This window comes from Coregonus lavaretus (genome assembly GCF_964263955.1).
Source record: "Coregonus lavaretus genome assembly, contig: HAP1_SCAFFOLD_1901, whole genome shotgun sequence".
Taxonomy (NCBI): Eukaryota; Metazoa; Chordata; class Actinopteri; order Salmoniformes; family Salmonidae; genus Coregonus; species Coregonus lavaretus.
Genome location: NW_028166334.1, coordinates 1,384 through 73,472, shown reverse-complemented (window position 1 = coordinate 73,472; position 72,089 = coordinate 1,384). Strand labels below are relative to the sequence as shown.

The following is a 72,089-nucleotide window of genomic DNA, read 5'->3' as shown; positions in this document are numbered from 1 at the left end:
GACAATATGACTGGAGGAGATGAAACAAGGAGGGTGTGGCTGATTCCATCATTAACAAGTCCATTGGAAGTCGAGACTACGGAGGAGATGAAGTGTAGTGGACTACATTCCAGTGTCTGCAATGAAATATAGACATATTTGATGTGTAATACATAATTGTGTCATATTCTTAGGTATTGATTTTAGTAGAATGATGTTTGATGTTATTGAATGCAGATGAGGATCTTAGATGCTTTTGTTTATTTCGATGGGGTTTAGGGAAAGGACGTTTAGGCAGGGAGAGATTCCCTTTCAGGTCCTATGGGTTGACCAGCCTGAGAGTGGATGTTTCTGGATAGGATTTTGTTTGCAGGGGAAACATGTGTATTTAATGGCATCATAGTTTCAAATGTATTTACATGGTTTATGAGTTTATCTGGAGTACCGCGGTGGTTGCCTGGGGCAGAGGGACCGTGAGAGAATTTTACTGTCTTGATTGATGGATGGATGGATTTGGAACAAAGGTTGCTGGACAGGTTTTTCGCTCTCACACTCCATAAAGATTTATTCATAATTCATAGTAATGTATTCATACTTCATAAACAGTTGTTCATATTTCATAGTAATGTATTTACACTCCATAGAGATTTCTTCATATGTCATAGTAATGTATTCACACTTCATAAACAGGTATTTCATAGAAAGGTATTTACACTCTAGAGGAGAATGTGTTTGGTTTAATGTTAAAGATACTCAATAAGATAAATGGTTAATAGTCATAATCCTATTCTGTTTGGTTTCGAGACGTTTAGGTTGTCTCGAAAGGGGGTAATATGTAGTGTATTAAAATTATGTCTTTGTTAAATGTTTTTCATGACGAAATGGAATGTTGGTTGTTCAGGCCAGAGGGGGGATGTTTTATGATGTTATTTGAAATGTGCCGCTTGGAGGGTGACGCCCGAGGGGAGACTGGTGATTGGCCAGAAGAGGGGGTAACCCTTATTTTGGTATTGTCTATATAAGAAGGGTTTTAGACCATAAACCCCAGAGCAGCAATTAGAATTGGAGGACACTGCTCTCCAGACCTCGCGAGTCTGTCACCCATGCTGAAGCTTGTGATCTGAATAAACCTTATGATCAACGTGCAGTATGAGCAGACTCCTTTTGTTCATCAGCAATAATTGCCACCATTCATCCGATACGACACCAGCCTTGGTTGTGTTTGCGTTGGTAACTAGCCTTCAATGTGTTTTCACTGGTGATCAGCCTTCATTGTGTTTTCGCTGGTGACCAGCCTTTGTTGTGTTTTCGTTGGTGACCAGTCTTTGTTGTGTTTTCACTGGTGACCAGCCTTTGTTGTGTTTTCGCTGGTGAAAAGCCTTCATGTGTTTTCGCTGGTGACCAGCCTTCGTTGTATTTGTGCTGGTGACCAGCCTTCGTTTAGTTTTCGATGGTGACCAGCCTTCATTGTGTTTTCGCTGATGACCAGCCTTCGTTGTGTTTGCGTTGGTGACCAGCCTTTGTTGTGTTTTTGCTGGTGACCAGCATTCATTGTGTTTTGACTGGTGACCAGCCTTCATTGTGTTTTCACTGGTGACCAGACTTCATTGTGTTTTCGCTGGTGACCAGCCTTAGCCTTCGTTGTGTTTTTGCTTGTGACCAGCCTTCATTGTGTTTTCACTGGTGACCAGCCTTCATTGTGTTTTGTGTTGGTAACCAGCCTTGGTTGTGTTTTCGCTTGTGAGCAGCCTTCGTTGTGTTTTCACTGGTGACCAGGCTTCATTGTGTTTTCACAGGTGACCAGGCTTCATTGTCTTTTCGCTGGTGACCAGCTTTTGTTGTGTTTTCCCCTAACCCTAACCCTAACCCAAGTCACATAATAAGTTGTATAGACTCACTATGTGTGCAATAATAGTGTTTAACATACTTTTGAATGACTACCTCATCTCTATACACTAGACATACAATTATCTGTAAGGTCCCTCAGTCGAGCAGGGAAATTCAAACACAAAGACCTGGGAGGTTTTCCAATGCTTCACAAAGCAGGGCACCTATTGGTAGATGGGTAAAAAAAAAAGCAGACATTGAATATCCCTTTGAGCATGGTGAAGTTATTAATCAGACTTTGGATGGTGAATCAATACACCCAGTCACTACAAAGATACAGGTGTCCTTCTTAACTCAGATGCCAGAGAGGAAGGAAACCTCTCATGGAATTCACCAGGAGGCCAATGTTGACATTAAAACAGTCACTGAGTTTAAACTGAGGATGGATCAACAACGTTGTAGTTACTCCACAATACTAACCTAATTGACAGAGTGAAAATGTAAAAATATTCCACAACATGCATCCTGTTTGCAACAAGGCACTAAAATAATACTGCAAAAAAGGGGGCAAAGCCATTAACTTTTGGTCCTGAATACAAAGGTTTATGTTTGGGGCAAATCCAATACAACACATTACTGAGGACCACTCTCCATATTTTCAATTATAGAGGCTGCATGATGTTATGGGTGTGCTTGTAATTGTTAAGGACTGGGGAGTTTTTCAGGATAAAAAAGAAACTAAATGTAGCTAAGCACTGGCAAAATCCTAGAGGAAAACCTGGTTTAGTCTGCTTTCCACCAGACACTGGGAGATGAATTCACCTTTCAGCAGGACAATAACCTAAGGCACAAGGCCAAATCTACACTGGAGTTGCTTACCAAGAAGACCGTGAATTGTTCTGAGTGGCCGAGTTACAGTTTTGAATTAAATCGGCTTGAAGATCTATGTTAAACCTGAAAATGATTATCTAGCAATGATCAACAACCAATTTGACAGAGCTTGAAGAATTATTATTATTTTTTTTTTATCCACAGTACTCATTATCAATAGAAAAATATTTACATAAAACATATTAATTCACATACTTTCATATCCAATATTCAGTCCCTTTAACAGTACATATAGCTATTGCTATTCAATTAATTAGTATCTGTACCAAAATAAAGGCTATTCACTTACAAATAGTGCTATCTAGCATGTAAAACCATCAAATTGTATGTATGTTGTCCAACACATCTCAACAGATTACCCACTATAGTAGTGTAAACATAAATGTTACACAATTCTACACAATCGCTTAGCATGAGGCTAGGCTAGCTAGCAAACATTATAACCATTAATTACGGCAACAATATAAAATACTAAAACATCTAACTACAAGGATTCAATAATGCAACATATACGGTGCATTCGGAAAGTATTCAGACCCCTTGACTTTTTCTACATTTTGTTATGTTACAGCCTTATTCTAAAATGAATTAAATTGTTTTTTTCCTCATCAATCTACCCATAATACCCCATAATGACAAAGTAAAAACTGGTTTTTATAAATATTTGCTAATTTATATATAAATAAAATAATGAAATATTACATTTACATAAGTACTCAGACCCTTTACTCACTATTTTGTTGAAGCACCTTTGGCAGCGATTACAGCCTCGAGTTTTCATGGGTATGATGCTACAAGCTTGGCACACCTGTATTTGGGGAGTTTCTCCCATTCTTCTCTGCAGATCCTCTCAAGCTCTGTCAGGTTGGATGTGGAGTGTCGCTGCACAGCTATTTTCAGGTCTCTCCAGAGATGTTCAATCGGGTTTGAGTCCAGGCTCTGGATGGGCCACTCAAGGACATTCAAAGACTTGTCCCGAAGCCACTCCTGCGTTGTCTTGGCTGTGTGCTTAGGGTAGTTGTCCTGTTGGAAAGTGAACTTTCGCCCCAGTCTGTGGTCCTGAGTGCTCTGGAGAAGGTTTTCATCAATAACCTCTCTGTACTTTGCTCCATTCATCTTTCCCTCGATCCTGACTAGTCTCCCAGTCCCTGCTGCTGAAAAACATCCCCACAGCATGATGCTGCCACCACCATGCTTCACCGTAGGGATGGTGCCAGGTTTCCTCCAGACGTGACACTTGGCATTCAGGCCAAAAAATTCAATCTTGGTTTCATCAGACCATATAATCTTGTTTCTCATGGTCTGAGAGTTCTTTAGGTGCCTTTTGGCAAACTTGCATATATACAGTGGGGAGAACAAGTATTTGATACACTGCCGATTTTGCAGGTTTTCCTACTTACAAAGCATGTAGAGGTCTGCAATTTTTATCATAGGTACACTTCAACTGTGAGAGACGGAATCTAAAACAAAAATCCAAAAAATCACATTGTATGATTTTAAAGTAATTAATTTGCATTTTATTGCATGACATAAGTATTTGATCACCTACCATCCAGTAAGAATTCCGGCTCTCACAGACCTGTTAGTTTTTCTTTAAGAAGCCCTCCTGTTCTCTACTCATTACCTGTATTAACTGCACCTGTTTGAACTCGTTACCTGTATAAAAGACACCTGTCCACACACTCAATCAAACAGACTCCAACCTCTCCACAATGGCCAAGACCAGAGAGTTGTGTAAGGACATCAGGGATAAAATTGTAGACCTGCACAAGGCTGGGATGGGCTACAGGACAATAGGCAAGCAGCTTGGTGAGAAGGCAACAACTGTTGGCGCAATTATTAGAAAATGGAAGAAGTTCAAGATGACGGTCAATCACCCTCGGTCTGGGGCTCCATGCAAGATTTCACCTCGTGGGGCATCAATGATCATGAGGAAGGTGAGGGATCAGCCCAGAACTACACGGCAGGACCTGGTCAATGACCTGAAGAGAGCTGGGACCACAGTCTCAAAGAAAACCATTAGTAATACACTACGCCATCATGGATTAAAATCCTGCAGCGCACGCAAGGTCCCCCTGCTCAAGCCAGCGCATGTCCAGGCCCGTCTGAACTTTGCCAATGACCATCTGGATGATCCAGAGGAGGAATGGGAGAAGGTCATGTGGTCTGATGAGACAAAAATAGAGCTTTTTGGTCTAAACTCCACTCGCCGTGTTTGGAGGAAGAAGAAGGATGAGTACAACCCCAAGAACACCATCCCAACCGTGAAGCATGGAGGTGGAAACATCATTCTTTGGGGATGCTTTTCTGCAAAGGGGACAGGACGACTGCACCGTATTGAGGGGAGGATGGATGGGGCCATGTATCGCGAGATCTTGGCCAACAACCTCCTTCCCTCAGTAAGAGCATTGAAGATGGATCGTGGCTGGGTCTTCCAGCATGACAACGACCCGAAACACACAGCCAGGGCAACTAAGGAGTGGCTCCGTAAGAAGCATCTCAAGGTCCTGGAGTGGCCTAGCCAGTCTCCAGACCTGAACCCAATAGAACATCTTTGGAGGGAGCTGAAAGTCCGTATTGCCCAGCGACAGCCTGAAGGATCTGGAGAAGGTCTGTATGGAGGAGTGGGCCAAAATCCCTGCTGCAGTGTGTGCAAACCTGGTCAAGACCTACAGGAAACGTATGATCTCTGTAATTGCAAACAAATGTTTCTGTACCAAATATTAAGTTCTGCTTTTCTGATGTATCAAATACTTATTTCATGCAATAAAATGCAAATTAATTACTTAAAAATCATACAATGTGATTTTCTGGATTTTTGTTTTAGATTCCGTCTCTCACAGTTGAAGTGTACCTATGATAAAAATTACAGACCTCTACATGCTTTGTAAGTAGGAAAACCTGCAAAATCGGCAGTGTATCAAATACTTGTTCTCCCCACTGTATATATGCAAGTGTATTTTTGCCAAAAAATTCTAACAACCTGTTTTCACTTTGTCATTATGGGGTATTGTGACAAAATGTGGAAAAAGTCAAGGGGTCTGAATACTTTCCGAAGGCATTCTATTTCTTATTAAATATATTTAATTCAAACACATTTTACACAAATACATTGCTAATACATTTTTGAAGAATATATTTTTTGACCAATTCTGAACATTTTGACATACAGTATATTCCAAAAATGTATTTTAAATGAATAGAAATTTAATGAATTAATAAATAGAAACTAAATGTATTTTAAATGTATTTTTTTCTGTATGGGGAGGTGATAACACCATGCTAGAAGCAGACAACTGTTTAAACATTGCAATGAAACCCAGCCTTCCTTTCCACTGAATAGTCTTATCGGCAGTAGTCTGTCACAGATAGTGAAAGTGGATCAGAGTGGCACAGGGGTGGATTGGCCATCTGGCAATTCTGGCAAATGCCAGATGGGCTGGATATTTTTTTGTTGGGTGGGCTGGTCAAAATTGACACACACACAAAAACAAGTATAGAGGTCTTGCCATCCAGGACCTCTATACCGGGCGGTGTCAGAGGAAGGCCTTAAAAATGGTCAAAGACTACAGCCACCCTAGTCATAGACTGTTCTCTCTGCTACCGCATGGCAAGTGGTACTGGAGCGCCAAGTCTAGGTCCAAAAGGCTTCTTAACAGCTTCTACCCCCAAGCCGTAAGACTCCTGAACAGCTAATCATGGCTACCCCAACTATTTGCATTGTCCCCCCCACCCCCTCTTTTACGCTACTCTCTGTTTATTATCTATGCATAGTCACTTTAACTATACCCACATGTACATATTACCTCAATTACCTCAACTAACCTGTGACCCCACACATTGACTCTGTACCAGTACCCCCTGTATATAGCCTCCCTACTGTTATTTTATTTTACAGCTGCTCTTTAATTATTTTTTATTTAACACGTATTTTTCTTAAAACTGCATTGTTGCTTAAGGGCTTGTAAGTAAGCATTTCACTGTAAGGTCTACACCTGTTGTATTCGGCGCAAATTTGATTTGATTTGACATACCAAATAAAAGAATGAGAAAGGTGACATGGCCATACTAATCTATAATGAGCCTTTTGCTGATCAGTGGGCAACGGACCGGTTTTCTGATATGCTGAGCTGAGGTCACGCAAAGACACATTCAAAGTCAAATGCGGCATCAGCAAAGAGATCTGCTCCGACTTTCTCATCAGTTAGACAGCCAAGATCATGGATTGTAAAAAAAACAAAAACAGAAAGGGGGCCTTTAAACGTAGAAAGAGCACATTCTACATTGTCACCTCACTCAATACGTCCTATTTTTTGGGCAGCTACAGTGGGGCAAAAAAGTATTTAGTCAGCCACCAATTGTGCAAGTTCTCCCACTTAAAAGGATGAGAGAGGCCTGTAATTTTCATCATAGGTACATGTCAACTATGACAGACAAAATGAGGAAAAAAAATCCAGAAAATCACATTGTAGGATTTTTAATGAATTTATTGGCATATGATGGTGGAAAATAAGTATTTGGTCAATAACAAAAGTTTCTCAATACTTTGTTATATACCCTTTGTTGGCAATGACACAGGTCAAACGTTTTCTGTAAGTCTTCACAAGGTTTTCACACACTGTTGCTGGTATTTTGGCCCATTCCTCCATGCAGATCTCCTCTAGAGCAGTGATGTTTTGGGGCTGTCGCTGGGCAACACAGACTTTCAACTCCCTCCAAAGATTTTCTATGGGGTTGAGATCTGGAGACTGGCTAGGCCACTCCAGGACCTTGAAATGCTTCTTACGAAGCCACTCCTTCGTTGCCCGGGCGGTGTGTTTGGGATCATTGTCATGCTGAAAGACCCAGCCACGTTTCATCTTCAATGCCCTTGCTGATGGAAGGAGGGTTTCACTCAAAATCTCACGATACATGGCCCCATTCATTCTTTCCTTTACACGGATCAGTCGTCCTGGTCCCTTTGCAGAAAAACAGCCCCAAAGCATGATGTTTCCAACCCCATACTTCACAGTACGTATGGTGTTCTTTGGATGCAACTCAGCATTCTTTGTCCTCCAAACATGACGAGTTGAGTTTTTACCAAAAAGTTATATTTTGGTTTCATCTGACCATATAACATTCTCCCAATCCTCTTCTGGATCATCCAAATGCACTTCAGACGGGCCTGGACATGTACTGGCTTAAGCAGGGGGACACGTCTCGCACTGCAGGATTTGAGTCCCTGGCGGCGTAGTGTGTTACTGATGGTTGGCTTTGTTACTTTGGTCCCAGCTCTCTGCAGGTCATTCACTATGTCCCCCTGTGTGGTTCTGGGATTTTTGCTCACCGTTCTTGTGATCATTTTGACCCCACGGGGTGAGATCTTGCGTTGAGCCCCAGATCGAGGGAGATTATCAGTGGTCTTGTATGTCTTCCATTTCCTAATAATTGCTCCCACAGTTGATTTCTTCAAACCAAGCTGCTTACCTATTGCAGATTCAGTCTTCCCAGCCTGGTGCAGGTCTACAATTTTGTTTTTGGTGTCCTTTGACAGCTATTTGGTCTTGGCCATTGTGAAGTTTGGAGTGTGACTGTTTGAGGTTGTGGACAGGTGTCTTTTATACTGATAACAAGTTCAAACAGGTGCCATTAATACAGGTAATGAGTGGAGGACAGAGGAGCCTCTTAAAGAAGAAGTTACAGGTCTGTGAGAGCCAGAAATCTTGCTTGTTCGTAGGTGACCAAATACTTATTTTCCACCATAATTTGCAAATAAATTCATTAAAAATCCTACAATGGGATTTTCTGGATTTTTTTTTCTCAATTTGTCTGTCATAGTTGACGTGTACCTATGATGAAAGTTACAGGCCTCTCTCATCTTTTTAAGTGGGAGAACTTGCACAATTGGTGGCTGACTAAATACTTTTTTCCCCCACTGTATAACCATGATTTGGTCAAACAGTAAAGTGCATTATCCTCATGATTCCTGTTTTGAAAGTGTCTTCCCTGCTCCTGTGGCTGTGCCCTCGCTGGGGCCTGCTCCTGTGGCTGTGCCCTTGCTGGGGCCTGCTGCTGTGATTGACCACCCTCCTCTACCCCCAGAGCTCGAGAGAAAAATGCAGTCTGATCGCATAACATTTCAAAATGTAATTGCGGGAAAACACAACTTTGGAAGCTTTGTCCCCTTGTCCCTGTCGGAGAGAGGGGGATCTCAGCTTTCTGTAGGTATAATTTGTATTTCTCAACTCTCAATATTCAGCTCAATAGCAACTATTTCATATTTGATATGGCTTTGAGATATGGAGTGGCGCGCCTGAAATGCGGACATGCCATTGCCAAGAAAAAAAATATTAAAAAACTTTGCAGTTGTAGTTGTCTTTGCCCTATAGCCCTAAAGGTCTCATGGGTAGTAGCCTACAACTGCAAAGTTGTTTTAGGAAATTAAATGTACTGTTGGATGAATACATGGCTACGAGCAGTGGGTATTATATTTAGAGTTAGTAATGTGTTTTGAGTTTCCACTTCCTCAGGTGTTGAACCCCAAATTAATTAGCCTATGATATTAGTTAGTGCACATAAAGACGTATGTAATTAATCTGTATTGAACAACAAAAAAATCTGGAAATTCTGGAGTCCTATTTTGACTAGGATGACCAGACGTCCCCGATTAGCCCTCGGAAATAAAAAAGCAACTCTGAAGTTAAATTTAAGCCGATATTTCAATAATCAAACGCTGTATCCAATGAGCTTTGCATGTAAAAATCTATCCCTGTACCAAACTCGTTCGCTTGTGCGGTGATCAGTGATACATTGTAACCACCGCATGAACAACCATACCCATGGCCAGAAAGTTCATCCAACAGCATTGGATACCAAACTTGGGTGACTGTAAAATTACTAGATAGGCAATTTTTTTCTTTCGATTTTCATTTCCAAAATCTGGTCACCTTAATTTGGACAGTAAAATATAGCAACTGTAGTCTAATTGTCAACCCAAAATTCATGACAATCACTGGATTAGGTTGCACATCAAAATATCCTGCTTGGACGTGTTAGATGAAACAACTTATTAATTACTTTATTAGATGATTAGCCTACTCATGATTTAGGTCCGACTCATGATTTGGGTCCGACCAAATCATGGGCTGGTGCCACCACATGTAAAATTAGTGGCACCGGTGACACAAGGGGAAAATGAGTTTCCGGCGCACGCAGTGATGTGGGCTGGTGTGGATAAAATTCTAGGGCCGAATTGTCCCAGTCTTCCCCTGGAGTGGCTACAGGTTATATGAGCAGGTAACACACCTGCCTGCACCTCTTATGAACAAATATTCCTCTCACGTAAAAAAACAAACAAAAACATGAAGTCCCCTATTTAAGGGACTTTCGTTTATAATGTCATTGTTTTATCAAGGCATATCAAGGTAATTCGCTTATAAATCAACTTCTGTTAGGCCAAATCGCTTCCGGACTGTTCTGGCTGACAGCCCCATTTTCCTAAAGTATGGGTAGCTGCAGCCCACAGGAGGCTGGTGGCACCTTAATTGGGGAGAACGGGCTCAGTGGAATATAATAATATAATATGCCATTTAGCAGACGCTTTTCTCCAAAGCGACTTACAGTCATGTGTGCATACATTTTAGTGTACGGGTGGACCCGGGGATCGAACCCACTACCTTGGCGTTACAAGCGCCGTGCTCGACCAGCTGAGCTACAGAGGACCACTACAGAGGAATGGTATCAAATATATTAAACACATGATTTCCAGGTGTTTGATGCCATTCCATTTGCGCCGTTCCGGACATTATAATGAGCCGTCCTCCCCTCAGCAGCGTAATATGCTGCCCTGAGTGTAGGCCAGTGGGAGTATGGAAAGCGAATCAGCTAATTGAGCAGATTTGTTTCCACTCAAGACCGTTTTGCGTGGCTGATTGATTGGGCTGCACGACTAGTCGATAAGCCGGCGACCAGTGCACCTGTTTCCACTAGATAGCACAGCCACAAAGTCAAAGTGCCTGCCGACTTGAGTTGCTTTCTACTGGGTATGACACTCGTGTTGCCGGTGGTAGTGAACGTGGCCATTTTTTCCCCTCCTATGATTTTATTTGATGTAGGATATCAGCCTACACAAGAAATAACTAATATTGATAACCATATAGACACCTTGATACATACATACATGCATGTTACATACATTGATACATACATACATACAGTCTACTACTCAACGGAGAGGGCAACAACACCGGAACACAGTGGCCTTCACTACCGCTTGATAAGTACTACTGTCCGGAAACGGTGTGCAATGTTGCCAACTCCTCAGTAAGGAAAGTAGCTATTGGCTGTCCTAAAAGTCGCTACAAGTCGCTAAATGACATCATCACCTAATTTGCATAATTGGCCATGTGCATGTCATTGTGATGGACGCTGTAGGAGAGAGGAATAATGTCGTGGGAGAGATAAAAAGTGAGTAAAAAACACCCTAAATACAGTTGAAGTCGGAAGTTTACATACACCTTCGCCAAATACATTTAAACTCAGTTTTTCACAATTCCTGACATTTAATCCTAGTAGAAAATTCCCTGTCTTAGGTCAGTTAGGATCACCACTTTATTTTAAGAATGTGAAAAGTCAGAATAATAGTAGAGATAATTATTTCTTTCATCACATTTCCAGTGGGTCAGAAGTTTACATACACTCAATTAGTATTTGGTAGCATTGCCTTTAAATTGTTTAACTTGGGTGAAACGTTTCGGGTTGCCTTCCACAAGCTTCCCAAAATAAGTCGGGGGAATTTTGGCCGATTCCTCTTGACAGAGCTGGTGTAACTGAGTCAGGTTTGTAGGCCTCCTTGCTCGCACACGCTTTTTCAGTTCTGCCAACACATTTTCTATAGGATTGAGGTCAGGGCTTTGTGATGGCCACTCCAATACCTTGACTTTGTTGTACTTAAGCCATTTTGCCACAACTTTGGAAGTATGCTTGGGGTCATTTGGAAGACCCATTTGCGACCAAGCTTTAACTTCCTGACTGATGTCTTGAGATGTTGCTTCAATATATCCACATAATTTTCCTTCCTCATGATGCCATCTATTTTGTGAAGTGCACCAGTCCCTCCTGCAGCAAAGCACCCCCACAGCATGATGCTGCCACCCCCGTGCTTCACGGTTGGGATGGTGTTCTTCGGCTTGCAAGCGTCCTCCTTTTTCCTCCAAACATAAAGATGGTCATTATGGCCAAACAGTTATATTTTTGTTTCATCAGACCAGAGTACATTTCTCAAAAAAGTACGATCTTTGTCCCCATGTGCAGTTGCAAACCGTAGTCTGGCTTTTTATGGCGGTTTTGGAGCAGTGGCTTCTTCCTTGCTGAGCGGTCTTTCAGGTCTTTCGATATAGGACTCGTTTTACTGTGGATATAGATACTTTTGTACCTGTTTCCTCCAGCATCTTCACAAGGTCATTTTCTGTTGTTATGGGATTGATTTGCACTTTTCGCATCCAAGTACGTTAATCTCTAGTAGACAGAACGCATCTCTTTCCTGAGTGGCATGACAGCTGCGTGGTCCCATGGTGTTTATACTTGCATACTATTGTTTGTACAGATGAACGTGGTACCTTCAGGCGTTTGGAAATTGAAAGGATGAACCAGACTTGTGAAGGTCTATCATTTCTTTTCTGAGGTCTTGGCTGATTTCTTTTGATTTTCCCATGATGTCAAGCAAAGAGGCAATGAGTTTGAAGGTAGTCCTTGAAATACATCCACAGGTACACCTCCAATTGACTCAAATGATGTCAATTAGCCTATCAGAAGCTTCTAAAGCCATGACATAATTTTCTGGAATTTTCCAAGCTGTTTAAAGACACAGTGAACTTAGTGTATGTAAACTTCTAACCCACTGTAATTGTGATACAGTGAATTATAAGTGAAATAATCTGTCTGTAAACAATTGTTGGAAAAATGACTTGTGTCATGCACAAAGTACATGTCCTAACCGACTTGCCAAAACTATAGTTTGTTAACAAAACATTTGTGGAGTGGTTGAAAAACGAGTTTTAATGACTCCAACCTAAGTGTATGTAAACTTCCGACTTCAACTGTATGTTTAGAACTACAAATGAACTTTCTTCTGTCGATTCTTGTTTTTTTTTGTCACAATTCCAACCCTCCTCCTTTATCTGGGCTTGGGACCGGCAAAAGTGACCCAAAAGAGACACTCTGGCGGAGTTACTCATTTTAAACCATAGCATTCTTAAAATTTTTGTTGCATACAATCTACATGAACAATCTAAATGGACCAGAAAGAGACAATAGAAAAAACTGTCAATGGCAATGTGAGAAAATGATGGTAACTAGTCTGGCCCTAATTCAAGTTAATTGTTGTTTTTTTCAGACCCCCCTCCACACACACACAGGCTGTGCTGGCTCACAGAAAGAGTGGGTCATCGTCATTTTGGTCAAGGCTCTCTATGGCAGGTTCAGCAACTGAGGGAGCTGACTTAAATGATTTAAGCAGCTGATGTGCCAAAAAGCTGCAAAACATTATCAGGCAGCTGGTGCTCATAAGGCAACACTTCTCGAGGAAAGCCACAACAGCACGGGCTATAGATATGGCATCTCCTCCCTCCAACTCAACAAGCCCCAGAAATGTTGATACAATTGTCTGCTTGGTGTCACTAAAGTACCTTATCACAACCCCCAGGTACTTAGAAACACTTACATCCGTGGGCTCATCGAGGAGGAGGCTGAAACGCTGGTCACCCACATCTGCGACCAACTTTTTCAGAAAGTATGGTGCTAGAACACCATTAATAATTTCTGTGCACTTTGAAGTGGGTAGCAGCAGTGGAGTCTGAGAAAGCAGCTCTACATGCTTCTCCAATGTGATCACATGCCAGCATGGAACAGTGTTCAGCGATAGCTAATGCCATGGTGGCCTCAGAGTCAATTTTTTTAACCATAAATGGCAGCATGTTTTGGGTGGAACTGTTATAAGGCTTTGCCTTTTGAGTATGTTTTTGAGTTGTCATGTGTTTTTTTACATCACTAAGTTTGGCGTAGAAATCAGCCTTACAATAAAGGCAGTATGCTCGTGTATCATCTCCAATAAACGGCTTCAACCAGCCTTTGAATGCAGGGTTTGATTCCCATTCCTTTCTGTATGTTTGAGTGTACAGTTTAGACTGAGACGTGATGAGCTAGCCAGCTAGATGTTTAGCTTATGTCACAGAGAGGCACACACACAGTGGACGAGGTGAGTAAGTGACTGAGGCTGTGTGAGTCAAATGCAGTGATTTATTTTAGTGCAGTGATTTATTTATTTTACATTTACAATTACATCCCGCCCTGAATGTAAGCCAGTGCGGCATCAGCCAGCCAGCGGCGGCGGCGGCGGCGGCTTCCTGCTTGCGCGATTCATTTGCAGTCTGGACGCGGAGGGGTGAACATCTCCTGCTCTGACTGCTGCGCGAGGACTGGGCCGCCTGTGAGTGCTTTGGGACGGGGTGGGTCCCACGGCAGCACCCGCTGCTCATTGAGAAGAGTAAGAACGATACGTGCTTTCACGTCAGAGTCTCCAAAAGTATCCAGTAACACCAGAAAAAGTTGCTAGATTTGTCGCTAGTTTATTTTTTGAAAATGTGTCGCTAGAGGGGTCTAAATACTCGCTAAATATAGCGACAAAGTCTCTCAATTGGCAACACTGATGTGGGAAGTAGCTACCTAGTAGTAAACAATTACATATTTACAGTTTTTTTCAATTGCTTACACACTAAAATTAAAACTTTCCCACAATTAGCAAAACCTTACACTCAAGGAGCAAAACACCGGCCTAAATTTGCACAACTGTAAGCACATTGTCAGCTTCACACTTTTTGCAAAACATTACACACAGTGATTTGCAAAACACTAAACACACTTGTATGCATTTGACACAGAAATGTATCATGATGTCATTTCCTTGCAATTTCAAAGCAAAGGCTTTCAAATGAACACACCCATGAACCAATTGGTTAAACACAGCCACCAGGTGTGCACACACACTGGTGCTTAATTGTAGACACACCAATAATCAGCTTTAAGCACTATAAAAAGGCAACAGGTAAGTTCACCTGTCTTCAAAAAAAATGGACGGTGTCAGAGGAAGAGGGAGAGGGAGAGGAAGAGGAAGACCTGGAGGAGGGGTAGGACATGCACAAAGAAGAAGACAACCAAATCTGTATAACGAAATTCGTGCTACAATTGTGGACCACGGACTAACACTGAGGGAGGCTGGACTGGCAGTCCAGCCTCCCTCAGTGTTAGTCCGTGGTTTATTACATGGTCCACAATTGTAGCACGAATTTTGTTATACAGGTACACGGTGGCATCAATAGTTCGAACAATTCGTCAAGAGCACAGGTGAGAAACTTATCTTCTGTCAACAGAAAATCCATAGCTTACTGCATGTACTATATCAACAGTTTTGGCATCTATTCCTGTATCATTTTACAGTAAGCTACATGTATTTTTTTTGGCCAACATAGGATTGAACGTCGAGAACACCAAGGAGGGAGGGGCCCCATATTCACACAGGAGCAAGAGAGAGAGAGATCTTAAACCTTGTTTTGGCCAACAATGCAATCAGACTTAGAGAAATTCAAGCCCATATTGTCAATGATCACCGAATTTTCAATAATATCCAACAGGTGTCTCTGTCAACAATAGCCCGTATCCTTAAAAAACATCAAGTTCTAATGAAACAACTGTATAAAGTGCCATTTGAAAGAAATTCAGACAGGGTGAAAGGCCTGCGGCGTGAATAAGTGGTGGTACGTTTTGTTCACTGACTGTAGTATTGTGTACTGCACACATAACCTTTTTACTGTACATGTAGTTTTACTGTATAGCAGACCTACAGTAAATTGATCTACACAATGTGATATTTTGCTGTATTTCAGAGAGTTTTGCAAATGGATGTGGAGGAAGTCCCGCATGAGTTTATATACATTGATGAGGCTGCATTTAACCTGACAACAGTGAGAAGAAGGGGAAGAAACATCATTGGCCACAGGGCTATTGTCAATGTACCAGGGCAACGTGGGGGTAACATTACCCTTTGTGCTGCCATTACACAGAATGGGGTCCTCCACCGCCATGCCAACTTGGGTCCTTACAACACTGACCTCATTCTTACATTTTTAGACAGATTACACAATATTATCACAGCAGCAAACCAAAGGGACCAGATGCAATACATTGTCGTCTGGGACAATGTAGCTTTCCATCATTCTGCTCTGGTCCAAAACTGGTTTCATCAACACCCACAATTTACAGTTCAATACCTTCCACCATACTCCCCCTTCCTAAACCCCATCGAGGAGTTCTTCTCAGCATGGCGGTGGAAGGTTTATGATCTCCGGCCCTATGTCCAGATGGCCCTCATTCAAGCTATGGTGGAAGCATGTGATCAAATTGAAGCAGCATCCATACAAGGGTGGATTTGTCACTCCAAAAGATTCTTCCCACGTTGCCTTGCAAATGAAAATATAGCTTGTGATGTTGACGAAGCCCTGTGGCCAGATCCAGCTAGGCGGAGAGATGTTTAGGTTATTTTTCTTTTTTATTCGGTACTGAACTGGATATGTAATTTATGTTACAGTATTACTGTAAGCTTGCAGTACAATGGTACGTTCAGTAATACTGTATGAAAACTGGAAAACGTTTTGTTATGAATGTTTTGTTGAAATGTTCAGTATTGACTGACTTGAGTACATGAAAATAAATACAGTTTTTCCCAATTGCTAAAACGCAATTTTGCAAACTAGGCTGGTTTTATCAAAATACTTAACACAACTCACAAAACCACACACCCAAACTGCAAAATACCTCATATATCATGCAAAATGAAGCACTGCAACCAAAACTACATATAGCATTATCAAAATCAAACGTTTGCACGAAATGGCACACACTTCATTCATATTACCAGATTTTTGTCTAACCAACTACACACTGGTGGGCATAATGAAAAGCACTCTCATCTTTAGTGTGCTTTGCCATAATACTAAAATAGTTCAAATTGTAGAAAATTCTTCAGATACAAAACATTTTATTTTTTATTTTTCACCAAACAAGTCAGTGCAACATATGCACAGCAGATATATTTACATTGGACTGAACAAAAATATGCTCACAAAAAACAGTAAACTGAAAAAGAAAATTGCAGAAAAATTTTGCTGAAAAAATATATAGAAAAAAAAAGAGGCGAGAAAAATAATTAGGCAGCATCTTGCCGCACAGCTGGGTCTGGCCACAACGCCTTGTCCACATCACAGGCAATATCTTCCCTTGCCAGACATCGAGGGAAGAAGCGCCTTGAGAGCCATATCCATCCCTGAATCGCAACCACATCAATCTCATCACATGCCTCTTCCATAGCCTGCACAAGAGGCATGCTCACAAAGGGCTGCCGGTCGTATACCATCCACCGCCATGCCGAAAAGAACTCTTCTATGGGGTTCAGAAATGGTGAGTATGGTGGGAGGTATTGCACGAGAAATGGTGGGTGGTCAGCAAACCAGTTTTGGACTGGGGCTGCACGATGAAAGCTCACGTTGTCCCATACTACAACGTACCGGGTTCTTTGATGGTCTGCATCATTCATACGCTCTGGTGGTATGAGAATGTTGTGGAGTCATTCAAGAAATGTGAGAATATGGGCTGTGTTGTATGGTCCAAGGTTGGCATGACGGTGGAGGACACCATGCGTATTGGAGATGGCAGTGCACATTGTGATGTTCCCACCACGTTGGCCAGGAACTCCCTAGTAGGAGCAGTCCTCTATAGGAATGAATGGAATTCTATAGTATTTCAATTAAATGTTTCAAGGACAAAATTACATATATTTAAGTATTTTTTTGTTGTAGTAGGCACTGTAACATTAGTACTCTCAAAAAATATATACTTTAAGGAAAATGTTTTTATGTATTTTAAAATTTTAAATGTTTCTATTTAGCTCACATAATATAATTTACAATTACGTAATAGAATAAACGTGTCAAAAACAAATGTAGACATTAATACATGCATTTCCATAGTGCCAAGATGGCTGCACTGTGGCTTCAATACAGCTCCCCCTGTTAGTCATCTAGGGTTTATACACAGTTACAGTAAGCACAAGCATACAATGCATGAAGCAACATTACAGCCATCATCAATACTTCAATAAAAAATAAGCAATCGTCAGTTTTATAACTGAAAATGTACAATTATTTGTGTAAAACTAACAGTGAAATATGACTCAGACTCATACTCTGGCTTAAAACATATTGTCCAAACTCTTGCGGTATGATAGCTCAATGTAGGGTAAGAAACAGAAGAAAAAAACTCAGCTCAATCAAAACCATCTACCCTACACCCCACTCACAGATAAAACAATGAGACAGATATTTCACCGGATGTATAAATGTAAAACATCCGGTTGACGTTTCGTTTCCACTCACTACCAAATATGGAAACCCAATGGACGGCAGTGGGACAAGATGGAACGAGATGGATTTTGGCTGACATTCTGCTCATTTACTCATCGATGAAACATTTGATCTCAATACAGTTTTCTGTACCCAAAACTACAATCTGTTACGAACGCGCCAATAGGATCTCACTAGCTCGTGCTTGGCTCTGCCCATCTCCTTGCTTGTTCTGCCCACTATGGCTAGTTTGTTCCCATTTGAAACGACAGGCCACAGGGTCTATCTAGGTTTAGTGATACAAATCTTTGCCCCACTCCTTTCCACACGCCCACTACTTTCCTTTCGACACACCCACTCGCTCATACTCCGGTCGCCATATTGCGATGCAGCTACCCCTTCTCCGTCCAGCTACCCCTTCTCCGTCCAGCTACCCCTCAGATAGAACAACATAGCTCAGGCAGTAGGAAGCGCTCTCATCCATTTATATACAGATGATACAGTCTTATACTCAGCTGACCCCTCTCCGGATTTTGTGTTAAACGCTCTACAACAAAGCTTTCTTAGTGTCCACCAAGCTTTCTCTGCCCTTAACCTTGTTCTGAACACCTCCAAAACAAAGGTCATGTAGTTTGGTAAGAAGAATGCCCCTCTCCCCACTAGTGTGATTACTACCTCTGATGGTTTAGAGCTTGAGGTAGTCACCTCATACAATTACTTGGGAGTATTGCTAGACGGTACACTGTCCTTCTCTCAGCACATATCAAAGCTGCAGGCTAAGGTTAAATCTAGACTTGGTTTCCTCTATCGTAATCACTCCTCTTTCACCCCAGCTGCCAAACTAACCCTGATTCAGATGACCATCCTACCTACGCTAGATTACAGAGATGTAATTTATAGATCGGCAGGTAAGGGTGCTCTCGAGCGGCTAGATGTTCTTTACCATTTGGCCATCAGATTGGCCACCAATGCTCCTTATAGGACACATAACTGCACTCTATAATCCTCTGTAAACTGGTCATCTCTGTATACCCGTCGCAAGACCCACTGGCTGAAGGTTATCTATAAAACCCACTTAGGCCTCACTCCCCCCTATCTGAGATACCTACTGCAGCCCTCATCCTCCACATACCACACCCGTTCTGCCAGTCACGTTCTGTTAAAGGTCCCCAAAGCACACATCCCTGGGTCGCTCCTATTTTCAGTTCACGGCAGCTAGCATTTTTTTTGATTACATTTTAGTCATTTAGCAGACGCTCTTATCCAGAGCGACTTACAGTTAGTGAGTGGATAAATGTTTCATACTGGCCCCCCGTGGGAATCAAACCCACAACCCTGGCGTTGCAAACGCCATGCTCTATCAACTGAGCTACACGGGGCAATAAAACCTTGCCTGGAAATGCAAGATGACTATAAGTACGATTAGCAGTCATACATTCTGTAGCACTCGACTGCTCCACATTGAACGGCCCACTTCTTTCAGACAAATTATGCAGTAGTGCGGCTGTAGTAATAACAAAATAATAAAAAAATAACAGCAAATATGATCACAAGAGGGGAAAAAACTAACACGCTTCACTTCAGAGTTCTGGTGCTGATAGGAACATGTTCTTTCCAAACTCTAAAAGCTAGGACTACGAATACTACATTGATCAAATACTCCAAGTGCAAGATATGTCCACAGTCCACTATCTTACCCAGATAGAAACAACTATGTTCTCAGAAATAAAAACTACTTCAGGCCAAACTGAGCTGCTTTGAACTTGTGGTCAAGTTCCTGGAGAATGTCAAGTTCGTGGCAGGGGAGTACTTCAAGTGTTTAAGTAACTATTGTTCACATTCACACTCAACCCAATCACTCTCACACACACACAAAAAAAATACAATATATTCACATAGTGGTCCTAAGGTTACTAACAGTATAGCCTGTACGACCTACAAGGACCAGCCTAGAAACACATTTGGGCCATGGCTGCCCTAAAGACACAGGTAGTAACATCTGGACCAGGGATAAAGCACACCAACCACTGGTCCACCAGAAAAATAAGAGCCAAGCTATCAATAGGAAAATAAAAGGAAACCAAAAAGGAAACCGGAGGCATCAACTTTCACTGCATGACAAGCAGAAACATATTAAGATTAAGGAGTCACTAGACTTTTAAAAACACAGTTCATAGATTTAGTACAAAGGTACTAAAATGTATTGTAAGTTTAACATCTGAGTAATGCATGACTTAAAAGTCACCCCTTCAAAATAAAAGCTTGTCTAAGATTACCCCAAAATATTCAGGTAAAGTCATGAGGAAAGCCAGCCAAAGCCTCGCGGGGGAAATAGACACACACTCTTCAACCTCTATCTTGGAAATGAATATATTCAAGCAGCAATACAAAACAATAACCATGAAGTAAATACGCATATTCTCTGAAAAAAACAAAATAATGTATGAAAACATCCCTGTTATCATTTCTCTAAATACAAAACTTCTACCAATAACTTGCTTCAGTGTAACAAGAGAAGTCATTTTTCCTCATTTTTTTGGTATTTTTATCAGTCCTTTCAAAACAGGTTAAAATGTCAGTCCTAAGGTGTGAATGGTATGGGTGACTCTCTTCTTTTCCTCGTTAAAATCCTTTTCTTTTTTTTCTCTCATATACTTGAAGAAGTTGTAAGCATGCAAGCCTCATAGAGTGGGCAGAGGCGCTGACGGGGCGGGCTAGTGGTGGTGCTAAAGTCTTAGGCCAGGGCCGGGAAGGCCTCTGGGTCGTCAACGTTGGGAACGGACAATCCACCCGGCTTTTCGGGTCGAACTCCCCCGGCCCGAGCCGGACAGTCGGATCGGCCTCCTCCTCCACCGCGGCCTCCCCTTCCTCCACGGGCTCCCCTGTGCCCACGCCCAGGGCGGCCCAGGTCTCCAAAGTTGATCTCCAGCTGGGCCGTGATGTCTTTGGCGGGCTTGCGGAAGTGGTGGTCCGGGCCAATTTCATCAGGGTTTCCCTTGAACCGGGGGGGTCATGTCTGCTTCAATCTCTGGAGTATCAATCACAGCTGGTCTGTCTTTAGGCTTTTCGTCGCTGACATCTTCACTCTTGGACTTGTGCAGCACGTAGCCCTTGTTCCACTTGCTGTCGGCGCCCTCATTGGGCTTGCGGATGTTGAACTCCACCTTGGCACGCTCCTTGTCCTGCATGGCCTTCCATTCGTCCAGGGTCATCTCCTTGGGGCCCTTCTCCTTACGTTCCTCTACTTCGTTCTCTAGCGACTGGAACGAGCTGCAAAAAACACTCAAACTGAACAGTTTTATCTCCATCTCTTCATTCAAAGACTAAATCATGGACACTCTTTCTGACAGTTGTGGCTGCTTCGCGTGATGTATTGTTGTCTCTACCTTCTTGCCCTTTGTGCTGTTGTCTGTGTCCAATAATGTTTGTGCCATGTTTTGTGCTGCTACCATGTTGTGTTGCTACCGTGCTGTGTTGCTGCCATGCTATGTTGTTGTCTTAGGTCTCTCTTTATGTAGTGTTGTGGTGTCTCTCTTGTCGTGATGTGTGTTTTGTCCTATATTTTGTTTGTTTGTTTATTTTTCATCCCAGCTCCCATCCCTGCAGGAGGCCTTTTGCCTTTTGGTAGGCCGTCATTGTAAATAAGAATTTGTTCTTAACTGACTTGCCTAGTTAAATAAAGGTTCAACTAAAAATAAACAAGCTATTCAAATCGTAGTTATAAAAAATATTTGGCTACCCCCTTCTTGCGTTCCTGTTTCAATTCAGTTGCCCTCGGATGACTCTGGGGTATCGGGTTACATATGCACAGCCATTGGAGGCTCGGGAGTCCCACCTTAACGCTAATTCGCTGATCGGAGTGTCCGACAATTTGTGGCGGAACGGTATATCACAGGCACTTAACCGCACAGCGCTGCAAAGGTGACACTATAGTAGTCACATCACTCTACGACAAACAAACATCTATTTATATCTAATTGATTTTTTAAAAATTTGAAGATGTGAAACAAAACCACTTTGTGTTCATCACGAGAGGGTCAAAAATTATATTAGATGACAGCTGAGATTGTGACGAATCAGTAGACTCGCTAGCCAACTCTGTGGTACGTTCACAGGGGGAGGGTCGTCACTAGTTACTACAGCCACATAGTCTTAACCCCCTGCCTATTTCTACAATTTATCTTCTTACATTTGGATTTTAAACCTAACATTAACCCTATACCTAACCTTAACCACACTGCTAACCTTATACCTATCCCTAACAATTCAATTATGACAAAAAGCACGTTTTTGTTTTCATACATTTTTACTATATAGCCAAATTTGACTTTGTGACTGTGCTATTGGGGGGGAGAGTTTTGTGGAGGAGACCGGAATCAGGAATGACGTCGGGCGATTAGGGACTATGTGGCGGACCACATTTTTTCCGATGGAAGACGCAGGCCAAGATGTCCAGAGGATAGAATAGACGCCGGAGGGAGCAATGAAGAGGTAATTGTGGACTGTGAGGCCAAGGATAGAAAGGAGGGGGAAAATGGAGTCCTTTGAGAAGGCAAGAAATTGATATTGGTCAGGAGAAATGCAGTATTATCATAAGGAGATGTATACTTGGATGAATGAGGAGGAATAGAGGTAAAAAGAGAGGCAGAGGTGGTCTAAGAGAGAGAGGGAGGAAGACTGTAAGTTTGAGTCAGTTAAAAATGGCGGGAAAAAGGGAGAAGGTTTGTTAAAGAAGAGTGGTAGGAAATGTAAGCAAAGTGAGCTGAAGACAGGAGGAGAAATGGAAGAGGGTGGTAGGTGTGGTGAAGTGCTCGGAGCCAGAGGCTTGCGCAGAGGGTCAGGATAAAGATGAGTCTGTGACAGTAGGAATGAAGTTTGTGGAAAAAGTGGACCCTTGCCTTTTGGCTGATCCATTTGTGGTTTCAAGATGGGTGAAAAAAGCGTTGGGTATAGTGGAATCGGTGAGGGTAACCAGAAGAGGTCTGGTGATAATTGTTTGTGTTTCTGCTAGCCAGAGGGAGCAGGCGCTCCGTGTTAAACAAATGGGGGAAAGAGATGTGAATTGTTTTGCTCTCAAGAAAAGGGCGCCATTGAGAGGAGTGATTACTGGGGTAGCAGTAAATGTAAAAGTGGATCAACTGAAGGAGATGATTCCCGGTGTGTGTGATGCTCGTCGTTTGGTGCGACGCAAACAGGGTGGCTAGAGTGGGGAAACAGAAGAGTCATTGTCTGTTCTTTTGAGTTTTGAAGTTGAGTCTTTGCCGGATAAAGTGAAGTTAGGGTATATAAGTTATCCTGTGCGAGCTTATGTGCTGAGTACATTACGATGTTACAGGTGTCAAACTTATGGGCATGTGGCAGCAGTATGTAGGAGGGAGATTCCAAGGTGTGAGACAAAAGAGTGTGAAGCAGTGGGGAAGGTATTGGTATGTGCTAATTGTAGGGGTGGCCATGCGGAGGCAGTGAAGAAAGTAGAGGAAGAGGGGTCAAGGGGGGGAGTGGTGAGAGTAGGAGATATGTACTAGTACAGTGGGATAGGCAAACAAGTGATATATGTTAAAGTAAGATTGGATTTTTAGCGTTTATAGCAATGGTTATTAATTGTTCTGCAGGGATGGAACGTAAATCGAAGGAAATTGAGGTTGTGGTGGCAGCTGCAGAGAGATATTTGGGTGTGCGAGACTTGACAGCAGAAGAGTTTCAGGGAGTGTTAAGTGGTGATGTCCCATCATTTCAGGTTGAGGGCATGAGGTAGGAGTGAGTATATTTAAATAGTGGAGAAGGGTGGGGTTAATTATTAGTAGTAGTTTTGAAGTTGTGAGTGTAGTGTTAGATGGTAGGATATTTCTTTGCTTTGTTTTATTTGATTTTTCAAGAAATGATAAGGGAGATGTACTCCAGTCTAGTAGGTGGCGGTAATGGAACAAATTGGATGCCAACCGCCGTTAAACCTCATTGAAGAAGAAGAAGAAGAAGAAGAAGAAGAAGAAGAAGAAGACTGCGCTATCTAGTGGAAACCCAGGGGGAGACAACAACGAATTTGAGCATTGCACCAGGAAATGAGTCACATTTTCCCTGACCATTGTATATAAAACATTCTTACAGTAATAATGCTCCTGAAATCTTATATATTGTCAAGTTGATTGTGAGTATATGTAGATAATCTAAAACGTGTTAAACCCTATTCTGCCATTTTTCATGAATAGGTTGTTCATAGCATATGAAAATGAAATCTACAGTGTACTATTGTTCATACTATTTACTATTGAGTACCACAGTATGAGTCATAAAACCCGGAATTGGTTCCAATAGTTTTTTCACCATTCATTTTTCCATCTGGGATTTTAGAACTACTTCATATAAGTCTGTGTTTCGTGTAGGCTGACCGTGGCATGACGAAAACCAAGCAAATCTCTCTCGGACAAGGTGACTTTTATCAATAATTAGCATTGCAAATTTGAGAGTAAATTGAGGCGATTTCATTGATCAAACTCACCTTGTCCGAGAGAGAATTACACGGCTATCAAAAAGTCATGCCAAGGTAAGCCTACACCAAACACACAATTAATTATACTTTTTATTTGTTTATTCACGATGTGAAAAATGAATGGCTGGAAAACCATTTCTGTGTTTTTATGGGTATTATGACGTGACAACTGTGGCGGACTATAGCAGTGCATAAAATCATAGTTAAATAATGAATACAGAAAACAAGCACAAAATCAGAGCTTTCTAACAGTATAAGTACTGTTCATTGCCCTCTCATGAAGATATGTTTTATACGGCCATCCACTTAACATTAACGTTCAACAGGTTAAAATGACGCAGAATGATGACGAAATATTGGCGGGGTAGTAAAATTGGCACAGCAGAAATGACAAGTGTTACCAGTTCTTACATATTACATTTTTTTATGAGAAAACTACTGTTCTGACATCTTAAACATTGTGTATGATACAAAGCCTAGAGATAGAGAGAAAGAGCTACACAGTAAAAAGTTCAGTCTAAGATTGTATTCTGTATAATGAATGTTATGAACAAACCTATCGGACGCTATACGGACCTAGTTGTGTGTGTGTGGGTAAATCCATTTGAATTCAATCACTTTTTGACAGCATCCCATTTGATTAAGCAAAACTTTTCATACATGTTTTCCCATGGAAGAAGTGGTTAGAAAGGGACTTTTTGGACCTAAATTCTAAAACATTCAAGAGATAAAGGCGCTCAAAGTTGACCCATTTTGCATACCCCACCATACCATGATACATCCATGTCTTCATCACTGGAGAAGATAAACAGTTGAGTTTGATATAATTTAAAAGCATACAAACAGGGTCAATCTATTTTAGAATAAAAAAAATAAAAACGTTCTATCCTTTAACATCAATGTTTTATGTATTTATGGATCTCTGATTTCTTTCTATATGTGCAAGGTACATCCAGAACCACAACACCCACAGTCATCTCTGTTTCTGTTTGTAGTCCTGATGTACAGTATCAGTCAAAAGTTTGGACCCACCTACTCATTCAAGGGTTTTTCTGTATTTATACTATATTGTAGAATAATTGTGAAGACATCAAAACTATGAAATAACACACATGGAATCATCTAGTAAACAAAAAACTGTTAAACAAATATATTTTATATTTGAGATTCTTCAAATAGCCACCCTTTGCCATGATGACAGCTTTGCACACTCTTGGCATTCTCTCAACCAGCTTCACCTGGAATGCTTTTCCAACAATCTTGAAGGAGTTCCCACATATGCTGAGCACTTGTTGGCTGCTTTTCCTTCACTCTGCCGTCCGACTCATCCCAAACCATCTCAATTGGGTTGAGGTCGGGGGATTGTGGAGGCCAGGTCATCTGATGCAGCACTCCATCACTCTCCTTCTTGGTAAAATAGCCCTTACACAGCCTGGAGGTGTGTTGGGTCATTGTCCTGTTGAAAAACAAATGATAGTCCCACTAAACCTAAACCAGATGGGATGGCGTATCGCTGCAGAATGCTGTGGTAGCCATGCTGGTTAAGTGTGCCTTGAATTCTAAATAAATCACAGACAGTGTCACCAGCAAAGCACCCCCACACCATAACACCTCCTCCTCCATGCTTTACGGTGGGAAATACACATGCAGAGATCATCCGTTCACCCACACCGCGTCTCACAAAGACACGGCGGTTGGAACCAAAAATCTCAAATTTGGACTCCAGACCAAAGGACAAATTTCCACCAGTCTAATGTCCATTACTCGTGTTTCTTGACCCAAGCAGGTCTCTTGTTCTTATTGGTGTCCTTTAGTAGTGGTTTCTTTGCAGCAATTTGACCATGAAGGCCTGATTCACACAGTCCCCTCTGAACAGTTGATGTTGAGATGCGTCTGTGACTTGAACTCTGTGAAGCATTTATTTGGCCTGCAATTTCTGAGGCTGGTAATTCTAATGAACTTATCCAGCAGAGGTAAGTCTGGGTCTTCCATTCCTGTGGCGGTCCTCATGAGAGACAGTTTCATCATAGCGCTTGATGGTCTTTGCGACTGCACTTGAAGAAACTTTCAAAGTTCTTGAAATGTTCCGTATTGACTGTCCTTCATGTCTTAAAGTAATAATGGACTGTTGTTTCTCTTTGCTTATTTGAGCTGTTCTTGCCATAATATGGACTTGGTCTTTTCCCAAATAGGACTATCTTCTGTGTACCTCCCCTACCTTGTCACAACACAACTGATTGGCTCAAACGCATTAAGAAGGAAAGAAATTCCACAAATTAACTTTTAAGTAGGCACACCTGTTAATTGAAATGCATTCCAGGTGACTACCTCATGAAGCTGGTTGAGAGAATGCCAAGAGTGTGCAAAGCTGTCATCAACGCAAAGTGTGGCTATTTGAATATAAAATATATTTTGATTTGTTTAACACTTTTCTGGTTACTAAATGATTCAATATGTGTTATTTCATAGTTTTGATGTCTTCACTATTATTCTACAATGTAAAAAATAAAAAAAATAAAGAAAAACCCTCAGTAGGTGTGTCCAAACTTTTGAGTGGTAGTGTATCTGCAGTGACTTTCAGAGTCAACCTGTTTGTAGTCCATAGAATGCCATGTTTGTAGTCTGTTCCTCTCTAAGAAAAAGGTGTGAATGAGTTATCCTGTTTGTCATTGATAGAATACCATATTCATAGTCCATGAAAAATATGTGTAGTTCATGATGTGCTGCCATGTTTGTAGTCCACAATATGCTGCCATGATTGTAGTCCATCCTGTTCTGCCATGTTTGTAGTCCATTCCACTCTCAAAGGAAGATGTGGAAGACTCGTGATTTCAGGCTCCTACTGTTGGGAATGTTCTGGACGGAGTACTTGATGGTTTTGTAGAACTTGGGACATGTTCCCAGGTGAGAGAGCGGCGAACGTCGCACTGTCCGGCAGTTGTTATGCATAGTCCAGAACCCGATGGAATAACGGGGTAGCATCTCGATGCTGACGGTGTGTTGCCCGGGCGACCACTGGGTCAGTCTGACAACTGTAACCATGGAGCCAAAGCCGCAGGAGTGACAAGTCACGCCACGAAACACGGACTCCTCGGGACATAGCGACACGCCCCTCTCCCACGATATACCTCCATCCTCCCCCCCCTCCCCCATGTCACCTAAGTTACACAGGGCCACAAGACACACACCCTCCAGAGCCTCGTTGCCTTTAAAACGCAGCAGGATTCCGACCAGCAGAGGGACCGCCCCCAAACACAACAACTGCTCCTGTTGACACCCTGAGAGAGAGAGCGAGAGAGAGAGAGAGAGAGAGAGAGAGAGAGAGAGAGAGAGAGATGTGTGAGAAAGGTTAAGGGTTTAGACTTGCAGCGTTAGAGATAAGGCTGTGGTCGAGGGTTAGGGGTCAGAGGTTAGCAATGACTCACGGCTGTCGTAGCAGATACGAGCGATAGCGTGGCCAGCATGTATCAGCAGCTCCTGATCCCTGGAGACCAGCACAGACAGCAGAGCAGACGACACCCCTGTCTCACCACACCTTTCCCTGATCACCGCTGACGGCAAGAGAAGCAGTGAATGACAACCATGAGAGAGAGAGAGAGAGAGAGAGAGAGAGAGAGAGAGAGAGAGTGACTTACTTTCTCTGGCCAGTTCTGACACCAGTTTAGCGGTCATTAGAGTAAGCGGTCCTCTCCTCCTAAGGGCTTGAGCCAGAGTAGGTAATACACCACTCACTGCCACCTGTTCCGCAGCCCCACGCTCTACACACCACACACACACACACACACACACACACACACACACACACACACACACACACACACACACACACACACACACACACACACACACACACACACACACACACACACACACACACACACACACACACACACACACACACACACACACACACACACACACACACACACACACACACACACACACACACACACACACACACACAAAGAGAGAGAGATTAAATGTACAGCATCATGTTAACAAGCGCAACACACACTATTTCCTGTATTCTCCCACCATTTACTTACAAGACATCCAGGCATGCATGTGAATACTGTGTATAGGTGACAGTGTTTGAATACTGTGTGTACCATGTATGTACATTGTGTATGGTTTGTTTACGTGTGTGTGAGTTTAAACCAGGCAGGTTAATCAGCACTGTGACATACATTTTACATTTTAGTCATTTAGCAGACGCTCTTATCCAGAGCGACTTACAGTTAGTGAATGCATACATTTTCATACTGGCCCCCCGTGGGAAACGAACCCACAAGCCTGGCGTTGCAAGCGCCATGCTCTACCAACTGAGCTACAGGGGACTACATGTGACCTTTTCACCTCTCCCTCACCTTTCCTCTCTCTCTCTCCCCCTCAGACACAAATACGGATTAGCGACTCTGTGTTTGTCCAATTGGTCACGCATCCAACTCTCCCTCTCTCAACCCTCTCATCCCTTCCTTAATTATCTCCCTTGGTCATCACTAGTTACCACAAAGTCATAAACCCTGCCTATTTCTATAATTGATCTTCTTAAAATGTGATTTCAAACCTAAACTTAAACACACTGCTAACCTTATGCCTAACCCTAACCTTAAATTAAGACCAAAAAGCAAATTTTTGTTTTCATGATTTATTATGATATTTTCACTTTGTGGCTGTGGTAACTAGTATAAACCCCTCCCTCCCGTCCTGTTTCACCTGCCTACAACACTAATAATAATAATAATAATAATAATAGGTCATTTAGCAGACGCTCTTATCCAGAGCGACTTACAGGAGCAATTAGGGTTAAGTGCCTTGCTCAAGGGCACATCGACAGATTTTTCACCTAGTCAGCTCAGGGATTTGAACCAGCGACCTTTCGGTTACTGGCACAACGCTCTTAACCACTAAGCTACCTGCCGCCCTACACTACAATGGCACTTGTGGAGAACAGACAAATCAATGAAGTTCTCTCTCGAAGGAAAGGACAAGTTTTTGTGTAATTTTTGTTTTGTTGGCAGGTAGTATACTCTTTGCTGTGGGAGTGTGTGTAACTCACGTTTTTCCTGTATGACAGTAAGTACTGTGTCCAGGTGTGGTCGGAGTTCATCCTCGATGAGATCAGTGCTGACCACAATGGCATCTAACGCATTAGTGAGAGCGTCTGAGAGGGAGAGGGAGGGCGAGAAGGAGATGATTGAATATGAATACTTCTTATACCAGCTCAAAAATATTGTAAGCTTGTTACGATCTCTCCCAAGTGGGTTAACCCTATTACAGCATTGGTTAACAAGTTTGGCTATGGGCTGCGAAACCTGGGGTCAAGACCCATCGACAGAGAGGATGTTGCACTGTGGCCGTTCGCTTCAATATGAACCCTGGTACAGTAAAATCATGGTGAGCTCTGGCATCGTTTTCATCCCACTTCAAGTACTGATGTGAAATGTATAACATTGTACATGACAGCTCCATAGACACCACAAGCAAATGTAGCAGACATGACTCGGGACTCGTGAGGTAGCCCTGCCTGCGACTTCAGCCCAGGAGGGAATTATCTCTTGGTTTAATGGTCAACCCGGGTTAAGATCCCTGCAGTGTGACACGTACAACCCCTACACTACAGTGTAAACATACATGTGACGATGTCAGTCTATACTGTACATTTACATTTTAGTCATACATTATTTTTTAAAAATCATACCCCCCCGTGGGAATCGAACCCACAACCCTGGCGTTGCAAACGCCATACTCTCCCAACTGAGCTACATCCCTGCCGGCCATTCCCTCCCCTACCCTGGACGACTTGTGCGCTGCCCCATGGGTCTCCCGGTCGCGGCCGGCTACTACAGAGCCTGGATTCAAACCAGGATCTCTAGTGGCACAGCTAACACTGCAATGCAATGCCTTAGACCACTGCGCCACTCGGGAGGATACTGTACAGGAAACTGTACAGTTTAGTGGTGTGAGCTCCATAGCAACAGCAGCTGTCAAGTCACATAGTAATCTCCCCTCCCGTGGCGCGCTGCACGTACTGGCGCCATGTTACAGTGTTCATTTCAAATGAAGAGATGTCGGTGGTGTAATGCTCAACAGTATGTTTAGGTAGGTGTGTGTGACTGAGTGTGGCTCAGGCCAACAGAGCGTCTACCTTCACACACCAAACTTCAAAAAAGTTCAGGCAGGATAAGCTACTAACACAATGCAATTCTACTCAACACTCGCCCATACCAACACTAACCACTCACCTTTGGGTACCACAGGCAGTAGTCGACCGGAGTCACTGGTCGGCCGCAGTCTATCCATGTGGGTGTGTATGCGTGCATATGTGTGTGTGTCAGTGCAGACTCCCATCCGGCCTTATTGTTGCAGCTTGCGGGCACTCGTTTCTCAAATCTTCTGTCAACCAAACAATCTTCTTTACACACCTCTGTACTTCCTCTCTCATCCTTTTACTTGTTTATTATCCGTATCTCTTCAACAGCTTTCATGAACATCTGTCACCCCTATCTGTTGCTGTTTCAGACACCGTATTCTCCTTTCTTTCTACCAGCAAGCCCTGAATTATTTTAACTGTTTCCTTCTTGCCTTTTATGTTACATATTCCATACTCCCGCTCTTTCAGGCATGTTTCTTTCTCTCCTACTCTTACTCCTGCACCTGTGCTCTCCCCCCCTCCCTACGCTAATACAGAGTAAATCCTAATTCTCTGCAAAGCTGCTCTCCATCAGTCCCTCCCTCGCTCTCACCCGCTGTGTTGGCAGGCAATACAGTACCACAGTATAAATCGTAATACTCATAAAACCTAGCGGTCAAACAGGGAAATGGTTCCAATCGTTTTTCCACCATTCATTCTTATATGAGATTTTAGAAACAAATGACTTTTATCAATATATTCGCCTGTATTTACCCCAACAAATGAAATGCTAATTAGCTGCTAATGCGGCTATCATAAAGAACTACAAATGCCATGATGATCTGGACCAGACTGCCGAATCGAGGCAAAGTTAAGAATTAACTATCTAATGTTAGCTAAATGTAGTTATGAATAAATTGGCAACATTTCTTTAAATTGACAATTCTGTGAACTGTCTTGGGCAAGTTTTAAATTTACACAATACCTGTTAGCAAAGGAGTCAGCTAGAGATGATGTGCAGGAGCTTGCAGGGATTTGTAGTTTTGCATGTCGTCTACTTTGACGCTAATTAACATTTTCGAATCTGAGAGTAAATAGAGCCGAATATATTGATAAAAGTCAACCTTGTCCGAAAGCGATTTACATGGTTATCAAAACGCCACACCAGGGTAAGCCTACACGAAACACAGCCCTTATTTTAAGTGTTTCTAAAATCCCCTATGGGAAAAATGAATGGTGGAAAAACGATTGGAACCATTTCCCTGTTTGACCGCTAGGTTTCATGGGGCTCTATAGGCTCCTGGCTTGGTTGACTCGACCGACTACATTCGGCTGACTGAGCAAGGTGTTCTGCTAATCCTTGTACGTGAGGATTTCTTAATGGGTAGTTCTTTAGAATGCAGGATGATTTGTAGATCAGTGGTTCTGCACAGCACCTTGCTCAAACAATTTTAAAGTAGTACATTTCCTTATTATTTTGTGTTTTGAAAAAAGTGTAAGACTAATAATAGGAATCCCCACCCAGTTGACCACTTTAAAAATGGTGGAAGCCCTGTACAGACTAATAACTCCCCTACAGCGAGCAGTGAGGACAGCAGGAAAGAGTGAACTATGATCCTGCCTTTCCAGATTGGAGGAGGGTTTATCTAATGCGTTAAATACTTAAAGATTTCTGCAGCATCTGTTGATCTAACTTGAGGTTTAGCCTCTATGGTCCAATGAGTGTGTGTTTGATACAGCCAGAGGCTAACTGGTAGTAATTAGTCAATGAGTGACAGGAATATTAGGGTTTTATGGTTACTGTCTGGTTGTCTTTAGTTTATAGATATTAAACATTACACGTTTTTTTAGATGTACCTGTTTTTTTAGATGTAGTTAAACAAGCAATAAACCCTCTCAATTTTACTTTTGCTGTTCTAAAATGATGTACAGCCTTCGACGGATATGATAGAAGCTTAGGCTCGCAAGCAGTTTTTGGCAAGCATGCTGTTGGAATTGTGTTCCCCTCTTCCTCGGTATCCAAGCCCAACCTTTCTAACCATCAATAGGATAATCTAGCTAAATTAGACAGGCATGTCAGTCTGTTAGCGCTTCGTCAAACGCAGAACCAGATTTCCATTGTCTTAGTTTCAACCTCAAAGTCTGTTACGCACAATCACCTGTTGATGGTCGGAATTTGGCACCATTAATGCAGTGTTCACATGCCAATCGGACATAGGAAACTCTGACATTTCCGAATTGCTACTGGTTGAACGCGGCACGTGAATAACTACAATCAATTGGGACATTACTGAGTTTCCTAGTTCCGACTAGCACGTGAATGAGGCACAAGGCAAGTCATAAATATGTTCAAGTCATGTGTGGAAGCAAAGTTTTATTTATAATTGGAAACAAAACAAAAGTATCCAAGAGCTAAAAAGTATAAAGACATTTGTCTATGTAAAACAAAACATTTACCAAACTACATCAATTTACAGAGTAGAAACTATGCACTAGGCTATACATAGGTTCTGCCTCAATGGCAATGTCCATGCTAAAATTAGTATATCCATCTCTATGTGTGAAGCAGAGCTCCTCGCTCCCTAAAATCTCCCAGAATGTACTAAAACACCCAACCACCAAAACAGTGAGAAAGAGAGATCCACTAGCTTCAGCTACTCTATAAAAAAGGATTCTCAAACTCCACTGCGTGTGCAGGATTTTGCTCCATCCCTGGTCTAACGCCCCTGATTCTACTAATTGTCTGTTCATCAAAACCTTGATTATCTGAATCAGGTGTGTTAGAGCACTGCCTGCACGACCAGTAGCTCTTCAGCACCAGAGTTGGAGAACCCTGATCTAGACTCTCTCTACCCAAAGGAATCACCATGCTTTAGAAAAGTATAACTTTAATATAAAGTATTTCAACAGTGAATGTAAATATTTTACAGTAATTTACAATTTAGTCAATGTGTTCCAAGGCACTTAAACTGTTCTGCCTCTTGTCCTGAAATATATCCTTCTTCCATTTCTCTGTCCTCACATCACTGAGTTCTCAGTCCACCTCGCAAATCAACACTTGGCCCCAATTGCTTTCACCTATCCAATCCCCTCATATTTAGGCCTACACAAGTTTAGGAGCCAGGAGTTGTTTCTGGAACGCGGATATGTTTCTGTTGGCGCAACTGCTGAGGTTTCCTTTCTGTTGGAGTCTGCAGCTACACATTGTGCCTTTTCAATTCGTTTTTTGTGTATGTGCAGCTGCAGAGTTTCCTTCTGCGTTGCCAAGAGTTTACTTTTCGGTAGTCTTTGCATTCCCCTCTTCCTCGGTATCCAAGGCAACCTGTGGGGAGGGGTTTAGCTTAATCTTCTTGCCCCTCCCCTTCCCCTGAGCTGCTTCCTGTTCCTGTTTACGGTCTGAGGCCCCTGAAGCTGCTCTCTTCCTGTAAGATCCCCTGGGGCCACGCTGGACGCCTCGACCCTTGTGTTGTTTCAGTGGTTTCTTAGGGAGCTGGGTGTCAGTCTGGGTCTCGTTCTGGGTCTCGTTCTGGGTCTCGTTCTGGGTCTCGTTCTGGGTCTCTTGGCAGCACAGCAGGGGCTGGGTTTGAGTCCCTTTGGGGTTGAAGTGGGGCTGGTCTATCACATAGATCCGTTTCAAGGGGGGTAGGGAGGAGAATGGGCCCAGGGGCGTTGTATTGGTGGTAACAGGAGGGTTGACGAGGGACACGGTAGTCTGAAGGGCCGTCCTAGTGGGGGTTTGGTGTGAATGCTTGGTGTTTATTAGACAGGCGATTAGTTGCACCTGGTAGTCGATGAGGGTAGAGAGGATGTCGAAGGTGGCTTCCATCACGCCCGTGCTCATACCGTGGGTCACATTGTCCATCAGACGACTGTTAGCTGGGTCCCTGAAACAACATCTCATCTCCTCTAGCTGGGCTCTGAGAGGGGTGGGGTAGGAGTGAGAGGACAAATTAAACTGACAAATAGGAAGGATTTTAAAAAAAGGAAATATAATCCCAGGATTAAACTGTGATGGGTACATAACTCCCCTATCTATGGGACATATTCAGATGTTAAGATGCTTTGAACTACCAGTAGTAACTGGTATTGATGAATGATGACCTTGGACTCAACATACAAATCTATGAGAGCTTACTTGGTATCGATGATCTTGGACCAGTGCTGCACAGGGTTGTTCTCTTGTATGAGCTGCTCAGCCATGTTGGGGAAGTTGAGGTGTTTGGTAGCTAGGGACTTCATGTCACTACACAGCATTGTGATGTCGCCTGAAGAACACACACACACGTTACAGAAGTTGAGGTAATCATGTTAGGTAGCTAGGGACTTGCCACTACCCAGTGTTCTTGTGTCACCTGGAGAAACTCTCCCTCTCTCTCTTACCCTCGGTGAGCCTGGTGAATGCGCTGGTGATATAGGCAGGGGTCTCGACAGGGGGGATTCCAGCCTTAATCAGGTTTTTCACCAATCTGTTCTTGCTGTCTAGGTCTGCCGGGTTCTTCCCAGTGTACATCAGCAACGTCCTCACTGACATCTTCTCTGGTGCATCCATCCTCCTCAGCACCTATCAATCAATCAATCAATGGGTAAATATCAATAATTGAAATGACCATTGAACAGTCCCAGATCCCAGAGTGTACCTTTAAATTAAAACAATCTATACTGAACTAAAATATAAAACGCAACATGTAAAGTGTTGGTCCCATATTTCATGAGCTGAAATAAAAGATCCCAGAAATGTTCCATACGCACAAAAAGTGTATTTCTCTCAAATGTTGTGCACAAATTTGTTTACATCCCTGTTAGTGAGCATTTCTCCTTCGCCAAGAGAATCCATCCACCTGACAGGTGTGGCATATTAAGAAGCGGATTAAACAGCATGATCATTACACAGGTGCACCTTGAGTTGGGGACAATAAAAGGCCACTCTAAAATGTGCAGTTGTGTCACAGAACACAATGCCACAGCCATTTAGCAGACGCTTTTATCCAAAGCGACTTACAGTCATGCGTGCATACATTATTTTTTTTGTGTATGGGTGGTCCCGGGGATCGAACCCACTACCTTGGCGTTACAAGCGCCGTGCTCTACCAGCTGAGCTACAGAGGACCACACCTGTCAATTGGCATGCTGACTGCAGGAATGTCAACTAGAGCGGTTGGTTACACGTGGTCTGCGGTTGTTTATTTCTCTATCATAAGCCACCTCCAAAGTCATTTTAGATAATTTGGCAGTATGTCCAACCGGCCTCACAACCGCAGACCACGTGTAACCACGTCAGTCCAGGACCTCCAAATCTGGCTTCTTCACCTGCGGGATCGTCTGAGATCAGCCACCCGGACAGCTGATGAAACTGATGAGTATTTCTGTCTGTAATAAAGCCCTTTTTGGGGTAAAAATCGTATTCTGATTGGCTGGGCCTGGCTCCCCAGTGGGTGGGCCTATGCCCTCCCAGGCCCACCCATGGCTGCGCCCCTGCCCAGTCATGTGAAATCCATAGATTATGGCCTAATGAATTTATTTAAATTGACTGATTTCCTTATATGAACTGTAACTCAGTAAAAGGGTTGAAATTGTTGCATGTTGCGTTTATATTTTAGTTCATTATATATGATGTTTACTATTACCTCTTCTTTGTGGACCAGGTATGGCTGCGGTGCAGGTCTCACATCTCCATGCTGCAGCACAGAGACTACCTCTGCCACGACGGTAGGGGTCTGAGTCTGGGCATCAGTCTTGGTTGGGGCTGCATCCCTGGCTGTCGGAGGCTGGGGCTGGAACTGAACCATCTTCCTAGCCTGCCTTGGAGCATTAGGAGGGTTTGTTGTCCCTGCTGCAGGCTGGGTTTGGGCCTTGACACAGGCTATAATCTGGGATTGAGCTGTGACCCCAGTTGGAGTCTTGATCTGGGACTGTCCTGGCACTTTAAGTGGGTCTATTTTCCCAGCTGTAGTTTGGGGTTGAGTTGTGATCCTGGCTGTAGTTTGGGGTTGGGTCCTGACCCCATCAGAATTCTGGGGCTGAGCTAGTACGTAGATGTGTTTCATAGTGCCTGGTACCTGGGTTTGGGTCGAGTCCCCAGCGGAGAGAGGTTGGGTTACAACAAAGATGTGTTTTGTGGATACAACTGGAGTTCGGGTTGCATCTGCAGCGGTAGTCTGGAATTGTGGCTCTTTGGGAGGCCGCCGAGGCATGGGTACTACGTAGATGCGCTTCTTGGGGACACCGATTGATGTTTGAGATTGGGTCACAACCCCAACTGGAGTCGAGGTCTGAGAAGGCCCTGGGAGTTTGGAGGGGTCCTGTTTTTTTACTTCAAAGAGAAGTAAAAGCATTTAAATCCACAGTAACTGTGTTGTTTTCTAACATGTACTTTGGCCATTTGTTTCAAATTGCAGTATTCATACGTTTATGAACGCGTATTCAGCCAGCACCTCCAAGTTCATGCTAAATGCTCTGCCTTTTCTCTAGTCACAAAAATACAAGCCGAGAGAACCATATACCTACTGGCTCTCTAAAAAGTCAGGTAAACAATTATTTTCTGTGGATATTTGTATCAAATTTCGAGTGGTTGACAACAGACAACTGGTAAACTTCGACAATTTTGCAGAGATAAGTTTCAGACTTTACATCAAGCATTGGTAAAAAAGTCTGATTAATAAGGCAACCTTTAATTCATGCTTCAGACAATTTATAGGGTAGCCATCTACATACCTGCGTTTTTCTCTGCATCCGTGGCCAGATGGATCATATCCTGCCCCTCAGGGATTCTGTTCACTGCAATTAAATTAGATACCTCCTTGGTCACCAGCAAAGCAGGGTTTCTTATCAATCCTGGTCTTGGAGATGTCCTATTATTTTCCAGTACAAACACATTGAATCAGCTAATCAAGGACTGGATAATTAGTTGATACTAGTTTGTCAGGTCAGGTGTGTTAGTGGCAGTGCACAGCTAAAAAGACATGTGCAACCCTTATGGGTTCCTAGAACGAGGGAAGCGTTGCAAGTCAATGCACACGCCTCATCACCACCTTCCCGCCCACCGCATTCAAAACAACTGGGAACTCTTGGGAAAAAATTAGCTCCGACTGTTGAAATCGTTTTGAAGGGTCATCTAGCTCGGAATTCCAAGTCGGAAACTCTGGCATCTTTCTAGAACTCCGACTTTCCGACCCGAAGATCACTGACGTCATGGTTTGACTACGTTTTTTTCAAATTCACATGCCGCGTTCAAAACAACTGGGAACTCTGAAAAATACGAGGTCAAATCATGAGGTCAGTGATCTTCAGGTCGGAAAGTCAGAGCTCTAGAAAGAGGCCCGAGCTCCCAAGTTTGAATTCCGAGTTGGATGACCGTTCAAATCGATTTTTCCCAGTAGGAGCTCTTTTTCTTTCCCCAGAGTTCCCAGTTGTTTTGAACACCCGGAAGTCTGAGATTCCCCAGTTCGCAGTTGTTTTGAACACGGCAACAGTTGTCTTGAAAGCACCATCTCTTCCCCCACTCTGTCTGTGACAGTCCAGACATATCAAAGATGTGTATAACTAACCCAAGATATACCACAGCCTGTCGTTTCCAATGAGAGCAAATTAATCATAGTAGGCAGAACAAGCACTAGCTTGCGAGTTCTTATGGGCGCATTCTAGCCTTATTTGCATATTTCCGTTATGGAACGCCTACCCTGTGAAGTGTGCAATAACTAAATTCACCCTTGCACTCCTAAACAACACCATTTTTTTTACTTTGGCGAAGGGTAAAGTCCACAAAACTTAGTCCACTCTGTTCGTAACAGATTTTAGTTTTGGGAACTGAAAACTGTATTGAGATCAAATGTTTAACTGATGAGAAAATTAGCAGAATGTCAGCCAAAATCCATCTTCTCCCACTGCCGGCCACTGGGCATCCTATGGAAATGCCAACCGGATGCTTCAGATTTATACATCCGGTGAAACAACTGGCTCATCATACCCAACTAGCTAGCTAATTAGCTACAACATGATGCTGACAGGCAATAACTAGCGTATAGCTAACACATAACATGCATGCATTTGAAATGCAAACCGTCACAAATTCGTTAATTTTCTGACTGGCTAGCAAAGCGAAGCAAAGCGAAGCAAAGCAAACATCACAAACTAGCTATCGCTTGGTAGCTAACGTTAGCTAGCTAGTTAGCTACTTTGCTAGTACTACAGTTAGCCGACTATCTAACGTTAACTATGTTAGTTAACTATTTACATTCCATAAGGTATTTATTACGTTAATATTTACTAAACAATATCCATGCACTTCCAATCGCTAGTAAATGTATGTGAGGGTGAAATTATTTAGCTAGTTACCTGAGGGCTCCATGTTGATGATGTGCGATGATAAGATAACGTTGGTGTGCGGCAAAAACAATCTGCGCTCTGATTGGTTTGACGCTGAAAATAATGATGCACAGTGATTGGCTTGAATCTACAACGATCCAATCGTATCTCTGCCAAGTGAATATAAATGCCGCGTTCAAAACAACTGCCAACTCGGACATTTGGGCATCTTGGTGCTTTCAAGACAACTGTCAGTGATATACAGGTCGGAAAGATGCCCGAGTACCCAGTTGTTTTGAACGCTGCTTCTTTCTAGAGCTCCGACTTTCAGACCTTAAGATCACTGACGTCATGAAGACGTCAGTTGTCTTGAAGACACTAATAGATCCCTGCTGTCTTTGCTGTAACACTAGCCAGTGTCACGGTTTTATTGTAGCATTGCTACATTTTGAGGACACTTGACTAAATAGGTGTTCATATAGGTTGGGAAACACTGGCCAGGTGGTCAGAGTTTGCACTTGCTGAAAAATGATTGCATTTGTTTTGAAACTGTGGTGATACTGATGCTTTGTGGTTTGTTGACAACTGTAGCATTTTAGCTAAGCCTAACCCAGCTATTGACAGAAGTGCACTTACATCAGTGGAGGCTGGTGGGAGGAGCTATAGGAGGACGGGCTGATTAGTAATGGGTGGAATGGAATAAATGGAATGATATCAAACATATGGAAACCGTGTTCGACTCCGTTCCATTAATTCCATTCCTGCCATTAATGAGCCCGTCCTTCTATAGCTCCTCCCACCAGCCTCCTGATTTACATAGCAGATTAGGAGAATTCATGCAGCAGGTTAGGAGAATGAGGTTAAGGTTAGGAAAGGGTTAGGGTTAGCTAAAATGCTACAGTTGTCAACAACTGTTATCCCAGACACAAAAACTTGATGGATCTGTACTGGTAGCCACAACCGTACAAACCACCAGCCTGGACAAACCATCAGTATCATAACACCGGCTTGCCTGTATAAATATGTACACATTATGTGCTTTATCTGCCTTCTCAAGGAAAACTACTTTGAAAAGATGCACCTTGTTTTTGAATGATGCTGCCTTGTTGACAATATTACCGGGCAGAGCAGATTACTATTCAATTTGAGAAGGGCGCTCCTCCCTCATCGCTTTTACCCGGTCACGTCACAGGCCACCCCGGTTCAGCTTAGTCAAACTCCCTCAGTGACATAAATCACATACTACGCCATTGATTCTGTCAGAAATAAAGAAATTCATGCTGGTTAATAAAATTAAAGCTTTAATACAAGTATTTCAGCAATCCAGGTTTCAATACAATCATTGACAAAGTACTGGCTGGATATGTTCCCAATGTTACAATCATGGAGATTGAGAGAGGGCTATAACTGGCCTACTCATTATATCAATAAACTGGGCTATCCAATACCAGATGAGTAGGTGAAATGAAGGGATGGCCTTATCCAAAGAACAGAATTAAGACTCATTTCTACATTGTAGGTTTTTCAATATAATCAGTTCTCTTTCGACTGACTTGATTTCCACTTCAACAAAGCTGCGTTCGTCACCTCTGTGCTGACTGACAAAAAAATCTAACTTCAACTGATTGAATTTATCAGTAGGCAACAGCTGCAACACTCAAAAACTAAACTAAAATTATAAACCAAAATGCTGTGACGTCACTGAACGCCTCCCTCTCAGTGGGGTTCTGTGGGCCAGACCAGAGTTGTGTCTAAACATCACAATGTTCCACAACGTTACTAAGACAGTTCCGCTCCCAGCTTCCCCACCGGAAGAAATGTTTAGCGAAGTCCGAAACCTGTGTTAAGCATTGCTTGTTTAACCGTTAAACGTCTTCAAATCTGTCCTGTGGTGTTGAAGCCGCTGGAGATGGTCTCATAACCAACGGAGACGAGTGTGAGAACACTGCTCTCCACATCCTCCGGCTGACAATGCTCTTGATCCTGCTGCTGGGTTGTATCCATGGCAACACCAACCGGAGCTCCAGACTCCTGCAGCCGCACCTTCTTCCTGCCTCTGCCCCTTCCTTTGCCCTTCCCTGCCCCTTTCCCTTGACCTTTAACAACGCCCGCCGACCGGTGCGGGTTGTCGTTGCCTCGGGGCTTGCGCTGACGGCGGCGCATGCGTCTCATTGGCGGGCCGGTGTCGACGGGATCGGTTGCTGCGGCGCCGGACAGGATGCGAATTTGTTTGTCGATCACCATGGTGATCATGTCGAGGGCGGCGTCGAGCATCCCGAGGCCCAGGCCGTGAGTCACGTTGTCGAACAACGCACTGTTGACCGGGTCACGGAAGCACTTCCTCATCGCCTCCAGGTGGCTCCTATCCCAGAACAAAGATGTGTTAGGGTTTGTCTCACTGTACAGAAAACGTATAGATCATAGTCAACTCATGATTACACCGTGCTGTAACCACACTAACCTGGTTTCTATAACCTTGGACCAGTGTTGGACAGGGTTGGTCTCTGGTATAAGCTGCTTGGCCATGTTGCCAAAGTCCATGTAGTCATGGGCAAAGTCCTTCATGTCGTTATACAGGGCTTTGGTGTCACCTGGAAAACACAACAACAATCTTAAAGCACGAGAGATGCACACACACGCACGCGCACACGCACGCACACACGCGCTTACCCTCTGTGAGCTTGGAAAAGGAGGAAGACACAGATGTAGTAGTGCTAGGAGTAAGGCCCAGTATATTTAGAGACTCCTGCAGGGTTTTCTTGCTGGCCGGGCCACGGCTGACCCTGGTGTAGGCTGCTAGCGAACGCAGAGACATCTTCTCTGGAGCCTCCAGACGACGCTTGATCTCGTCATAGGGAATCAGGTACTTACCTAGGACCAGAGGAACAACAGATGAATGATCAAATTGTGTTGAATTTTCCACTTATTCCATACTACAGCAGGTGAGGCCAACCTTCCACCTGGAGAGCTACTGGGTGTGCAGGGTTTTGCTCCAGCACTGCTCTAACAACTGATTCAGGTAATCATGGTCCTGAGGAGCAGTTGATTAGTAGAATCAGGTGTGTTTGAGTAGTAGTGCCGGAACATCCTGCAGGAAGAGAGGTTTCCAGTAGGAGGGGCCACCCCTGGCCTAATTCCCTCCATCTCTGGCTGTGGTACTTACGGGCCTTGGAACTCTTCATGTTGGGGTCCAGGAGAGACGACACCTCTGCAAATGGAACATGGGGTACGTGGTTGTGGTTTGGAGCGGCAACCTGGGTCATGTCCCCTGCCGGGATCTGAATCTGGGCTTGCATCTGGTTCACGTCCCCAATTCGCTGCTGGTCCTGTCCCTGTCCATCCCCCAGCACCATGGAGGGGAGGTTGGATAACCCTGGTAACCCTGTCAGCCCCCCGACCATTATCTGCTGCGACCCCCCATGTCCTACAGAGTTGGTCTGTTCTGAGGAGACTTGGAAGATGCCCATGACAGGCTTAACCACTCTGAACACCATGTTGCCCTGGGAGTCCACCCCCGCCAGGCTGGGATTTGGTTCCATTTGCTCTGATGTCACTTCCTCTTCACTTCCTGGGTGACTGTTTTGTGCTGAGAGTTTCTCCTGAACCTTTCTGTATTTGTCGCAGTGTCAGTTTTGGGTAGTCTATAAGACAGAAAAAACACAAACGGGGGTCTACAGAGTAATGGTCATCATCAATAAACTATTGCAATAATAAAAATAACAGAAATATCTGTGATTCCCCAAGTACCTCAACTCAACAATTAATTCATCCAGACTAGAGTTTTCTTTTTATGAACCTCTGTCTCATCGAGTCGCTATGCAGTCGATACTTCACAAATGTGAATTCTTAAACCCTTACGTGTACCCGTTTGTCCGCCGTTGTTGTGTGCCTTTGTTTGCTGAAATCCATACCTTTTAATAAAACGTTAATCAAATACAACCACCGACTGTTTCCTGGTTGATGTTCAATTGGCACGTGCAGCGTTGCCATTTTAGAGCAACAGCAATGAGGAAAAACTCGGTGGTTGTTTTTCATCAACGTTTTATTAAAAAGTACGGTTTTCAGCACACAAAGAAAGGCACGCAGAGGAGAAACATAGGTACATGATACGGGTTTAAGAATTCACACTTTTGAAGTATCGACTGCTTGGCGAGTCGGAGGTTCGTTTGAAAAACCCTAGTCTGCGCACAACTCCGTGAATCATCGTGGAGTTGAGCTACTTGACTACGATTTAAATAAATAATTACCACCAGTCGCAGATATGTATCCTCTTTCCCACCCTCTCCAATTCAGCAATGTATATTACTTATATTTAATATTCTATTCTGGTAAATAATGAATGTCTATAACATGTATATGACATATTGTGGGCTCATAATAAGAACGTTTTGTCATCATGCAAAAAACAACATTAGGAGTTTTGACGTCACATTCTAAATCGCCCTCTTTTGGTCACCCGCGCGCTCGGCTGCTTAAGCGCACACCCGAGGCGCTCCAGCCGTGCTTCGCAAGCAAACTAGGTATTTTCTATATGGCAGGACACCTGCTTCCTATGTAAATCCAACACGATGCATTCATTTAAATACTCAGATGATAGATTGGGCCCAATAAAGTTTGTTACATGTCCACAGTAACTGCTCCCATTGCAAATTACCCGAACCACAGTCACAATTACTTTTAGTGAAATGTAAACCGTCAATATTCGCTGTCTTCGTCTAAACCTAAACATGGCTGGCTAGGCCTCAAAGGGGGAAGGTTGCGCCTTTGATTAGGCCGAAGCAACGTGATATACAATATAATACAACAAATTCATAACAGGTTGTACAACATTTTCCCTCTAACCTTCACTGCAGTGCAACTAGTGAGGGTTTTCCGACTCACCACTTTGCTGTTTGCGTTTTCCTAACGGCCAGCTGATCCTAGAACGGTGCGTGTGGAGACAGGAGACATTTTCCTTCTTCTCCAGATCTGTTTCGGCGGGTTGCAAATCAGCTCTAGATCTTTTTCTTCTTCTTCGATAAGGTTTAACGGCGGTTGGCAACCAATAAATGTTGCATTACCGCCACCTACTAGACTGGAGTATAACTCCCTTATACTTTGCTTGAAAAATACATAAATAGACAAATACCCTACCATCTAAAACTACACTCAATAATATATATATATATATATATATATATATATATATATACGGTACCAGTCAAAAGTTTGGACACATCTACTCATTCAAGGGTTTTCCTTAATTTTTTACTATTTTCTACATTGTAGAATAATAGTGAAGACATCAAAACTATGAAATAACACATATGGAATCATGTAGTAACCAAAAAAGTGTTAAACAAATCAAAATATATGCCATATTTGAGATTCTTCAAAGTAGCCGTCCTTTGCCTTGACGACAGCTTTACACACTCTTGGCATTCTCTCAACCAGCCACCTGGAATGCTTCTCCAACAGTCTTGAAGGAGTTCCCACATATGCTGAGCACTTGTTGGCTGCTTTTCCTTCACTCTGCCATCCGACTCATCCCAAACCATCTCAATTGGGTTGAGGTCGGGGGATTGTGGAGGCCAGGTCATCTGATGCAGCACTCCATCACTCTCCTTCTTGGTCAAATAGCCCTTACACAGCCTGGAGGTGTGTTGGGTCATTGTCCTGTTGAAAAACAAATGATAGTCCCACTAAGCGCAAACCAGATGAGATGGCATATCGCTGCAGAATGCTGTGGGAGCCATGCTGGTTAAGTGTGCCTTGAATTCTAAATAAATCACTGACGGTTGTTTAACACTTATTTGGAAACTACATGATTCCATATTTACATTTTTACATTTGAGTAATTTAGCAGACGTGCTTATCCAGAGCGACTTACAGTTAGTGAGTGCATAAATTTTTTTTCATACTGTGTTATTTCATAGTTTTGATGTATTCACTATTATTCTTAAATGTAAAAAATTGTAAAAATAAAGAAAAACCTTTGAATGAGTACAGTGGGGAAAAAAAGTATTTATTCAGCCACCAATTGTGCAAGTTCTCCCACTTAAAAAGATGAGAGAGGCCTGTAATTTTCATCATAGGTACACGTCAACTATGACAGACAAATTGAGATTTTTTTTCTCCTGAAAATCACATTGTAGGATTTGTAATGAATTTATTTGCAAATTATGGTGGAAAATAAGTATTTGGTCACCTACAAACAAGCAAGATTTCAGGCTCTCACAGACCTGTAACTTCTTCTTTAAGAGGCTCCTCTGTCCTCCACTCGTTACCTGTATTAATGGCACCTGTTTGAACTTGTTATCAGTATAAAAGACACCTGTCCACAACCTCAAACAGTCACACTCCAACCTCCACTATGGCCAAGACCAAAGCGCTGTCAAAGGACACCAGAAACAAAATTGTAGACCTGCACCAGGCTGGGAAGACTGAATCTGCAATAGGTAAGCAGCTTGGTTTGAAGAAATCAACTGTGGGAGCAATTATTAGGAAATGGAAGACATACAAGACCACTGATAATCTCCCTCGATCTGGGGCTCCACGCAAGATCTCACCCCGTGGGGTCAAAATGATCACAAGAAAAGTGAGCAAAAATCCCAGAACCACACGGGGGGACCTAGTGAATGACCTGCAGAGAGCTGGGACCAAAGTAACAAAGCCTACCATCAGTAACACACTACGCCGCCAGGGACTCAAATCCTGCAGTGCCAGACGTGTCCCCCTGCTTAAGCCAGTACATGTCCAGGCCCGTCTGAAGTTTGCTAGAGTGCATTTGGATGATCCAGAAGAGGATTGGGAGAATGTCATATGGTCAGAGGAATGGGCCAAAATACCAGCAACAGTGTGTGAAAACCTTGTGAAGACTTACAGAAAACGTTTGACCTGTGTCATTGCCAACAAAGGGTATATAACAAAGTATTGAGAAACGTTTGTTATTGACCAAATACTTATTTTCCACCATAATTTGCAAATAAATTCTTTAAAAATCCTACAATGTGATTTTCTGGATTTTCTTTTCTCATTTTGTCTGTCATAGTTGACGTGTACCTATGATGAAAATTACAGGCCTCTCTCATCTTTTTAAGTGGGAGAACTTGCACAATTGGTGGCTGACTAAATACTTTTTTTCCCCACTGTAGGTGTGTCCAAACCTTTGACTGGTACTGTATATATACAGTGAGGGAAAAAAGTATTTGATCCCCTGTAAGTTTGCCCACTGACAAAGAAATTATCAGTCTATAATTTTAATGGTAGGTTTATTTGAACAGTGAGAGACAGAATAACAACAAAAAAATCCAGAAAAACGCATGTCAAAAATGTTATAAATTGATTTGCATTTCAATGAGGGAAATAAGTATTTGACCCCCTCTCAATCAGAAAGATTTCTGGCTCCCAGGTGTCTTTTATACAGGTAACGAGCTGCGATTAGGAGCACACTCTTAAAGGGAGTGCTCCTAATCTCAGTTTGTTACCTGTATAAAAGACACCTGTCCACAGAAGCAATCAATCAATCAGATTCCAAACTCTCCACCATGGCCAAGACCAAAGAGCTCTCCAAGGATGTCAGGGACAAGATTGTAGACCTACACAAGGCTGGAATGGGCTACAAGACCATCGCCAAGCAGCTTGGTGAGAAGGTGACAACAGTTGGTGTGATTATTCGCAAATGGGAGAAACACAAAAGACCTGTCAATCTCCCTCGGCCTGGGGCTCCATGCAAGATCTCACCTCGTGGAGTTGCAATGATCATGAGAACAGTGAGGAATCAGCCCAGAACTACACGGGAGGATCTTGTCAATGATCTCAAGGCAGCTGGGAGCATAGTCACCAAGAAAACAATTGGTAACACACTATGCCGTGAAGGACTGAAATCCTGCAGCGCCCGCAAGGTCCCCCTGCTCAAGAAAGCACATATACAGGGCCGTCTGAAGTTTGCCAATGAACATCTGAATGATTCAGAGGAGAACTGGGTGAAAGTGTTGTGGTCAGATGAGACCAAAATCGAGCTCTTTGGCATCAACTCAACTCGCCGTGTTTGGTGGAGGAGGAATGCTGCCTATGACCCCAAGAACACCATCCCCACCGTCAAACATGGAGGTGGAAACATTATGCTAAGGGAGTGTTTTTCTGCTAAGGGGACAGGACAACTTCACCGCATCAAAGGGACGATGGACAGGGCCATGTACCGTCAAATATTGGGTGAGAACCTCCTTCCTTCAGCCAGGGCATTGAAAATGGGTCGTGGATTGGGTATTCCAGCATGACAATGACAAAAAATTAACTGTTAATTTGCTACGTGAGGCTTATTTGATCTAATAGACATTTCATAATGGTTAGGTTGTTACCAATACACTGATATAAGTGGATGCATGTGGCATTTCAGCAACTTTATATCAGAGTTGTGCCTGTTGTTATAGAGATAAAGGACTCATCATGGACATAACCCATTTTAGCATGGACACTGCCATTTTGGGCTTCCACCATTTTAAAGTAGTCAACTGGGTAGGTTTTCCTATGAGCTAGAAGCAATCAGCCAATAAAGAAAAACAAAATGGACTACTTTAAAATGTATATAACCTCAATAGCGCTGCCCATGCTGTCACAGATGCTATAATGGTGTATCCGGTGTGAATTGGCTAGCTAGTTAGCGGTGCGCGCTAGTGGCATTTCAGTCGGTGACATCACTTGCTCTTAGACCTTGAAGAAGTTGTTTCCCTTGCTTTGCATGGGTTGTGGCTTTTGAGGAGCAATGGGTAACGATGCTTCGAGGGTGACGGTTGTTGGTGTTCAGAGGATCCTAGGTTGGGGCGAAGAGATCGAGGGACAGAAGCAACACTCTTAAATTGTTGTGATGCAAAAATTCTAGCAAAATGTATAGCGCATAGAATTAAAAAGGTATTGTCGGACATTGTTCATTCTAATCAGACAGGTTTTTTACATGGAAGATACATTGGATATAATATAAGGCAAGTACTGGAAACAATAGAACACTATGGAAAATCTGGGAAACCAGGCCTGCTATTCATAGCAGACTTCGAAAAGGCATTTGATAAAGTACAACTGGGGTTTATATATAAATGCCTGGAGCATTTCAATTTTGGAGAATCTCTCATAAAATGGGTTAAAATCATGTATAGTAACCTTAGGTGTAAAATAGTAAATAATTGCTATTTCTCAGAAAGTTTTAAACTGTCAAGAGGAGTGAAACAAGGTTGTCCACTATCGGCATATCTATTTATTATGGCCATCGAGATGTTAGCTATTAAAATCAGATCCAACAATAATATCAAGGGATTAGAAATCCTGGGCCTAAAAACAAAGGTGTCATTGTACGCTGATGATTCATGTTTTCTTTTAAATCCACAACTTGAATCCCTCCACAGCCTCATAGAGGATCTAGATACATTTTCTAACCCCTCTGGATTACAACCAAATTATGATAAATGTACTATATTATGTATTGGATCACTGAAAAATACAATCTTTATATTACCATGTAGTTTACCAATAAAATGGTCTGATGGTGATGTAGATATACTCGGAATACATATCCCAAATGAAATAAATGATCTCACTCCAATAAACTTCAATAGAAAGTTAGCAAAAATAGATAAGATCTTAATACCATGGAATGGTAAATACCTGTCAATTTGTGGAAAAATCACCCTGATTAACTCTTTAGTATTATCCCAGTTTACCTATTTGCTTATGGTCTTGCCTACGCCTAGCGAATCGTTTTTAAAATTATGAGAAAAAAATATTCAATTTTATTTGGAACGGCAAACCAGACAAAATGAAACTAGCCTATTTATATAATGAATATGAATTGAGAGGACAGAAATGATTAAATATTAAAGCATTAGACCTATCACTAAAAGCTTCAGTTATACAAAAGTTATACTTAAATCCGAACTGGTTCTCTAGCAAATTAGTAAGATTGTCTCACCCAATGTTCAAGAATGGCCTTTTTCCCTTTTCAGATTACAACCTCTCACTTTCAGTTATTTGAAAAGGAAATCATCTCCCACATATCACTATTTCTAAAACAAGCCATAGAAAGTTGGTTGCAATTTCAATTTAATCCTCCAGAAAGTACAGAACAAATAATGCAACAAATATTGTGGTTAAACTCAAATATACTAATTGATAAAAAACCTTTTTCTTTTGACAAAATGTTTAAAAAAGGTATAATCTTCGTAAATGATACAGGGAATTTTTACTAGGATTAAATGTCAGGAATTGTGAAAAACTGAGTTTAAATGTATTTGGCTAAGGTGTATGTGAACTTCCGACTTCAACTGTATCATCGGTAGGACTGGTGGAGTTATGTCACACATGCAGCTAACAAAAACATATGGAAATGTCTGCTCTACCCAAAATTACAACCAAATAATTGCAGCATTACCGCAAAAATGGAAGAGGAAAGTGGAAGGGGGAAAAAGTAAGGAACTTGTCTGTCGGCCTTGCATTAAATAACATAATTGGTTAAAGAAAACTGTGATAAATAAAAAAGTATACCAGTTTCATTTAAGGACCAAAGGATTGACAGCCATCCCATATAGATTGCAAAATAGTTGGGAAGAGATTTTTGAAGTACCGATCCCATGGCATAGTGTTTATGAACTGATACGCAAAACGACGCCGGATTCAAAACTTAGAATGTTTCAATTTAAATTATTATATAAAATTCTTGCTACCAATAGAATGTTATTTATATGGGGGATACAATCTTCCCAGCTCTGCAGATTTTGCTTCGAAGAGACAGAATCATTAGATCATTTGTTTTGGTACTGTCCATTTGTAGCTTGTTTTTGGACACAGGTCCAGGAATGGCTAAAGGATTGCAATATTTACCTGGAGCTAACCCTGCAGATAGCATTACTGGGTGATCTGAAAAGTCATAGTCAATCGATCAATAATATAATAATACTTTTAGCAAAAATGTTTATTTTCAATCTGTAGAAACAATGAGAATAGAAAGGTTCAGAACTTTTGTAAAACATCACAGTTGTTGGGAGGCAGTTGTTGATGTGTTCCGAGGGTCCCTGGTTCGAGCCCAGGTTGGGGCAAAGAGAGGAACGGAAGCACAATTGATGCTGTTGTCCTGGATCACTGGTTGCTGCGGAGATGGAGAATGTCAAAGGGGGTGAGTGTAACCGGTGTGAAATGGCTAGCTAGTTAGCGGTGCACGCTAGTGGCATTTCAGTCGGTAACAATGCTTCGTGGGAGGCAGTTGTCGACGTGTTCAGAAGGTCCCTGGTTCAAGCCCAGGTTGGGGCGAGGAGAGGGATGGAAGCAATACTGTTACAATGGCACAAATACAAAGATGAGTCCTCTATCCATTTCTATGGCCTGTTGTTCACATGCATATCTGCCCTCTCATTGGCTAGAATGGTCCCACCTGATCTTGCCTCACCTGCCTTCCATCTTTGAGGACATGTATTTCCATTTTTAGAGTGATCACTCAAATATCTTGTCAATATAATAGACAACTAACCATTGTTCATAACCAGCTAGCTTGTTCTAGTTACTACATTAGCTAACTAGCAGCTAGCTAGCCAACTGATATAGTTAACAGTTATTTGAAACTTTATGCCATTGCCATTTGGAACTTTATGAAATGCTCCGGACAGGTAAATTCGCCAAATAATTTGGCAAATTAGTCGTCGAGTTGCTGCAGCTAACAGGAGCTAAAAGTGGAACCACTGAAAAAGAGTAGCTATGTCGTCTGGTTTCAGGAGTTTGGAAAACGTGAGGCACCAGAAAGCAAACGTCTTAGTGGTTAAGAGCATTGTGCCAGTAACCGAAAGGTCGCTGGTTCTAATCCCCGAGCCGACTTGGTGAAAAATCTGTCGATGTGCCCTTGAGCAAGGCACTTAACCCTAATTGCTCCTGTAAGTCGCTCTGGATAAGAGCGTCTTCTAAATGACTAAAATGTAAATGTTTTCAAAACAAATGTAGCAGAGATTTTCTTCCTTCTTTTTGTGAGAGGTTACCGAGATCAGAGAGGAAGAGGCGAAGCGAGAGGGAGAACTGGGCCCAAAATCTGTCTTCTCCAGCAGGTGTAGTTTTTTCGGGGGGGGGGGGGGGGTTTCTCACCAAGCCACACGTTTTTGTATGGAGGTCAATGAGAGTGACGTATTTGATTAACAAAAAATGGAATGGCTTATTTGCTACGTGAGGTTTATTTGATCTAATAGAAGTTTTGTAATGTTTAGGTTGTTACGAGTGTACTGATATAAGTAGGACACATGACATCCCGGCAACTTTGAGAAAAAAACACTTTGCTGCGTTTCAAACTCAAAGTAGACAGCCCTCGGCCCTAAACCTTCAGCCCTTGAATGACGTTTTACATCGTCACATCCGAGTGTACCTTAAATGTCCCTTGTCCTAAGCGAGGGAGAGTGATGATCGAAGAGGCAACGTCCTTGGTGGAAATCTTGAAGTTGAGCTTAAAAACAACCAACCTAAAGCTATTCATGTACCTAGTAATCTAACGTATCTAGCTAACACTCCTGTCAGGTAGCTAGCTACAGTTACCCATAGATGGCTAGCTAGTTTTATAGTTTGGTCATTTATTCCAAAACATTTCAGAATTTTAAAAAAATGGCAATCAAACTGCAACCGGTTTCGACTGGGATTCCCCCGAGGGAAAGTGGCTAGCACAAGGGCTGAGCTGGTAAAATAACGTGTTTGGACTGCAGCCTTTATATCGGAGTTGTGTCTGTTGTTCACACACGTATCTGCCATCTCATTGGCTAGAATGGTCCCACCTGATTTTGCCTCCTCCCGACTGCCTTCCATTTTTCAAGACATTTATTTTCATTGTTAGAGCAGCCACTAGAGTGTCTGGTCAATATAATGGGTCATCTGTGCAGAGATACACATTTTCACTGTTGACATCTACAGTGGGGCAAAAAAGTATTTAGTCAGCCACCAATTGTGCAAGTTCTCCCACTTAAAAGGATGAGAGAGGCCTGTAATTTTCATCATAGGTACATGTCAACTATGACAGACAAAATGAGGAAAAAAAATCAAGAAAATCACATTGTAGGATTTTTTATGAATTTATTTGCAAATTATGGTGGAAAATAAGTATTTGGTCAATAACAAAAGTTTCTCAATACTTTGTTATATACCCCTTGTTGGCAATGACACAGGTCAAACGTTTTCTGTAAGTCTTCACAAGGTTTTCACACACTGTTGCTGGTATTTTGGCCCATTCCTCCATGCAGATCTCCTCTAGAGCAGTGATGTTTTGGGGCTGTCGCTGGGCAACACGGACTTTCAACTCCCTCCAAAGATTTTCTATGGGGTTGAGATCTGGAGACTGGCTAGGCCACTCCAGGACCTTGAAATGCTTCTTACGAAGCCACTCCTTCGTTGCCCGGGGGGTGTGTTTGGGATCATTGTCATGCTAAAAGACCCAGCCACGTTTAATCTTCAATGCCCTTGCTGATGGAAGGAGGTTTTCACTCAAAATCTCACGATATATGGCCCCATTCATTCTTTCCTTTACACGGATCAGTCGTCCTGGTCCCTTTGCAGAAAAACAGCCCCAAAGCATGAAGTTTCCACCCCCATGCTTCACAGTAGGTATGGTGTTCTTTGGATGCAACTCAGCATTCTTTGTCCTCCAAACACGATGAGTTGAGTTTTTACCAAAAAGTTATATTTTGGTTTCATCTGACCATATGACATTCTCCCAATCCTCTTCTGGATCATCCAAATGCACTCTAGCAAACTTCAGACGGGCCTGGACATGTACTGGCTTAAGCAGGGGGACACGTCTGGCAATGCAGGATTTGAGTCCCTGGCGGAGTAGTGTGTTACTGATGTTAGGCTTTGTTACTTTGGTCCCAGCTCTCTGCAGGTCATTCACTAGGTCCCCCCGTGTGGTTCTGGGATTTTTGCTCACCGTTCTTGTGATCATTTTGACCCCACGGGGTGAGATCTTGCGTGGAGCCCCAGATCGAGGGAGATTATCAGTGGTCTTGTATGTCTTCCATTTCCTAATAATTGCTCCCACAGTTGATTTCTTCAAACCAAGCTGCTTACCTATTGCAGATTCAGTCTTCCCAGCCTGGTGCAGGTCTACAATTTTGTTTCTGGTGTCCTTTGACAGCTCTTTGGTCTTGACCATAGTGGAGTTTGGAGTGTGACTGTTTGAGGTTGTGGACAGGTGTCTTTTATACTGATAACAAGTTCAAACAGGTGCCATTAATACAGGTAACGAGTGGAGGACAGAGGAGCCTCTTAAAGAAGAAGTTACAGGTCTGTGAGAGCCAGAAATCTTGCTTGTTTGTAGGTGACCAAATACTTATTTTCCACCATAATTTGCAAATAAATTCATTAAAAATCCTACAATGTGATTTTCTGGATTTTTTTTTCTCAATTTGTCTGTCATAGTTGACGTGTACATATGATGAAAATGACAGGCCTCTCTCATCTTTTTAAGTGGGAGAACTTGCACAATTGGTGGCTGACTAAATACTTTTTTTCCCCACTGTATCTCAGTGATCTATACATGCAGTGATTAAATATTGTATCTGTAGATATATGATCTGGTTCTTTCACTAATTGTCACGCCCTGACATAGAGATCTCTAGTTGGTTTGGTCAGGGTGTGAATATCTATGTGAATATCTATGCGAAGATCTATAATGTATATATCTATGTTGGCCGGGTGTGGTTCCCAATCAGAGGCAGCTGTCGATCGTTGTCTCTGATTGGGGATCATACTTAGGCAGGTCCTTTGTCCTTTGTAGCTCAATTGGTAGAGCATGGCGCTTGTAACGCCAGGGTAGTGGGTTCGATCCCCGGGACCGCACGCACGCACGCACGCACGCACGTACGCACGCACGCACGTACGTACGTACGTACGTACGTATGTATGTATGTGTCGCTTTGGATAAAAGCGTCTGCTAAATGGCATATTATATATATTATTAGGCAGCCATGTTGCCTACCTTAGTTGTGGGATCTTGTTTCTGTTTGGCGTGTTTGATGTTTAGCCTGTTGAACTTCACGTTCTGTTGGATTTTGTTATTTTGTCGGTATTTATATAATAAACGACTATGTACGCATACCACGCTGCACCTTGGTCCGATCCTTTACTCAACGAACGTGACAGAAATCATCACTGTGAGGGCTAGTATCTTCAGAATTTCTAAACATCAGGTGATTCCTCACGAAACCAGGGTAAATAAAAATATGTATTTTGGGGATTTTCATTAACTTTAATCCATAGTCCATATTTTTTTTACATTTGTATCTAAAAGCATAAGAGATAATTAATCAAAGTTGGCATATTTATTACATTTTGGCATTATCCAGGCCTCCTTTAAGAGTATTTCATCTGTAGGTGTTACAAAGTAAAATTTGTCTCAAATAATATTTGCTTTGTAGGTCTATAATATGAGAAGCATTTTTATTTCAATAACAATTTTCGTACATTAATTCATGATATGTCAACAATCCTTCCTCCAAATGACCATTCTATGGATTAGATTTCCTGAACATCCCCCAAATCATGGTATTTTTTGTGTCCTGGTTTTGTGTGAAATCACCCCATTTCCTTTTGTGACTACCTGGCCTTAATGTACAGTGGTAGTGTTGCCCCATAAACGTATAGAGTTTCCGGTTCAATCATAGGCTACATTAGGAAAGTAATGGTTATGTATGACATTGACCTTAAAATGGGTGTGTGGCCACACTTTTAAGATCCACTCACTCAAGCTTGCACACACACACACACACCTCTTCTCATCGCTGCCTCCATATGGAGGGGGCGGAGATGCCGGTGGAAGAGAGAGTTCCTGTAAACATCTCTTGACAGACACGCACACACTCTGCAGTGGATGATATCGCTGAACACCATCCGTGCCAGCGGCAGGAGATGATAACAATCTGTCACTACACACTGCTGCTGAAGACACCTCCCCCCGCCTCGCTCTCTGTTTGTCTCTGTACCTGTCTGTTTTTCTGTCTGACTCTCTATCTATCTGTTTGTCTGTCTTTCTGTCTCTCTCAAACTTTTTCCTCCCTCTCTCTAGCAGTACAGCATATTCACACATCCTTACAACCCACACAGGGAGGGTTAGTACTGTGTGTGTCTGGCTGCCTCAGAGAGAAGCAGGGATATTATAGGATGGCTTGCAGCAGCCAGTAATGGGTTGTTAAAAAGGAGAGACTTGGAGCTTTGCTGATCCGTTACCATACCAACTGTTTTAGCTGTGGGAATAGGCTCGTTTTGATGGGACGGTTCGGGGATGGGGAGCGGAGGGGTAATGGGATTGGAACCAGAGCCTCTGGGTAGAAGTGTGACACACACAGACCTACAACGACATCATCAAACCTCATGATGTGCGTGTGCTGTTGCCAGTGACTATATCCATCAGAATAGGACAGCCTGATTGCACATGCCTAACTCTAATTCTACAGTCTAATTCTAAATTATAATTATAATGTATTCTACACGTGATTATACCTGGTCACATCCTTCCCTGTCTAACAGTATGAATGTTGTTGTAGGTTTTCAAATGAACAGAGCTCTGTCAACCACTCAGACATGTAGTAACGCCCTTGTGTTGCCATGACAACCAGGCATTTGTACAATCAGCACTGCACCATGTGACTCTTATGCAGTAGGCAAGGTACAAGAAGGGGATGTAACAACAGGAACAAAGAAACATGGACAGGTTGTGTGTGTGTACCCTGTTTTGCTGAGTAGCAACAAGGTAATAGGTAGGTGTGATTCAGCCCAATTCCAATCTCCTCACTAGCCTCCATCATAAGGAGAGACAACAAGGGCCAAAGGAAGGGTACAAATGATCTGATATGAACCATGCCTCTTCTTTGGCTGGAGGAGGTGAAGGAAAGGAGACAAGGAGGGAGAGAGAGAGAGAGAGAAGATAATCATCTTCACATTCCATTGGCTTACAGCTCAGCACAGAGCTAACCGGAGAGTCTGTTCAATGCACGTACACACACGCAATACACACACGCACACAAACTTCAAAGACTTGTGAAGACAAAAACACATTTTGCTTTTAATTTCATGAGGGATCTTATGCCCTGAAGTCAGTGGATAAAAAAGATGAGTAGTTTTACTAATCTCTCTACAATCTAAGAAAAAAAGGTTCCATATAGAACCGAAAAGGGTTCTATCGCTTGCTTCATACCCCTTAAAGTTCTAGAACCCTTTTGTAGGGTTCTTTCATCAGAACCCTAGGGGTTCTTCTTCACTGAACCAAAGGTGGTCCCATTTACAGTGGGGGAAAAAAGTATTTAGTCAGCCACCAATTGTGCAAGTTCTCCCACTTAAAAAGATGAGAGAGGCCTGTAATTTTCATCATAGGTACACGTCAACTATGACAGACAAAAATGAGAAAAAGAATCCAGAAAATCACATTGTAGGATTTGTAATGAATTTATTTGCAAAAAAAATTCCCCACTGTATAACCCGAATGGTACCATTTATTAATTAAGGCTACTAGTAATAAATAGTAATATTTATAGCAAAGAATATAATATAATTCGGGCTGTCAAACGATTAAAATGTAATCGAGTTAATCACAGGATTTGCTATGATTAATCGCAAATTCTGAATTTGCACAAATTAAGCTGTCATTTAAGATTTTTCATAGAAAAACATTACAAGAATATTGACGTATTAATTTTGTCTAAAGTAACAGTTAGCAAAATCAGGTAAATTGAAAAAGCACACTTTCTTTAACCTCAATGTCAACTTGTTTTTACATCAGACAACGCGATTAATCACGATTAAACAGAAATATTTGCACTAAAATTACACAAATATAATAAATAATTAAAGAATGGACAAAAGAATACCAGCATAGTTTTTAGATTGTATTGTCACACTCAAACACAAACAGATCAGGTAATGCAAACGTAATTTGGAAATATGCACTGGTGGCCAGGGAGGCATCTCTTTGTTTGAATGATGGCCCATGCTAATCTTGGTACAAACTCTGGCTGACCTCTTTGTGAAACAGTAGGCCTACAGTATGAGTTGTTGCCTGGCTGGTTCCTGAGAAGAAAAACAAAGGAGCATAAACACAAGTTAATCTTCAGAAATAAACACGAGTTAATCTTCAGAAATAAACATAAATTAATCTTCAGAAATAAACACGAGTTAATCTTCAGAAATAAACATAAGTTAATCTTCAGAAATAAACACGAGATAATCTTCAGAAATAAACACGAGATAATCTTCAGAAATAAACATAAATTAATCTTCAGAAATAAACACGAGTTAATCTTCAGAAATAAACACGAGTTAATCTTCAGAAATAAACATGAGTTAATCTGCCTAAATGAAGACAAAATGCCATGCAGACATATACAGTGCCTTCAGAAAGTATTCATACCCCTTGACCCCTTGTTGTGTTACATCCTGAATTTAAAATTGATTAAATTGGGATAATTTGTCACTGGCCTACACACAATACCCTATAATGTCAAAGTGGAATTATGTTCTTAAATTTTTTTCTAACTTAATTCAAAATGAAAAGCTGAAATGTCTTGAGTCTATAAGGATTCAACCCCTTTGTTATGGGAAGCCTAAATACATTCAGGAGTAGAAATTTGCTTAACAAGTTGTCGTGACTTGACTTACAGTACTTTAATGTATTGACTGTTATTTATCGAATCAACTAACTATGCACAGGGAAAATCCTAGAGGAAAACTTGGTTCAGTCTGCTTTCCACTAGACACTGGGAGATTAATTCAGCTTTCAGCAGGACAATAACCTAAAACACAAGGCCAAATCTACACTGGAGTTGCTTACCAAGAAGACCGTGAATGTTCCTGAGTGGCTGAGTTACAGTTTTGACTTAAATCTACCTGAACATCTATGGCAAGACCTGGAAATGGTTGTCTAGCAATGATCAACAACCAATTAGACAGAGCTTGAAGAATTTTGAAAAGATTAATGGGCAAATGTTGCACGATCCAGGTGTGGAAAGCTCTTAGAGACTTACCTAACAAGACCCACAGCTGTAATCACTGCCAAAGGTGATTCTACAAAGTATTGACTTATGGGTGTGAATACTTAAGTAAATTACATATTTCTGTATTTAATTTTCAATCAATTAGCAAAAAATATCTAAAAACATGTTTTCACTTCGTCACTATGGATATTGTGTGTAGATGGGTGAGAATAAAAATATTGAATCCATTTTGAATTCAGGCTGTAACAACAAAATGGGGAGTAAGTCAAGGGGTGTGAATGCTTCCTGAAGGCACTGTATATATTATGATGTTCCTAGGCTCACTAGCTAGCTAACAAACGGTACCCTATAGAGTTCAAACTCTGAAACAAATGTTTCTATCTAGCCTAAAGTTTATCATTATGCTGATGGATTTATATATTACAACATATCTACCTTAAAAAATGGTGTGCTTGTAGGCTGGAAATGATGTATTATATACTGTATATTCCTCACCTTGACCATAATAAGACTATGTAATTTGTATATTAACAAAGACTAGTGAATTGAATGATCTAACTACATAAGATAATTAGCAATGTGCAAGAGGACTATTAAGTTAAAGGAATAGGCTATAAAGAAAGGTCTGAGAAACTAATATTAAATGCAAGTATTTAATAACATTTAATAACATTATCTGTTTTATGGAAGACTGTTACAGATGAGTGTAAATGCTTTTTTTTAGGCTGGATCATGTTGTTGAGTTGTATTGTTGTATGTTTTAATTCTGTAATGTATTGATTGTTGCTGCCTTCTTGGCCAGGTCTCCTTTGAAAAAGAGTCTCTGGGTCTCAATGGGCTTTTCCTGGTTAAATAAAGGTTAAATTAAAAAACATTGTAAAATGAATGAGTTCCATTATACAAGGGAAAACCATAATAGTGAGGCAGGACTGACTGGCCCCTGAGCAGTCTTTTGTGTTTTTGGGGCAATTCAGGTGACAGATAGCACATAAGTGGGTGAGCAAAGCCTACAAATCCCCCCTTTCCAGACAAAGGCTGTTCATAAATATTCAGATTGTGTCTAGAACAAGAGAGTTTTGTACTTGAAATTCAGTCCAGCGTGTAGGAACCCAATTTCTGATCATTGGGCCCATTGCTTCAGGAGTGTTTTTCAGGGGAGCGTTGTCAATGCACTTTAGAAATGCAAATGTCCTTGGATAACCAAGAAAGTTAAATAGCAATGCCACATTTGTTCTTGTGCGAGCAGAGAAATTAGTTCAGTTCTCAACATTTTGATGAAACATAAATACAGTCAAGAATGACCAGTCACTGTTTTGCTTTGTCTGTTGGTCAGATTGGTTGGTCGGGTCAATGGCAGCCTCAAAGTTTGTCAAGTCAGATAAGATGGATATAAAGAGATCAAATATGAATGCATCATTAAAGTTACACTATCAGAAGTATTACATTTTACTTTTCTTTGAGAAAATAATAACGTTTAGATTGAAATAGCCTACCCCTTCTTGAGAGGAGATTTGCCTTGAAAATGTTAAAACTATAAATCAATTATTGAGTTTAGATGAATAGGAACAGATCATAGAAAGAAAATAAACATTATGTTAATAGCAAAAGCAATAAAATGTTCTGTAAAACAGTTGAAAAACAACATTGAATGTAGTGACATCTGTCTATGTGATGTGAAAATTAAAATGTAGGTTTATATCGGATTAGAATTTGGGAAACTAATGTGTGCAGGTATCTGAATTTGGTTGCAAAATTATTTAAATGTTCTTAACAGACAGGTCATGAAAGGAATTATGTTGCACATTTCAGACTGGTTTCTAAACCAGCAAGGGTCATGCAACTGAAATGTGTTAAAATCCATTAAAATAAAATAATAGAGACATTGCTGCATCTTCAAACATGGACTAAATGGTTTGTGTGACTAAAACACTGTTGTGTTTTTGAAGACAGAGCTGTGGAACGCAACCAACATGACAAAATCACATTCAAAGAAATGCAATACAATTTGGAAGTGAGATCCAAACATCACAGACTGCTTTTGTAAATCAAATATCAATATGAATTCAATAACTTGTAAGCCCAATGTGCCAGGTCCAAGGCCACACCAATTCGTGAAAGATATTCACATTTTACTTATTTAGCAGACGCTCTTATCCAGCGCAATTTACAGAAGCAATTAGGGTTAAGTGCTTTGCTCAAGGGCACATCGACAGATTTTTCACCTAGTCGGCTCGGGGATTTGAACCAGCGACCTTTCGGTTACCGGTTCAACGCTCTTAACCACTAGGCTACCTGAAGAAGTTGGTAGTGACATCATTGGTGGGTGTGGTCAACAGGCAGATTTAACCATATGCACCATTTCAACATAAAGAGATCCTTTGCACATTCACATATTTGTCTAGCATTGTGTGTCACATCAAAGAGAGAATAGTATGATTTAATGTGGCCACCGCACATGGATTTTTGTTGTTATTGGCATAACCTAAAGCAAAACTTGTTAGCCTCTTGTTGAGTAAACGCCGGGGTTATTCTACAAGACAGGACAGACACATTAATCAAGTAAGACATAAGACAATATGGAACATATAACATGGACAAACATAGGCCTATATGGGACAAATAGGAGGAGTTGCCTGGTCAAGCTCTTCTGTAAAAGTCCGTTCAAAATGGGGGAGAATCATAACCTCCCATTCACAATACTAAAATCCACTGGTTTCATTTGAGAGCTGAGTATGGTATAGAAAACCAGCCCGGCTGACATGTTCCCCTCCTAACGTGCACATAAGAGAGATCCATCCAAGGACTCAGCTTTCTGTAGTGCCATGTTAGAAAGACAATCTACAGTAAAAGGTTGTCATAGTGTTGAAATCTGAAATCATCAGAACAGTTCAACTTCGCTGTGTAAACAGCATACAAATGTTAATATAGTCAATGAAATTTGGGCTCCCGAGTGGGGCAGTGGTCTAAGGCACTGCATATCAGTGCTAGAAGCGTCACTACAGACCCTGATTCAATTCCAGTCTGTATCACAATCCGGCAGTCATTGTAAATAAGAATTTGTTCTTAACTGACTTGCCTAGTTAAAAAATAAACTATCCTATGTAGGCTATCAATATACAGCCACCCAGCTGGCTATCATGGCATTCTCTCATTAACTGCAGGCCTTCAATGGGATTGGTGAATGAGGACTTCCAGGCCCAGTAGTTCTCTGCATGATCATCAAACTTAATGAGCCCAGAGTTCACAACGTACTATGTACCTTGCGATGTCACTCATGTCTATTCTGCTGTTGAGGGGTGGCCGTAGATAGATAGCTAGGTCCAGCTGGCCATCCAGATACCTAGAAATAGACAGCTAGGTCCAGATGGCCAGATAGCTAGGTCCAGCCGGCCAGATAGCTGGGTCCGGATGGCTAGATAGCTAGGTACGGCCGGCTGGCGAGATAGCTCGGTGTGGCCGGTCGGCCAGATAGATCTAGCTTTCTGGCCGGTCGGTCGGTCGGCCGGCTGGCCAGATAGCTAGGTCCCGCCGGCCCGCCAGATAGCTAGGACCGGCCTGCTATTTGTCACATACGCCGAATACAACAGGTGTAGACCTTACCGTGAAATGCTTACTTACAAGGCCTTAACCAACAATGCAGTTCAAGGAATAGAGTTTAAAAAATATTTACTAAATAAACTAAAGTAAAAACACCATAAAATTACATAACAATAACGATGCTATATACAGGGGGTACCGGTACCGAGTCAATGTGCGGGGGTACAGGTTAGTTGAGGTACATGTAGGTTGGGGTTAAGTGACTATACATAGATAATAAACAGTGAGTAGCAGAAGCAGTCTTATAGCTTGGGGGTAGAAGCTGTTAAGGAGCCTTTTGGACCTAGTCTTGGCGCTCCGGTACCGCTTGTCTTGCGGTAGCAGAGAGAACAGTCTATGACTTGGGTGACTGGAGTCTTTGACAATTTTTTGTGCCTTCCTCTGACACCGCCTAGTATATAGGTCCTGGATGGCAGGATGCTTGGCCCCAGTGATGTATTGGGCCGTACGCATTACCCTCTGCACCTTATGGTCGGATGCCGAGCAGTATGATGCAACCGGTCAGGATGCTCTCGGTGGTGCAGCTGCATAACTTTTTGAGGATCTGGGGACCCATGCCAAATATTTTCAGTCTCATGAGAGGGACAAGGTGTTGTCGTGCCCTCTTCACGACTGTCTTGGTGTGTTTGGCCATGATAGTTTGTTGGTGATGTGGACACCAAGGAACTTGAAGCTCTCGACCCGCTCCACTACAGCCCCGTCGATGTGAATGGGGGCCTGTTCGGCCCTCCTTTTCCTGTAGTCCACGATCATCTCCTTTGTCTTGCTCACATTAAGGGAGAGGTTGTTGTCCTGGCACCACACTGCCAGGTCTCGGACCTCCTCCCTATAGGCTGTCTCATCGTTGTCGGTGATCAGGCCTACCACTGTTGTGTCATCAGCAAACTTAATGATGGTGTTGTAGTCGTGCTTGGCCACGCAGTCGTGGGTGAACAGGGAGTACAGGAGGGGACTAAGCACACACCCCTGAGGGGCCCCGGTGTTGACGATCAGCGTGGCAGATGTGTTGTTGCCTACCCTTACCACCTGGGGGCGGCCCGTCAGGAAGTCCAGGATCCAGTTGCAGAGGTAGGTGTTTAGTCCCAGGGTCCTTAGCTTAGTGATGAGCTTTGTGGGCACTATGGTGTTGAACGCTGAGCTGTAGTCAATGAACAGCATTCTCACATAGGTGTACCTTTTGTCCAGGTGGGAAAGGGCAGTGTGGAGTGCGATTGAGATTGCGTCATCTGTTGATCTGTTTTTGCGGTATGCGAATTGGAGTGGGTTTAGGGTTTCCGGGATGATGGTGTTGATGTGAGCCATGACCAGCCTTTCAAAGCACTTAATGGCTACCAACGTGGGTGATCCAGGGCGGTAGTCATTTAGGCAGGTTACCTTCGCATTCTTGGAGACAGGGACTATGGTGGTCTGCTTGAAACATGTGGGTATTACAGACTCGGTCAGAGAGAGGTTGAAAATGTCAGTGAAGACTGGCTGGCAGGCCAGCCAGATAGCCAGGTCCGACCGGCCAGCCAGATAGGTAGGTCTGGCAGGCCAGATGGTGTCATCCTATGACAGTGCCACCTTGAAAGTCACTGATCTCTTCAGTACGGGCCATTCTTCTGCCAATGTTTGTTTATGGTGATTGCATGGCTGTGTGCTCGATTTTATACACGTCAGCAACGGGTGTGGCTGAAATATCTGAACCCACTCATTTGAATGGGTTGTCCACATACTTTTGGCCATGTAGTGTATGACCCCTGACAGTCACCTAACATGAAAGACCAATCACAATGTTCTTAGAAATAAAATGAATTTAGTGCAGTGATTTAAATAAACAGGAACGTCAGAATTATGTGTTACAGGACACTAGCAATATTCGTCGTCCAGGGTAGGGGAGGGAATGGCCGGCAGGGGATGTAGCTCAATTGGTAGAGCATGGTGTTTGCAACGCCAGGGTTGTGGGTTCGATAAAATAATGTATGCGCTGACTGTAAGTCGCTTTGGATAAGAGCGTCTGCTAAATGACTAAAAATGTAAATGTAAACAAAAAAATTATTTTTCCACTTTAAAAATATACATATTTTCGCGAACACCCTGCAGTACCTCTATGGACCCCTAGGTGGCCTCGGACCACCGGTTGAATACCCATGATTTAGTCGCCTTAATTCTGACCATCCTACAAGGGTAAAAACTCCAATAAGTTTTGAACAGATTGTGATAGAGACATGGGGTTTGGACCATTGGTTTTCTTAGAGGTTTATTTACACAATTAACATATTAGTTTACCCATTGGTCAAAATATGCGTTTTTAATTGGACATCTTGTTAATTAATTGATTCATTCTACGAATATATATTCTCTATGGCATATCTATTGATATTATATTAATATCTATCTGGCCTACCTATCTATCTGGTCTTATCTTCCTTTGAACTGACAGTAGTACCAGTAGTAATAGACCTCACAGCAGTACGGGTGAGACGTGTTGATACACTCGAACTCCTTTTCATATTGTCCGCTCAAGTCATGTAGTAACCAAGGCACGTATCGTGTCCGCAACCCAGGTACGTCTCGGTGGTCCTCGGTCGATGGGGGCTGGACCTCAGTGTTGTTCTGCGGGCCAGCGGTGGGTATCGCCGCGGGGATGGCTTCAATCGCGTTGGACTTCACCTTCTTGCCTCCGGTGGCGACGCAGAGAACGCTCAGTGGCTCCAGGTATATGAGAAGCAGCAATAGGTGCCGTATCCCCATGGTGTGGTTAACTTGTCAATTTGAGAGTTGCCACATTCTGCAGCAGCACACCGGACAATTAGATCTCAATCGAAAGTGGTGGTAGTCGCCTCCTCCACTCAAGGCGCGGAGGTGGTGTGGGTGTGTGACTGACCGTGTCTGTGTGTGTGTGTGTGTGTTTCTGTTCACTCGAAGGGGTGTGTGTTCTTCTGTCACCTCATCTCGTCAGAGAGAGAAGACGAAAGGAGAGGTTTTGGTCGAAACGGGAGATGTTTCTGTGGTGTCATTCATAAAATCAGCCTACCCAGCCTACACCTTCGCGCGCTCTATTGGCATCCTCTGTCGAGTCCGTGCGCGGTGGAGAATAGCGATCCACCACGCGGGCAGTTTGTGACAGAGATGGGAGAGGTGTGTCATTTCGTTACCAGGCTATGACACTGACACAGCGCCCAGGATGGATCTAACCACCCGGAAAATTATGTTTCTGATCGGCCTCAGCTGCCTCTGGCTCCAAGTGCTTTCCGAGGTAAGCTACTACGATCACTAGTCAATTTAGTGGTCGCTATGTGCTATAATTGCGTTCCTTTTCAAGGTGCGCCCTTTTTTCTCACACTTTCATATCCAGTATGTAGGCTATGTTTACTCTTGCGGATATCTTGGGCCAAGTCTTTCTTGCAAAATAGATTAGATCTAAATTAAATTAACCTGGAGAAATACGGTCAAATAAAACCACAGTGCCCCTTTTCTTTTGCATATTTTCTCCACGGACGTAACGGTCGTTATAGGCTAGGTTTTATAATGGTTGGAATCACAGACTTCATTATAATGGAACATTATATACGTTTTGTTGAGTTTTTCATTATCATTTAATTCAACAATACTTCGATTTAGCCTATAGGTACCACAAGCGGTAGAGACTAATTGTGCTGGACAAGGCAGTTTGAATGTAGGTGCATGCATTCCATAGATAGCCTTTATTATTAGCCAGACATTAATAATACACATTATTGTTTTGCATCAGTGTTTGCACACAAGAGTCTGTTTTATGCTTTTGCCTAATTGAGCGGATAAAGCAAGGTTATGGACCTACACAAACACACACACACACACACACACACACACACACACACACACACACACACACCACTCAGGCACGTTCCCTCATGGCAGGCTGTTATAGGAACCAGACCCTGCCTGTTTGCCCCTGGTGGTGCGTCGATGTACAGTAACACCACGCGCTATTGCCCCTTTGTCGCAGAAATTCAATCAACCCCCCTCAGCCCTCCAGCAGAACATCAGCACCATCTGTATCTGCAATATCTATTAAGTTGTGTTGTGGCCTGTTCACTTTATAATCATAACGCCTTATTGAGACACAACGTAGCCCTATTGTCTACATAGGCTTACTAGTTAATCATTTTTCAATAGCCCTATAAATGTTGGTCCATGTTCGAGGTTATCCTTTCATGCAGATAACTCAGAGTTGGTATTATATTAGTGTCTAATGGATCCCTCAACAAGCATATTTTAGATATGGAGATTGGAGGGGTGAGGTGAGGTGGGTTGTGACTAGATGGTTTACAGCTGTGGATGGAAGTGACTTTTCATAGTAGGTTAGTAGAGCATTTTAGCTAACCCTAACCCTTTTCCTAACCTTAACCAAATTCTCCTAACATGCTATGTCAATTCTCCTAACCTGCTGCGTAAGTTCTCCTAACCTGCTACGAATAGTAACTTCCGTCTGTAGAGGTGTGTGTAGGCCATGGCTGGTTGTGGGAGGGTTAGGGGTGAAGCCAGGGGTCAGGGGTGAAGCCAGTTTGGTGTTAATGATACAGAGCTGGTTTGGTGAATAATGCGAACCTTGCCTGAGACCTGAAGACTCGTGTTAGCTCCCAGAGCTATTGCTTAGGCTTAGCCTTTAGCTTAGCGGGCTCTGTCGACTGTCTTGTGGTGGATATCTGTGTGTGTCTGTACCTGTTCTGTGACCCTGTCTCTGTGTGTGTCTATACAGACACCTGTGGTATGCAGATTCGAGGCTACCGGTACCAATACCAACACTATTTTACAATTTAGAATGCATACGCAATACACTGATTGATTCTAAGTGGTATGTTAGTGTGAATATTGGAACAGATCGAGCCTCTCTCTGTCCAGATGTGTTGGTTTGTTCTCAGCTGTGGTGTGGGAACATCTGATTGCTGCTGTAACAGTATGATAACCGTGAGATTTATATGAGTGGAGATGTCAACAGCATGTTAGGTTTTCATCAGAGACTCCTGTTCACTGTGTAATATGATTAGCCAGGGGGTGTGTGTGTGTGTGTGTGTGTGCCTGTGCTTGCATTCTAACTCCCTTGAGAGTGGAAATTAACTGTCGAAGTCAAGGTGAAGAGGATGAAACGTTTATAGATGTTATCTGAGTTCTCTTGTATTCAGTCTCCTCTCTCTGACCTGGTTTCTATGACTATGAGAGACTGTACTACACAGAATTATGTCAGATATTATCTGAAACTGTCTAATACTTGCTTCTTCATTACCCAGGTCTCTGTATTCTGCATGCCTGTGTGTCTGCAATGTTTGTATGTGTGACAGGAAGGGATTTAACCTGCATCGTCTGCACATCACAAGACAAGCCCACTGAACTAAAGCCTCTTAGGCAAGGTCATTCATCATGCGAGCGGGGTTCAACAAACCACCTTGCTTACTTTTGTGACGTTTATCTTTGTTTTGTTATGTGTGACAAACCCAATTTTTCCTCTGAGGTTCAATATAGTATTTATTTGTTCTGTAACAGATATGATGTGAAATGTTGACAGTAGGTTGTCTTATCTGACGTTGTGTGAATCTGAAACAATGTCTGTGTTCCTCTCCTCTCAGGTGATAGCTGATGACAGTTATTTAAACGATGTACAAAACACAGGTAGGCTAACAGTGACCTCTTTCCTCTTCGTCCTATTCTCCTATTTCCTCCCACTTTCCCTCTCCCCATTTCTTTGTGTTCCATAAAATGTCCCACCCCTTCTTCCCCCACTCATATTCTCTCCATTCCTACTCTCACACACGTCCTTCTAGCCTCTTTTACCCCTCCTCCTATTTCCTCCATCTGTCTCTATTCTCTCTCTCTCTCTCTCTCTCTCTCTCTCTCTCTCTCTCTCTCTCTCTCTCTCTCTCTCTCTCTCTCTCTCTCTCTCTCTCTCTCTCTCTCTCTCTCTCTCTCTCTCTCTCTCTCTCTCTCTCTCTCTCTCTCTCTCTCTCTCTCTCTCTCTCTCTCTCTCTCTCTCTCTCTCTCTCTCTGGTGGTTGTGATGGGGGTGGGGTTCTCTCTCTCACTGGCAAAAACCAGCCGATTCATCATTTCTGGTCTCACTCCAAGGAAAATAAACCCCTCCCCACTGTCCTCTGGCCAATCAGACAGAAGAGTCTTAAAAAAAATATATATATATAATTTTTTTTATAAACAATTATTTATTTACAACAAATCACACTCAACCAACATCAAAACACACCACATGCAAACACGACAACATTTTTCTCCCTCATCCTGGTCTAAATAATTTTGTTAAATCATAAAGGCACATTTCTATATATTTATTTTTTGGGGTGGGGCATATCACAAAAAAAGAGTAGAGTCTCTAACTGGGCAGGGGATGGTTCTGATTGGGTGAAATGTGCGTGAGGATTTGTCTGGGATATGATGATGTATAAGGACCTCCTTGGTTTTGTTAACGTACAGTACATCAGTATGCTTTATTATTGTGTGTGTAGCTGATGGTGTAAGCATGAGTGTCTCGTGTGTGTGTGTGTGTGTGTGTGTGTGTGTGTGTGTGTATAAACTGCATGCACATCCCAACCCCCCATATGGCTCAACTCTCTGTGTGTGTTTGTGAACCGTGTCAAATGCTCATTGTGACTGGGAAATGGATTATGGGAGTTGATAGAATGAGCGTTCCCGTGGAGATGGTTCCCATAGCGATGGAGGAGAGCATGGTTGTCATAGAAACACAGTATTGTTGTCCTAGCGATCGGTGTTGGTATGTGTGTCTGCATGCGGTGAGGGGAGCTTTCAGTTTACAAACTGATTTATGACGCATTGGTCAGTTATTATTCCAATTCAAATAGGCATTATGGAATCTTGACAAAATAGATACATGTATTAGGCCTACAGAGTATAATACAACTCCCCTATCAATGCTACAGGGAGAGATGGAGATGGAGGGACACAGGAAAGATGTCATTTACAAGCAGAGGGGATGGGGGATAAGAGATGGTGTGTATAGTAGGCTAGGGTGAAGAGTAGAAGTTTACATTTTAGTCATTTAGCAGACGCTCTTATCCAGAGCGATTTACAGGAGCAATTAGGGTTAATAAATGCCCTGCTCAAGGGCACATAGACAATTTTTCACCTAGTCGGCTCAAGGTTTCGAACCAGCAACCTTTCGGTTCCTGGCCCAATGCTCTTAAGCGCTAGGCTACCTGTTTTTTAGTTCTGTTTTATACAGTCCATTACTGTCAGCTGTGATCTTCACCAGAGAAAGAGAAGGTCAGGGATTTAGTGGATTTATTGAAATATTTTGGTTGTCTGGCAGTAAGCCACAAACAACAAACATATTCAGTACAGAAACATATTCCAACCATATTTAACTGGATCATCTCACACACCATATAACTAACACCATATGACTTCCAATGTTATTCACGCTCATCATTGCATGATAGAATGACATCTACATATGAATTGCAGATAATAGGGTGACCAACATTTACAACAAAACTACTATTACTTAGTCTATGATTGACAGGAGTGATGACCAATGGGGCTGTCATTGTACTGTCATAATTATCACAGGGATTGAAGTACGGATAAAGTTTCTCAGAGAAGGTGTAGCCAGTAAAATAGTAGATATAAGACCTGGCATCCACATTATAGTAATATAGTAATATTTTAACCCAGTACATCCCCATGATCTATAGACCATACACATAAACAACACCATATTACTTCAAATGTTATTTATTCTCATCAATGCGCCATAGGATTACATCTCCATACTGATTGCAGATAATAGCATGTGCTAAATTACAACATTACATTCAGTCTGTGTGATTGACAGGACAGATGATGAATGGGGCTGAGTTTGGACCAAGTTCCTCATCACAGGTGTTGAAACATGGAAATAGTTTCTCAGTGAAGGTGCAGCCAGTGAAAGAATAGATATGAGACCTGGCCTCCACATTATAGAAGGAGACCAGACCCTCCTCATAATCCACAAACACCCCCACCTTCTGGGGCTTCTCTCTCAGGGAGAGGGGAACAGGGGGAGAGGCGTAGGCCTCATAGATATTCTCACCCCTCATATACACAGACCAGAAGCCATCGACAGGGCTCATATTTATGTCATCCTTCCTGTTGATGGACTCCCTGGCCACTCCTAAAAGCCACTCAGCTTTTCCCTTCACCTGCACCTCATAGTAGAATCTCCCTGAGGAGAAACCCTCTTTTCCCAGGACAGAGAACATATTCAAAAACCTCTCTGGGTGATATAATTTATTTATCTTGTCATGGAGTTTCTGCCATGTGGCTCCAAATCTCACTTGTTACCGGTCCATAGACAAGATGAGGAATGGATGTGCTGTATCAGGGTCCAGAGTCACATCCACTGACCACTGCTGAATTGAACTTCCTCACTTCTCTCTCTAGTTCTTCATGAAGAGTCTGCTCCAGCTGAGACACAGCTCTCCTCAGTCCCCCCAAACACATATCACTGTGAACACTGACCTCAGACCAGTCCTTTGTGTGTTTGGGGGTACACAGGGATGGCAAGGTCTGGAGGAGGAGGAGGTGGTCCTCAGTGTGTGAGAGCTGCTTCAGCTCAGTGCTTCTCCTCTGTAGCTCTGTAATTTCCTGCTCCAGCTCTTTAATGAGCCCATCAGCACGATTCTCTGCTGCTTTCTGCTTCTCCTCAACCACCTCAATGAAATCAGCCTGGCTTCTCTGAACGGAGTGCACCAGAGCAGTGAAGACCTGCAGGCTGTCTGCTATTTCTCTCTCTGCGTCTTTCTTGTTGAGCTCTACTGAATGTTTGACCTCCTGAACCTTCTCTAGTCGCTCTTGGATCATCTGCCGTATCTGTCGCTCCATCTTGCCCAGATGAGCCTTCCTCTCTCCACACTCTAACACTAGAGGGACGGTGTGGTGAGTCTTGTGGTCTGTCTCATTGCAGAACTGACACACACACGTCTGGTCGGTCCTGCAGAACAGCTCCAGCAGTCTGTCATGCTTCTTACACATCCTGTCTTCCAGGTTCTCCACAGGGTTGATCAGGCTGTGTCTCTTCAGGCCTGTGACTCTCTGATGAGGTTGCAGGTGAGTCTCACAGAAAGAAGTCAGACACTCCAGGCAGGACTTCAGGGCCTTGAGCTTTGTCCCAGTGCAGACGTCACAGGACACTTCTCCAGCCTCGGCAGGGGACTCATCTGTGTCTGTGTCTCTGATTCTGATCGTCTTAAAATGCTCTACAACATCTCGGAATGCTGTGTTGGTTTTTAGCTCTGGTCTTAGGTGGAATATTTGTTTACACATTGGACACTGGCACAGGTCAGTGGTATCCCAGTATCCACTGATACAGGCCATGCAGAAGTTGTGTCCACATGGAGTGGAGACTGGCTCAGTGAACACATCCAGACAGATAGAGCACTGGAACTGATCTTCAGACAGGAGACTGCTAGAGGACGCCATTTCTGGAACACAATAACAGAGCAAACACAAGTCCTGGAATGAGTCAGCATTTTGACCGTAAACTTTGTACTGGTGTTTTTTTTCTCACTCTCACAGTAACCTCGATGTCCTGAATGGTAGTTGAGGTCCTGCTTTCACGCATAAGGTTTTTCTATCTCCCTCTCATGCATTCTCTCTCTCTCTCTCCCGTCTCTATTTCTCTTTTTACTCACCTGAATGCTTGTCTTTTCCTTTTATTTCTCTACAAAGGTAGACTCTTTGCTGTAATGTTATCTTTGCGAGGAACAGGAGAATGTTTTTTTTCTGTGCACAGTTTCCTCATCTATATTTCACTTTCACTTCAGCAAAGTGACATCACTCAACTCCTCTCTGATCTGCTCTTTGCTCTTAAAGGGACAGCGTTGATATTTGACATGCCTGTCTGAAGTCTCAGCCTCTGGGGGGGGGATAGAAAAATGTACCGTTTTTAAGTTGATTTCCTGCAATTCTACACATTTTCCCACGGGGTGTAGAGAAAACTACAATTGTATAACACATTTCATAATATTCTAGTCATTTTGTCATGGGGCAGAGATTTTTTTTTTGCTGTTTCAAAGCTAATTTCCTTCAATTCTACACATTGTGTAATGACTTATGCCATGTTAATATGATATCTGAGTGAGAATGACTAACAAAATCAATGGGGGTCTCCTGGAGGTCAGGGCCCTGCGTGCCCGGTTAGTTTTCGGCCATGATTACTAGTTTAGATAGCTGGCAAGAAAAACTACCAATCCAAAAATTGTTAGCTGACATTGGTAATTGAGGTACTGTCAGTGACTGACAACAATAGAAAAACTGCTGATGCACAACCAAATTTAAAAATGGCACCTGGTGTATTCTACTATTCTTACTCTCAATAGTAAGTCAGGGGCCCCCCTAGCGGTCGGGGCCCTGAAGCTGACGAAGGTCCGTTTGCATCGCCTTCCAAAAATTCAGCCACACAAACGTACATAGAACTACGTAGAGAGTTACGCTAACGGATCTCCATCGGCT

The 72,089-nt window shown here is 42.5% G+C and overlaps 2 protein-coding genes and 1 pseudogene across 3 annotated transcripts; all 3 read right to left on the bottom strand.

Moving 5' to 3' along the window:
- Positions 1-33,103: 33,103 nt before the first annotated feature.
- Positions 33,104-39,097, bottom strand: LOC311114872 (uncharacterized protein). The gene is made up of 6 exons (XM_084190104.1): positions 39,077-39,097; positions 37,457-37,593; positions 36,370-37,055; positions 35,126-35,306; positions 34,881-35,010; positions 33,104-34,662 (listed from the first exon to the last, which is right to left on the bottom strand). Exons 2-6 carry the CDS (start codon positions 37,491-37,493, stop codon positions 34,017-34,019), a joined length of 1,680 nt encoding a protein of 559 aa, XP_084046230.1. The 5' UTR covers positions 37,494-37,593; positions 39,077-39,097; the 3' UTR covers positions 33,104-34,016.
- A 1,229-nt stretch (positions 39,098-40,326) lies between these two features.
- Positions 40,327-44,016, bottom strand: LOC311114871 (uncharacterized protein). Its single transcript, XM_084190103.1, has 5 exons — positions 43,928-44,016; positions 42,210-42,687; positions 41,717-41,917; positions 41,508-41,637; positions 40,327-41,408 (listed from the first exon to the last, which is right to left on the bottom strand). Exons 2-5 carry the CDS (start codon positions 42,583-42,585, stop codon positions 40,922-40,924), a joined length of 1,194 nt encoding a protein of 397 aa, XP_084046229.1. The 5' UTR covers positions 42,586-42,687; positions 43,928-44,016; the 3' UTR covers positions 40,327-40,921.
- Positions 44,017-69,412: 25,396 nt separating this feature from the next.
- LOC311114870 (E3 ubiquitin-protein ligase TRIM21-like) lies at positions 69,413-71,402 on the bottom strand (annotated as a pseudogene). Its single transcript has 2 exons — positions 71,270-71,402; positions 69,413-71,059 (listed from the first exon to the last, which is right to left on the bottom strand). The product of its transcript is annotated as an E3 ubiquitin-protein ligase TRIM21-like (transcript).
- Positions 71,403-72,089: the final 687 nt, after the last annotated feature.

What these genes read in the sequence shown, in the direction of transcription:
- LOC311114872 (XM_084190104.1), bottom strand. Translation starts at nt 37,493, where the DNA reads ATGATCCATCTGGCCACGGATGCAGAGAAAAACGCAG. An exon ending in GGATGCAGAGAAAAACGCAG is followed by an intron (nt 37,056 to 37,456) that starts GTATGTAGATGG and finishes TTCTCTTTGAAG; the next exon opens with TAAAAAAACAGGACCCCTCC. An exon ending in ACCTGGTCCACAAAGAAGAG is followed by an intron (nt 35,307 to 36,369) that starts GTAATAGTAAAC and finishes ATTGATTGATAG; the next exon opens with GTGCTGAGGAGGATGGATGC.
- LOC311114871 (XM_084190103.1), bottom strand. Translation starts at nt 42,585, where the DNA reads ATGGAACCAAATCCCAGCCTGGCGGGGGTGGACTCCCAGGGCAACATG. An exon ending in CATGAAGAGTTCCAAGGCCC is followed by an intron (nt 41,918 to 42,209) that starts GTAAGTACCACA and finishes CTCTGGTCCTAG; the next exon opens with GTAAGTACCTGATTCCCTAT. An exon ending in TCCAAGGTTATAGAAACCAG is followed by an intron (nt 41,409 to 41,507) that starts GTTAGTGTGGTT and finishes GTTCTGGGATAG; the next exon opens with GAGCCACCTGGAGGCGATGA.